General features: G+C 36.6%; 2 protein-coding genes and 1 pseudogene across 2 annotated transcripts; 2 read left to right on the forward strand and 1 right to left on the reverse strand.

The window, feature by feature from the left end:
• Window positions 1-1,143: 1,143 nt before the first annotated feature.
• LOC121731382 lies at window positions 1,144-26,984 on the reverse strand (annotated as a pseudogene).
• LOC121731380 (mpv17-like protein 2) lies at window positions 21,609-23,108 on the forward strand. Its single transcript, XM_042120788.1, has 4 exons — window positions 21,609-21,967; window positions 22,045-22,285; window positions 22,419-22,657; window positions 22,878-23,108. Exons 2-4 carry the CDS (start codon window positions 22,057-22,059, stop codon window positions 23,055-23,057), a joined length of 648 nt encoding a protein of 215 aa, XP_041976722.1. The 5' UTR covers window positions 21,609-21,967; window positions 22,045-22,056; the 3' UTR covers window positions 23,058-23,108.
• Window positions 26,985-27,372: 388 nt separating the features above from the next.
• On the forward strand, window positions 27,373-29,674 carry LOC121731378 (GTPase Era, mitochondrial). The gene is made up of 5 exons (XM_042120783.1): window positions 27,373-27,683; window positions 27,901-28,025; window positions 28,222-28,396; window positions 28,656-28,841; window positions 29,266-29,674. The coding sequence occupies exons 1-5, from the start codon at window positions 27,495-27,497 to the stop codon at window positions 29,647-29,649; spliced, it is 1,059 nt and encodes a 352-aa protein (XP_041976717.1). The 5' UTR covers window positions 27,373-27,494; the 3' UTR covers window positions 29,650-29,674.
• Window positions 29,675-72,089: the final 42,415 nt, after the last annotated feature.

Raw genomic sequence — 72,089 nt, forward strand, 5'->3', positions numbered from 1 at the left:
TTAACGATTACAAGTTACCTAGAGGGTTATTCTACGCACAAATATTTTTGCAATGAGTATTGAATTCAAATATTATTTAATAAAGCTTTGAGTAGAGCTATTATTTTCATGATTACTAGCAGAGTATAAAAACAGTTGAAATGCCCTTATATGGGGCATATTATATCATGGTTATATTCACAGACATAGATCAAGATAGATACCGCATGTCGCTCCATTTGTATGAAGACGAGCGTGTCACTTTTTTCCTACCTACCTGTGACGTACCGATGATAAGAATCGTGTCCATCTCGGCCAACGCTTCTATTTGAATTTCTATAGCTCAATACGGCACTTTAAGGCATTTTTAAAATTCGATTGACGTCCGATTCTGATAGTAGACTAAAGGACAGACTTTCGAAAGACGAGTATTGCTCGTCGTTTGGGAACGCGATATGGCACGCGAAGTACATACACATGCGGTATCTATCTTGATCTATGTCTGTGGTTATATTGCACAATAACTACATAATGTTACAGAATGAGCTTTTAGTTTTCATAAGTAGACATAGGCTGATCTAACAGGACTAATCTTCAGTAAAAAAATACATTTCCGAGACCATTGCAGGTCTTATATTATTAAATTCGAAATTATTACATTACTAACTAGTAGATATGATTAGTCTACGTCTAAGTAGATACCTTAGTACGATACGAATATAGAGTGATATTATTTGTATGTAATAACTATATTTTAAAAAAAGATAAAACCGACTTCAAAATTGTACGTAATTGAGAATTAGAAGTCCCTATCTCCAAAACTACTCCCTAAGTTGAACAATACCGAGTCCAACAAAAAAAGAATTACTAAAATTGGAATGGTAGTTGCAAAGATATGTAAACACAAACATAAAAACATACATACAACATACATACATATAGTCTGTCAAGAAAGTGAAGAAATTAAAAAGTGGCAACATCGTAGTGTCCTCCCTTTCAAATCAATCTAAGAAAAAAGGGATGACACTAAGATGTTGCCACTTTTTAATTTCTTCACTTTCTTGACAGACTGTACATACATATGTCATATACTTTTCAAATTTGGCGCATTTGTTCAGACGCTGATATAGACTAACATAGACGAAAATTGGGCAGTTCTGGAAATATTACGTACATACGCGTCGAATTGATAACCTCCTTTTGTTGAAGTCGGTTTCAAATTCCTACATACAAAGATGAGTTTTCTTTTTCTTTCGAAATATTAGGACCTGCCTCGCAAATCGCAATGTACTGACAAGTGTCAGGTTTTTTCATGTTTTGTCTCTGTCACTCAAAATAAAATAGACAGTGACAAAACTATTTAAGATATGCGACACTTCAAAAGATAGCTAGTCTGACCGTTCGAGTTTTTTATGATTAAATATTTCTTACCTTTTATTGAATAACCAATATCCTCTTTCTAGGTAGTCAGTTAAGACAATGTCACCTACTATGCATGGTGACATGAAACAATACTTGTTTTAATACCATAGTATTTGAGTAAATAATCTATCCCATGGGCCATGACTGATCCATCATCATCCATCGCTTTTACAGTCTCAACCCCATGTATCAAGTAGCTCACTGCACATATTCAAATAGAATTTGGGACTCAAAATCTCGTTATACTGAGCACAATCTTTGGAAAACATTACCGCAGCCGCCATTATTGGGGCATTCTTTTCCATAAACTTCTGCAGAACTGCCTCGTAATCCGACGCATTTAGACTATTTTCGATATAGTAATCTTTGGACAGCCTAAAGCAGGTCTCCCAAACACTTTTATCGACTGGGAAAAGGCTGACGCATTTTTGTATGACCTTAGCTGCCTCCAAAGATAGGTTAGACTCGGTAATATTAATTGGACATTGCGGCATTTTCTTATAATACTTCATTTCGTCGCAGCAGCAAGGCAGCGATTGATAGACGCTTGGTTCTATAATAGGGTACGGTTCCTCGTTCAAGATAGTCAGACAAACATCTTTGATACGTTTAGCCATGATATTAGTTACCGCAATCTTAACTTCATCTTTCTTGATCGTGTCTGATTCATCAGTGAAATGAGTCATATACACTTTATCCATTTGCAGGTTACGTTTTAGGTTGTTGAGCAAAAGTTTTAAGCAATTTGGATAGTTGTTTTTATGATACGCTAACTTCGCGGCCATGTTATCATTTTTCTTTAGCGACTCCTCGTTGATCCAGGATTTTAATAGTATTATGACGTCATCGGCCCAGGATTTCTTTTTGAAATCCGCCATGGATGTTAGCGGATTCAATTTAGGTTCCATCGGTTTCCTCTCTATGCCGTCTATGTCGAAAGGAAACATGATATCAATACGATCGACCGGTTGGAAAACAAATTTGTTCTTACCGCCGCGGTTAGCAGGTATCTTGATAACACGTTTCGTAGTTTGCATCATTATGATCTTGTTGTTGAGTTTCACTCTTTCGCCGTCCGTCTGAAAATTAAATAATAATTGATTACTTTCCAAGAACTAATTTAATTATTACAGAACGTCTGTAACAATTGGTAGTTGGTTGCAGTGTCGTCTCAAATTACATACATTCTTGTACTAAAATACGATATATTTTTATAGAGACTTCTTTATGTTTTTAAGTGCTTTTGTTTAAAAGACGTGTTATCCTCTAATGTAGGAAAGATTTGGCATTTATTGCAATTGGAATTCTTTGGTTTTTTGGAAACATTATGACAGGCCGCAGCGGAGTGTGCCGCAATTTCCAGAATCTTATAACCTAGCCAACCGCCATAAAATACAATATATTTAAAGCAGCCCGATATTCTGCGGCTTGACATAACTTGGGCGTTGTGTAGAGGCTTGGGGGTGATTTATTTCATCTGGATGCATTTTAAATTGAAACAAGGGGGCGCTAAAAATAATTTGTTCTCAAAGTGGTTGATAGACAGAAGTTTGGGAACCCCTGACGTAGACAGTGAAATGTCGCGTGTCTTCTTGTATAGTATTTTAGTATGCTAGTATTTTATATTAAAAAAAACTGTACAGCACAATACTAACCGCAGCATGCGAGTTCCCCGTACAATATATCCGGCCGTCCTCATCCACGTATACAGTGAAGTCACCGCCGCACGCGGCGAGCGCGCGACTGTCGCGCGGCTGTCGCGAGTCGTCCGCCTGCAGCTCCGCACGTATTACCACCTCGGTCGGTATTGATACTTGCTTCCTGTCGCCGGTGCCTAGAGTATATATTTTTAAGCATGTTTGCAGTTTGTACACTGACAACAATAACCGCAATAATAGAGCGATACAACATTAACGTCCGACATGTGGAACAGTCAATTCGTCGGCAGCCGTTTAGCTGTTATTTTTAGGGCCAACCCACACGACAACCACAACCACACCACGTGGTCGGGCGTATATTTCGTATTGTAAATGAACTGGACTGTTCCCAAGTACCACATTTTGCAATCGTTGTCGACTACTTGTGTGATACCGACCACATCGCAACCACAACGTTGCGTCGATGCAACGACAGTGCGCGCACACCGCCCACGGCCTTCCCCCCCTCCGTTCCATTGACTTTCGTACGTAACCACATCGCAACTACTGACGACAACGCAACCACGTCGACATTTTGTCGGTACCACAACGCAACTACAAAAAGCTGCAGCGACACCATTCACACGTAACCACAGCTTGACGGCATTTTGTCGTTGCGTCGTGGTGTGGTTGAGGTACGTGTGGGTTGCTAAGGGCCAACCCAACCAAAGGGTTTTGTTGCTGCGACCTTTTTTCGTTCTTTTTGCATTGTCAATGTGCTTACAGCGTTATTGCATATTCAGTCACTGTTTTATTTACAAAGTTAGCTCTACTCATGCTTTTATTAGTATACATTTCATTTGCAATAAACATTTCTACTTGCCTAATTGGCCATCGAAGTTCAGTCCCCACATATAAAGTTGTCCTGTGTTGTTCAGAATACAAGAGTGGTGCCAGCCAGCGGACAACTGAAAGTAAAATTTCAATATTGATGGATGACAAAAAAAAAAAATTGGGACAGTTGGAAATCAGCTCATATTTTATTGCATGTGCTCATTTACAATGGATAAAATCTTTTAATTGTCATTTTAAAACTACTTGGTAATCTAGCTGCAGGTTTTCCTAAATCATCATCAGCCTATTGCCGTCCAATGCAGAACGCAGGCCTCTCCCAATGAGCGCCAACCATCCCGATCTTGGGCAGCCCTCATTCATCCGCTACCAGCGGATTTTTCAAATCGTCGGTCCAACGTGGCGCGTTTCTAAAAAAATTAAAAAAAAAATACCTGCACGACTTTCCCGCGCACCATCTGCGTATCCACAACGCGCGGGGTGAGGTGCGGGTCGGGGGCGGGCTGCGGCGGGGGCGTGCGGCGCGCCTGGCCCGCGCGCACCTGGTGCGGACTCGCTCCCCACACCCACACCTGACCGCGAGACGACAGGCCCAGCTGAGGAGAAGAAGAATTTGACGTTGACAGCTGTTATCGTGATAGGCAAACTTTTTTTTGTCTTTTGTCACTTTGTCATTTATTGAACATGACCATCTGAGTGTCTACTACGCGCGGGGTGAGGTGAGGGTCGGGGGTGGACTGCGGCGGCGGCGTGCTTCACGCCTGGCGGCGCGCGGCACCTGGTGCGGGTTCGCCCCCCACACCCACACCTGACCGCGAGACGACAGGCCCAATTGAGAAGAAGTTGACAGTTTTTTGACAGCTGTCATAGTGACAGACAAACTTTTCTTTATAGTTTTGAGGTCTTTTGTCAGGAGTTTATATTTAAACATGAACATCTGAGTATCTACTAGGCGCGGGTAAGATTCAGGCAGGGTGCTGGCAGCGGCGGCACACTCACACCTGACCGCGCGACAACAAACCCAGCTGGGATGGAGAAACCGTGAGACAATAATAAGAAAAAAAGGTGACAAGTTTGACACCTGTCATAGTGACAAGCAAAACCGCAAAGAAAACTGCCGGACGATTATGTCTCTGAGCAGGCAACAATCGGTTGCAACAAGTAAGCCACAGGTGTTCGGCAGCACATAATATGGCCCAATATCAGAACGTAACAAAACATAATGATAATACTTCAGGGTGTGTTTATTGTGCCCCTTATATTATTATAGAGTTCTGTAAAGGCAGTGTTGAAAGGGTAACTTTTTTTGTATGGGCTTTATGACGTTGAGGCATTTCTCATAGATCCATAGAAGTCAAAAGTAATCTGTATAAGTAACTCTGTATACTCACGTTGTGGAAATACCCCACGGCAATCTTCTCTATGGGATCAGGAAAGGTGATCTTGACTGGCAGGGAGCTCTTCTCTCTGTTGCCGCTGCCGATCTGACCGAATACCCCCGCGCCGCTCGCCCACACCTCCCCGTTCATCATCAGCACCACCGTGTGACAGGAACCGCAGCCTACACTCAGCACCTAAAAAGAGATTTAGATGTGAAATATTATGTTAACGAGATAAAATTTTTTTAGAAGTTATTGTAGTAAAAATAGCTTTGAAATATATTTTATTTAGACACTGATAAATTTTTAAAACGCCAAAAAGTTTCGTCATAAAGTTGAAAGACTTGTTAAAAAAATATTTTGAAAGATTTATTTTTAAAGTTTATTAATGTAACAGTCACTTTTAAAACCTACAAACCAAGCATTTTTCATGTTTCTATGTTTTTCAGTGAACTATTATTATCATTTATGATTATAGGTATTATCAACAAAATTCCTACCTTTCTGCCCTGGAATTTGGTAACCAACTGTGGTGTGAGTTGGTTTTGTATGTTGCCGAGGCATAGCTGACCGTGTACTCCCCAACTGTAACAAGAAAGTTTAGTTAGATATAGATAAATTTATTATTAGTTCCTAATGATTATAACTTTCTAATGAAGGCGGAGCCAGCTATACATAACTATAATGAACATAATATTTTTAACATCATACTATAACACACGTATGCCGCACGTACACCAAGCGGGATGGGAGTATATAGCGTCTTGCGGCTCTATATACTCCCATCCCGCTATATACCGGACCTGTACAGGCGGCCGCCGGCGTCGACCGCAGCGCTGTGGTAATATCCGGCGGCAACACGGCGGGCGCCTGCCAAGGGGTGTGTACACCAAGCGGGATGGGAGTATATAGCCGTCTCGCTCACCCCCACATGTACAGGCGGCCGCCGGCGTCGACTGCGGCGCTGTGGTAGTGTCCGGCGGCAACACGTACGGCGGGAGCGTCCCAGGGGGCGTGCACTCGCAGAAGCGCGCCGCTCGCCCCACCCGCGCCGACGCCACCCGGTCCCGCCCACGCCTCGCCCACTCCGAGTTGACCGAACGTGTTGTCGCCCGCTGCGTACACCTAAAATAATACATTTGGAATGAAATAAAATAAATTTTTCCTAAACACATTAATTGAGGTATTAACTCAGCAAGAACAGGCGTAAAAAATTTGCCTACTTATATAATTTTTATCTTTATTGATAATATTGTAAGAATAAAGAAAAATATTAAGATTAGAGAAAAATATACAATATTGGCTTTTAATGTCCGACTTATATACTGATTACACGCAACTTACAAATCTTACAATACATAGTTTACGTATTTTATTTACAGAGTGTGTAAATACAGGGCAAATGCGACAGCAGTTATTCTACATTCTAAATAAAGAAGATCACTTCTACACGTGTCATTTTTTTATATTATTAGAATCCTCTATAACACAAAACATCATCTCACCCCATTCTCCGTGAGCACCAACGTATGATGCCGTCCGCACGACACATCTAAGACCTTGCCAATCAGCTCTGTATTTATTGACGTATCCGCCATCATGATTTTGGCGTTCCCATCGTCAACCACTGCCCAATGCTCTAAGCCACACGAGATAGACCTCTTGGGGGTAAAATGAGTCTTCCACGTCTCCGGCTGTAGAGTAATTTCCGTGTGCATGTCCACGCATGGATTACGTGCTTCTATCACGCAGGCTACTTGCATAAACGTGGAGATGAGTTGGAGCATTCTTGTTGCCTGAAAATTTATTGATATGCACTAGAATGATAACATTGTAAATATAGTGTATTTGCGTTAAATAGGCTCTAGGGCCGGTAAAAATAGTCAGTACCCAAGATGTGCCCCGGTCTCAAGACGCGGTTCGGCTCTGTGATTGGTCTAAATTTTGACAACCAACCAATCACAGAGCCTGAATCGTGTCTTGAGACCGAGATGCATCTTGAGTACTGACTATTTATACCAGCCTAAGACTGCTGGGGTGATTTTGATTAAATTTTGCACCGACCACAAGGAGAGATCTACTTTTTCCCGAGCAAAATGTAATTTGTTCACCTAATTCGAAGTGGAAATGTTAGTGTGATTATTTTAAAGCTACTTACATATACAGAAGTTATTCCTTGCTTCAAATCTCGCATGACGGGGCGCAACTGATCTTGTAAAGGGTTGAACCAAATACACAGGCGCTAAAAACAGAACCAAATATTATGTTTATAAGTATTATAAGAAATTACACTTTCAAATGAAAACTTCAAATTCAATCTATACTATACTAATATTATAATTGGGAAGAGTTTGTTTGTTTTTTTGTTTGAACGCGCTCATCTCAGTAACTACTGGTACGATTTGAAAAATTATTTCAGTGTTAGATAGCCCATTTACCGAGGAAGGCTATAGGCTATATTTTATCACGCTAAGACTAATAGGAGAAATAGATAAATACGAAGCCCGATGGAAAAAACGGGCAAAGTTATTTGAAAGGGAGACTCACGAAATACTGGAGAAAATTTTCTGTTATTTGGCAAGGATAAGAAGTAGACCATGTGAAGGATCATAGGCTATTTTTGTGGACTAATTTGTGTGTGAGATATCTAATTTACGCGGGCGAAACCGCGCGGTACGTCTAGTATTACAATATTAAAGACAATTTAAATATCATTATCATTTACTAACTTTTAATATCACCGTGTCAAATTCCCAGCATTTCTCCGTTATGAAATCCAACAACCACTGTCCATTTTCTTCAAGCAATATGGGGACTAGACAATTATATCTGAGCAGGCAAACTACTGCACCTCTACATATATCGCTTCTCGATTTTATAGCTGACAGAAGGAGGTTAGGGTAACCACGGTGTATGCTAAAAACTGGGGCTAAATCCCACAATCCAATGGCGGCAGCTACAGAGGTAAGTTCTTGCAGTTCCATTGTACTGAGCATTGTGAATTTCATTTCCCTAAAAATTATATTGTATTATTTAAAATTGAATGACACAAAACGTGTACAAAGTTGTGTAAAATTAATGCTAAAAAGCTTGGCTGGGGCACTGCCGCACGGCAGTGCCCCAGCCAAGCCAGATAACTAAATAATTTGGACGTCAACCAATTAAGGCAAGGCTTCACTAATCATTAGGCGACACTACGCTGCATAGGAGCAACGCGATATTTCACGTTCCAGGGGCCGTACCACGAAACCGTTTTGAGACTCAAACAATCGTACGAAAATGCTGCGTCCTATTCTAACAAACGAGAAATGACGTTATTAGAGCAGGACGCGGCATTCTCAGCCGATTGTTTGAATCTCAAAACGGTGTCGTAGTAGCTGCCTACATGTTACTGACGTAAGCTCTGATGTCGTGTTTCGCGGCTAGTTAATAAGAATTCATACAAAGAAAATTTGGCCGTGATATGACGCGACGTTCCACTGCAGCGTAGTCCTATCTAGTGTGCTCTCAGCTTTACGAATGTTTTGGGCATATTTTGTTTATGTGAAGTCGTGAAGACATATTCCATTTCCAAAACACAATTCGTATTATAAGATCAAAAACTCACATATCAAAAGTTTCCTCTGGGTTGGTTCCAACCTTAAGCAGGCAGGCGAGCAGCTTGGCCGTGATGGCGGCGTTACCCATACTAGTGGTATTGCTGGCGTGCTTGTACAGTGATAGCTCTTGTAGACGACCGAACACGCCCAGCCGGGCTACCCAACCGTCGGGTTGACTCTGAAATATTACAACATTATTCAAAAACTTGCTGTTGCCCGCGACTTCGTCCGCGTTACCATAGTAGATTACATCCCAAGTATTATTTATTGTACAAAAATATTCAATATACAGAATTGACTTTCCTACGATTTTATTATATATAGACGTTCCGCGCGGCTTCGCTTGCGTAATTTAGAAATTTCACCCAACCGTAAAACCATCACGTTTGCAGCAAAAAATAGCCTATGTCCCTTCACGTGGTCTATTCTTCATGTTTGCCAAATAACTAGTGACCGACCGAACTTTCGGTTTTGGTTTCGGCCAGTTTCGGCTAAAAAATCTAGTTTCGGCCTTACAGTTTCGGTTTCGGCCAAAATATAGCCGAAACTTTCGGCCCCGCCGAAACTCATGCGTCGTTCGGTTCACAGTTAACTCGACGTGCTTGCTTGCCAGTTCGCCACCATCTATTTATTTAGTTTTGAGATTATATTGTGTTTCAGATTAGTCCCAAATCAGGAATTAGCACTTCGTTTTGTTTTCATTCAATTATCTGAACTTATTTTTATCGAAATTATATTATCGAATTTTATTTCTACGACAAACGAGGCTTATTTAATATACATATAATTAGTAAATAACTATGGGCAAATTACGTGCTATTACATATAATATATGTAATAGCACGTATTATAACAATATAACAATGTTTTCCAAGCAAGCAATTTAGTAAATGCTATGATAAATTATATTGTGTGTGAACTTTATTTACTTAAGAATTTTGTTTGACTGTCAGATTATAGGATATACTACCTGTTGCCCGCGACTTCGTCCGCGTCAACAAAGTATAATAACAAAGATGGATAGTCCGCTAACAAATATGAAAAAAAGTAAAATATAATCTCCTCCTCTTTAGAAGTCGGTTAAAAAGTAGCCTAAGTTACACCTTACTACATCAGCTATCTACCAAAAAAAGTCCCGGCAAAATAGCTCCAGCCGTTTCAGAGATTAGCCGAAACAAACAGACAGACATACATACAGACAAAAATTGTAAAAAAATGTTGTTTTGGTGTATGTAGCGTATATAGATTCATATACATGTAGTAACAAACGGTTCTGTCAATATTACAAACAGACACTCCAATTTTATTTATATGTATAGATTAGGATATATCTTGTGAGACTTATTAGTAAATCATCTCGCCTCACTCTTTTCCTTATACCACGCGTTTTTTTTTTAATTTAAAATTAGCTCTTAACAATGGACACGCAATCTCTTAGACCGTTCCTACCCTGCTAGAATCTTATCTAGCCCATTTCCCTCTAAGCTTCACTCTTGCGGCCCTCAGTATATTTTTCAGGATTAGTGGCAAAACGCCTTCTGGAGCAAAAAAACATGTGACGTCAACTGCAAGTTTGCTCAGTAATTTCGTTTTGAACTTCGACCGTGGTCGTGTCCATGTTTCCCATAAAAATAATATACTGCAATTGAATGTGTTTTCGGTAGTACGTCATTAATGTCTAAGGGAAAATTTCACCAATCACACAACATAGTTTTATAAAACTTAGTTCTCATTAAATGCGTTCCTACGGGGATGTAAATCTCGCTTTTTTTTTCAAATGGTTTTTTAATCTTCTCATATCTGTTATAAACGTGTTTAAATACGTTTAGAACAGGTTTAGTGTGCGCTAAGTGCAGTCAATTTCTTTGGTGAAATCGCACCTACTTGGAATCGTATAAAAAACGGATTTTAGTAGATAAAGGAAAGGATTATAGTAAAAAAATGTTTCTAGGGAACATATTGAGTCTAAGATCAATAATATTTATTTTCAGAAATGTCGCAAAAAGTAAAAATTCAATGTGATACTTTTTCTTTAGTATAAAAAGTTGTAATTTATGTTACAAATCAATAAATTTTAGTAAATAATTGTAATATTGAATGTTTTACCCAGTATCGGTTTCGGTTTCGGTTTCGGCCGAAACTGAGAGTAAAGCCGAAAGTTCGGTTTCGGTTTCGGCTGAAAAATCAGTTTCGGTCGGACACTACAAATAACATAAAAATTGCTCCAGTAGTTCAAAATATAATAAGCAATTCCATATAATTTCCCCCGTTTTTTCCACATTTTCATCTATTTCTTCGCTCCTATCAGTCTTAGCGTGATAAAATATAGCCTATAGCCTACCTCGATGAATGGGCTATCTAACATTGAAAGAATTTTTCAAATTGGATAAGCAGTTCCTGAGATTAGCGCGTTCAAATAGGCCCTTTCATATAATTTCCCCCGTTTTTTTCCACATTTTCCTCTATTTCTTCGCTCCTATTAGTCTTAGCGTGATAAAATATAGCTTATAACTTTTCTCGATCAATGAGATATCTAACACTAAAAGAATTTTTCAAATCGGACCAGTAGTTCCTGAGATTAGCGAGTTCAAATAAGCCCTTTCAAATAATTTTCCCCCATTTTTTCCACATTTTTCTCTATTTCTTCGCTCCTATTATACTTAGCGTGATAAAATACAGCCTATAGCCTTCCTCGATAAATGGGCTATCCTGTTAGTAAAATAATTTTTCAAATCGGACCAGTAGTTCCTGAGATTAGCGCGTTCAAACAAACAAACAAACTCTTCCCAATTATAAAATTATAGTATAGATTAAGGAATAGGAAAGCTGATGACGAATTTTAGCTATGCAACCTTAAGATAATAATACAAGCTGTTAATATCTTATTGCATATTGATATATTGGATAAACCATGATGAACTGTTGGAAAGTTACAATATGGCATAAAAACATTTAGACAGTCACATCAAATAATATAATATGTAGAGGATATAGCTTAAAAATCTCTCGCTGTAAAATATAAAACCAAAGAAACCAAAGAAATGGGTCGCTGCGCCACAGTACCTAAGTATTTAAGAATAACTTATATCAGGGCTTCCCAAACTTATTTGTACTGTTTGTTTTTCAAAAATCTTTATTAGCATAGAAAAATTATAGAATTACATTTAGTGTACATTATTTATGTTCCTAAAAGTAATTAACAATAATTATTACAATAGTTGGCAGATACAAAAATCTTTTTCAACTTTATGGCACTGTAATAAGTACTTATACATGAGAGATTATTGTTATAAACAGCATTAATTACACAAATGTCGTTTACAAACAACAAATTTAAGACCCGATATAATAGCTAAAGAAAAAATACATTATTATGTACTTAGGCAAACGTAAACCGTTAAAAAACATACTATTTACGACAACGCATCGCATCGATACAATACTTGCAGCGCGCTGCGCGGTGCGCGCGCGCTGATATAATATGAGGACCGGTATTATCGGTGGGAGGGGCTTACTCGCCGAGAATAGTGTGGTGCGGTAGTCGATAAGTATGATATCGATGCGCGTATGGCAGATTACGAAGTCTACTACGACCGATTGACGAAACCAGACTATTTTTATGATTCTTGTTTTTAAATAAATAGAAACTTTTTGAGATATTCAGAATATAATCACTTAAATAAGGATAATTAATGTTTTTATGCAATATTTTAAGATTTTCTTTAAGCCTAGTATTGAAACAAGTAGGATTTTATGAGTTTAACAAAATGAAGTGGTACGAATTTCATCATTTTATGCAACAATCCTTTATGCCACACAGTATCGAAAGCTTTTTCGAGGTCGAGTAGTAACATACCGGTGGTTTTCATTAAATTCAGGTTATGTGAAATAATCTCAGCTACCCTAGCAAGTTGTTGTACCGTGGAGTGTGAAGAGCGAAAGCCAAACTGCTCGTTTATCAAAAGATGTTCAACTTCCCTACTGAGCCTTGAGTAAATTATTTTTTCAAATAATTTTCCAAGACCAGGCAACAAGCTGATGGGGCGATAATTTACTGGAATAGAAGGGTCTTTTCCCGGTTTTTTCAGAGCAATCACTTTAGCTGTTTTCCATATTTTTGGAAAATAATTTAGACGAAGACAAGAATTAAACGTTTTGGTAATGAATATAATCGCTTTATAGGGTAAGTATTTAAGTAATATGTTACTAATGTCATCAAGACCAGGGGCCTTATTAATTTTTAATTTGCGAATTAAATTTTTTACTTCACTAGGCCGAACTAGACGATACATATGGGGTCCATGGAGATTATCTAAGTTTCGAATAGATTGTTCAACAGAATCGTTACTATCTGAATTCCAAGAGAATGTTAATTTTAAGTTTTCGACAAAAGCAGAAGCCAACGCTTGGCATTGTTCTTCTGTGTTGGTGGTAAATGAACCATCACTTTTTCTTAGAGGCACCATGGTGTCATTGGCACTTCTTTTTAGGGATTTAACAATTCGGAATAAATCGGTACTCGGACATGCAATTTTATTTAACTTTTGATTCCAGTGTTCATCATTAAACCTTTTAATGCGATATTTTATTTCATTTTGTAATAAAGATATTTGTGTACGAATGTGTTTTTTATCGTTATAATTAATATTAAGGCGAGCGTGTTGTCTCCTTAGTCTATTTTTGAGTTTAATTAATCGTATAATATTTCTAGGAAGGGAATTTTTATTGGACATATTATTTAATAGAATACTACGATCTCTAGCTAAAAGAACTGATGATTGAAATGCACTTATAGCATTTTCAACTTCTAATTCTGATTTAGGCATTTCACAACAAAGACTTATCTCGTTATTGAGTAAAGTTTTGTACTTAGGCCAATCAGCCTTGGCAAAATTGTGTAACAATCTAGTGCTGTAGCTAATATTAAAATCTATACTAAATTTAACGGGAAAATGATTTGATGAGAGGGCAGACTTAGTGTGGATGTCATGAACATAGAATACGTTACGAGTGATTAAAAGGTCCGGCAAAGTAGGTGTAAATTTATCATTGTAATGGACAAGAGTGGGATCACGAGGAGCAAAAAGATTAAAATCATTTTTAAGGAGGTAATTGTAAAGAATATTACCGTTGCGATTAGCAGTATTACCGTACCAATAAGGGTGACGCGCATTGAAATCGCCCATCATGAGCACACTGGGTCCAAGATTCATAAGGACGTTAAGATCATATTCGTTAAGTCTTTTGTTGGGTGACTGATAGGTGGATAAGACAATTAAACGTTTATCTGGGGAAAGGATTTCCACACCAATGGCTTCTATATTGTTAGTGACTGGGATCGCAATCTGTGAGTGCTTTATATTACATTTTACCAACAAAGCCACTCCTTGTCCCTTACCATTATGTTGTTTGTCAGCCCGATAAAGTATGTATCCCGGAAAAATTAACTTAATATTGTTTGTAAGTCTGATTTCGCAAATTGCGACAATATCAGCACAGGACGGAGAAGACAGCAAATTCATGAGCTCGTCACGTTTACCCTGAAGTATTTGTACTGTGACGCCCTTGGGACTTTGTCATTTCTTTACGACGCCCCAAAACCCAACCCCAAAAATACTTTCTAATTTTAGAAACAGCCCATGTGGGCTGTTTCTAAAATTAGAAAGTACCTATGTAGGTTATCATATAAACACTATTTGGATATTGATATTTTTATTAGGAAATAATGACCAAATCAAACATAAGCATAAAAATTAAAAGAGATATTGATGAAAGATATTAAAGCCGGCAAGGCTGGCTAATGTGAAGGCTGCGCTTGCTTTTCTGAGCATAGCTACTGAAACCGGGGACTTAGACCGCCCGGGAATCCCGGGATGTATGATTGATATAATGCGCGCGGCGTTCACTCGATTTGGTTGCGTTGACATGCGACGCCCTGACTTATATGATACATTACGCAACATCAAATTTGACTCTTATCTCGGAGATTATTGTTTGGTATTTCTATGGGTACAAAATGTTATTTAAGCCAAACCTGGTCGCCCTGGGCGCGCACGCTCGCCAGCGAGTACAGATAGTGGGCGGGCGCAACCCGGCCGCGCGACATGAGCAGGTCGGCGGCGGCCAGCAGCAGCGGGGGCAGCGCCGCGCCCAGCGCCGCCGCCGCGCGCTCCGCACACCCGCTGTTACGCACCACCAGCCCCACCAGCCACTCGCACGCCGAACAACTGAAAAAACACAATTACATTATGAATATTGGTTCTTAAAAGGCAGTTGCATGCTGAGCAACACAAAAATAAAACAAGATATATTATGTCAATATCATTATGTCCATATTATTATACATCTTCTGGGGCGTATATTATACGTTTTTTTTTTCATTCGACTGTAAACTGCCCTGTTTTAAATGTCGAAAATTCTATTACTATAATGGCCTAAAATTAAAAATAAAATCTGAGTTCATTTTTTTATGTCTACATAATAACCTAAAACTCTTTCGGGAAATAAATTAAATTTCAGAGTGAGATAATCAAGTGGGATATTATTTTGACTTCATAATTGGAGTCTGAGAGAGAAAGAGAGATAAAAAACTGGAGTTGAAAGCTAACCTCTAAACAACAGTAAATACTTACACAGTATTCAAAACATACGCTCCACATGAAGTTATTATCAGACATGGTTCCAGACCAAATCTCGGCATTTGCAGGTCACATATGAATGTGGGTTCTTTCCAACCACCAGTCATTGCTGGTGGCTCCTTTGCTGTCATCAGATAGGTCCTCTGTACATCCCCTATCAGTTCCACAGACCATAACTCTGTAGTGTCCCGCTTTAATGCATGACCCTGAATTAAATTCACTTCATGGTAGCATTGTAGCATAATTATTACAATACAGGTTGTTAGGGTGAACACTGTTAGCCTTAAAACCATCAAATGAGCCCGTCTAAATGAACAATGGTGTTCACCCAAACAACCTGTATAGCATTATTAGTTGTTTATTGCATAATATGAGGTCTAAAGTTCTGTGGTTCTTTTAAAGTTGCTTTATTCGGTTTCTAGCCATAGCATAATTAGCTGAAAGTAAACTGTTTAAAGAATGATTGTAACACACATATGCAAAAATAAATGAATTTGAATTTGAAAAAAATTTGAAAAAAATGATAATACTGTTTATGCATGTACTGGATTTTAGGTAAGTGGTACCTTAAATAACAAAAAATGCATATCACTGCCAATGCAACTTTAATAGGACATAACTTACCTGAATAACTGAGAAGCTTGCACTGTGAATTTCCAGTTCATTCTTCTTCATCAAATAGATTAGTCTCTGAGACCACAGGCCTTGAACATAAAGGCCATCATTTTTTATTTTAGGCCTTAATGTTCTTGACGGAGTATCCTCAGCTGGACTTTCAAGCTAAAAAAATTACGAAAAGTTTCACACTAGATCAGCTACGCAATATTTTTTTCTGACAGTCAATCAATCAGTCAAGCATAAAACATTGTGTAGACTGTAGTATATCTATTGTGTATATAATTTAAAAACAGGGGTAAAATCATTTTAGATATGGGTTTGATTTGGAGAAAATGGGAAGACAATACCTACAAAAAAAAAACAGGTTTAAAAAACTTACAATCATGGTTCCCTCGTTTAATTCAAATGCTGTCAAGAAATGACGGCCATTCACATACTGGGCTGTAAGTGCCCAGTTGTTGGAATCCTTTCGAAATGTTGGCAAATATTCTGTTGGCTTCAAAACATATTCAACAGTTTGTGACTTGCTATCATCTAGAGGTAAGATAAAAATATTATTAAATATTACTCACATTTTATTTTTATTATTATTTTGCTAAATTCACCTTTTGATCCCCCCTGTGTGAAAAAAGTAATTTTGTCTTTTGATAATTGTTTTATGTAGAACATAAATCCATCTTTCTTTTCCTTATCGTTTTGAGCTCTGATCTGCTGCAGCCAGTTGTAGCCGAAGGATCTATGCTCTAAAATCAATTTTAGCTGCTGTGTTGGACCACGAGATATCTAAAAGTATTTTGTTACATAGTTAACAAAATTAAAAGTGTTATCAAGATTATTTAGCTTATAAAAATCTATTATAAAATATATAACAATAATATCTATGGGCGCTTCACACCACGTCAGTCTGGCCCCGTAGTAAGTACCTGAAGGACCTGTGTTACAGGTATCAGACAACATAAATATATTTAATACTTTTATACTATACATATATTTAAGATTTTAATTATATGATACAAATATTTAATAGGCAAACATGACCCAGGAACTTTGAAAACTTTTTGTTCCGTCGGCGGGATTCAAACCCGTGACCCCCGGCTTGAGCTACCAACATGCTCACCACTGAGCCACCAAGGTTGTTGCATATAAAAAAGAGACGAACAAAGTTACCAAGAGAGCTAGTAGGTCCAAAGAATCATCAAAGCATATTTGAAGATCAACCACTTCTCCTGACACCTTGGCTTCTCCCACAACACACTGTGACTCCAGGGAATAGAATGTAATTGTTCCATTCTGAAAGACAAAATATATTAAAGGTGCATTAAATAAAAGAAAATCTTAAGCTAGATAAACTTGCCATTGTGGCATGTTTTTTTTTATTATTGTATTTATTTCAGTAGCACCTCCATCATGGGTGTTGCAGATACAATAATTTTCAATTGTAGCCGGCCACCGGTTGGGGATTAATGGGTTCACTGTTTGTGGTAAGGTGAGACAAATTTCATAAGCAATTATTTAATATTTTGTTAAATGTAAATTATACAATCCTGAAATGATCCTGAAAAAGAATGGGTGGATGCAAAGAATAAACTTACTACATAATTCTAATGACAATACCACATTCTTAAGATTATTAATCTTAATTAAGGTTATAATGAATATTGATTTATTTTTTTGTCATATTATGTATTCAACTACCTTGGATCCAATGATAATGATATTTTCTGATTCCTTGGTTAGCCACCAAACTACAGAAGTTGGTTGTGGTACGTCGACCAGCGGCAGCACAGTGACACTCGACAGTGACCATTTACAATCGAAAGAATTTTGAGGTATAAAAAGAGGCAAGAACGGAACCAACAAAATTTTTTGATCACTGACAATCAAGACCCATGTCCCGCTAGGTTCAAAGCACATGCAGTATATTGGATTGTCTACAAAATCCCAATCATAATAATTATCAAATCTCTCAGATTGAGGATTAATATACAAAAATACTAGTTCTTTTCCACTTGACAGAGCCAGAAACTTTTTCAGTCCGATTTCGTAGAAGCTGTGCGTTGAAATATCCAAATGTATAAGGACGTCCAGTTTGAATAATCCCGAAAAATCCAAATTTTCGGTGCTTTGAGCCATTTTTAAGATAAATCACATTATCTTATAAATTATTAAATTTTTAACCAAATCCAAAATATTTTGTTTCCAACTTGACGACAATCAACAATGACGGAAACAAGGACGGAAATGCATCGGAAATAAGACATAAGTAATGACAGTTTGACAGTTGACATTCATTTTTCTTTGTTTTATCGTACAGCAAACAAACTAAAAACGAGATGTAGAGTTGTAGACACATCGGGAGTTTTGCCGGAAGTACGAAAGAGTGATAGAGTCTGGCTCACGGAGCTAATACTAAGAGGAGGTGTTGTAATCAAGTTTCCTTATGAAACGACGTGTGACAATTTGCGGGGTGAGGGGGTGTCAAGCTCCGCCCACTTCTCAATATTTCATCTATCGGCTAAAAGCCAAACTACTAGCTTAGGTCGATGTTGATGTTACTACGTAGTTCAACTATCTTACACTAGATGTCATGTTCGCGCCCTTAGCGCAAACAACAGCGCGACTGTGTTCGCGGCCTTAGCGGGCCCTGGTGGGGCGCGCGGGGTGTGGCTCACGGACCCCTTCCACCTCAAGCTGCGCGGGCGCACCGCGCAGCTACCACTCTTCATCGGGCCGACTCGACAGCTTGTCAATACCAACTGTAGACATTTCATCTAGTCACTATAAACTCATAATATACACGTAATATACAGTCCGCTTTTCATTAGAAGATTCCCACGCAATCAGTCATGTTGTCTTGAATATTATGGGACGTACTGCGGCCCTGGATATTTTTTACGTTTCAAATAGTTATCATAGGTGACGACAGATGGCGGTTTATAAGTAATATCATAATAAAAGCTATATAATCACGGTTTTAGCTATTAAATGTGTTTAAGACTAAGTGTATAACGGTTTTCAGTACCTATTCAAGTATGATTATTGTAATAAACTTATGCAAAATTATACAAATTTACGTCTGTATTATCTTTCAAAAGTTTGGCCACCTAGTGTCAAGTAGTATAATTAACGCTGAAAGCTGAAATGTTCGAGAACTTTTATATTTAAATTACATTTAAAATTATTTCCAAATGAAATGTGGTGGTATTTATATTATGAGAACGTCTGTCTAAGTGTTTTCGATATTGTAAAACACAATACTTCATCCTTTCCTTGTTAAATACGCAGAAAACACCAATTTATTGGGAGTCTCGTTACGTGTGCACTTGACAAACGCTGAAACTGTACTGACTTAAGCCCTGCCCACAATGATGACGTCAGGACCTAGTTGAAAATCACAGTGCACAGTTGCTTAGGCCAGCTCCTCTTTGTATGAGCTCCGTGGTCTGGCTAGCGAAAGATGAGACTGGAAAAAGGCGGCAAATTCAAAAAATCTACGTATGGCAACCTTGTCTATAGTCGGAATTATAGTTTTGATACTTGATTATTTATGACAATAATATTATATTTTAGTTTGGATAACTCATTTCAAGAATAAGTTTATTGTTGTTAATTACATAAATTTTTTTTTGCAATACATTTCATTGTGTTTTGTTGTTGACGACTTTTGCATGTTTTTGTCGGAGTATTAAAACTTCTTTATTACTTACCGTACATCATGAAATATATTACAAAATATAATTTAACCAAACAATTATCTTCATTTTCTTAAACTAAATTTTCACTACTGTTTCTAAGTTTAAATATAATTTAATTTAAATGTTAAATAATTTCCTATATTATATTATTACTCGCAAGCGTCATAGATTGTATTAATTATACTCAAATATGTTTATTTAAAACATACTTGTACATGCCTGAAACTAATAACCCTCCCTTGCAAGTTGATTAAAAACTAAGGAATAAGGGGATATGAAAAAACAACACAGAAAATCAAAGGTTGCGGAATTTTTTTTCGCATTTTATCAAGTATATATTAAGTCTATGCATTTTATATAAACATTCGAAAGGTTTTTTTTATAAAGTTTATTCACAATTGACTAAAATATATAGGTGTAATTTTGTTTGACAACTTTTTGCCATCTTGTTGGTAGGGACACGATCCCATTTCTATAAAAATTTTGGGGCTTCTAATGAAAAAACTGCGACAAGTAGTTTTGGCAGTCCTCTTGTGATGTCAACCTGACACTGCCTAAGGAATACTGCAGCAATTGAAACAGGTGGAAATCTGAAGGTGCAAAGGCGGATGCATTAACACCTCCCAGCCAGACTCACGTAACCACACGCCTTTATTTATGTGGCCTTCTTTTTTAATCCTTTGTAGGGTACAAACACTGACATCTGAAAAAATGTTCATAAATAAAGTTAGAAGAACAAAAAAAAATACCTGAAAAAAAAATATTGAATTAACAAGGTTGCTTTCAGGTACTTATTTTTTTTGTAACTTAAGGTTCTTACCGGTCTAAGAAGAAATGTCATCAGGGAACTGATTTTGTGTCTTTAAACACTCTTCTTGTAACATAATATCTCATAATTTATTTATGCTTGATATTTTAACTTGCATAACTGAATCCTTTGCATCATTCATGTTACCTGCAAAACAATAAATTCAATTACATGATAAATAATATTGATTTTAATTAATTGTAATTGAAAGTATCAAAATCTTTTACCTGTACTTACCAATGCACTGGGGTATTTCATGTAAACAATCTTGTTTTTGTTTAAAAGTTGCATCCTTTACACTTCTTTTTTATTCGTATTTACTAATCATAGCTAAAAGCAGTTTTCGCAAATCTCTTTTCAAAGTTTTCGTCACGTTTAAATTGGAAAATCACGTAAACCACAGAAATATTTTTCACTTTGACACATAAACAACAGATGCTGTAGGTGACACTGACGTTAATGACAGTGCTACCATTATCAGTTTTGGAATAAAAAGCCAGTCTCATCTTTCGCTAGCCAGACTCTACGTCATACGTAATACGTTGTGTTTTTGTATTATTTTCCTAAAATTGTGTTATTTCGGTTTTTAGTGTGTAATATTGGGAGAATATTAACCATTATAATATATTCGATGTCGTGCACAAGTGTGAGCAAGTGATATAACGTCAAAAACGTGCCATTTTGTGTTACTTCCAAAGTTTTAGTAAAGAGTTTTAAAGTAAAGGCTTTACTAAAACAACTGACTTGACTCGTTGACTTTACTGACTACCTTTATAGACTTTTACTAGTCTTCGAACTTGACGATAATCTGGAAAAACGACTTTTCCCCGCCATATTTTACAATAAAGTAAATATTGAAAGTGTTGACACTTGACACTGGCCATGGTTGAAAATCCGAGCGCCATAATAAGAAAAAAAACAGCTGTTTGATGTCATTTTGACATCAAACAGCTGTTTTATGTCAAAATGGAAAACTGGAAAAGGAAAACCCACCTCTGTGCTGTGGGAAAACCTTGTAAAAGTGAAAATGAGAGGGAATTTAAATTTTTTTGATTGCTGATGTAATCTCAATCTGTTAGTAATAATTGCATAGAAGTGCTAGGATCTGTCCCTGTATTTAATTTCAATGTTATAATCCTCTAACATGTTATACTTAATTATGGCCTTAAAATAATTTACTTAATTGATGTGTAAAATATAAGCCTAATCTTATCTACCTCAATATTATGCAAATAACATAAAACAGTGGTATGAGAATAATTTAAAAATATTACTTTGGTGTGTATTATGCATTAAAAAAGGGCTATTGATTTTTATTTTATTTATAACAAAATTATCAGGTAAAGAATTGTGTAATATTTATAAACCCATAACCTATTTCAATATAAGTTTTTATAGAAGTTTTTTTTTTACAGAGAGAGATAGTACCATGTTTTTTTCAAGGTTTCTTAAATTGGTACAGCCACTGTCCAAAATTAATAATGCCAGAAGATTACAGTCAAGTTATAACCGTAGTGTTAATTTCTTCTTAAGGAAAAATCTACTCTTAACGAATTGCATAACTTCAGGTTTATTTATGGGTTTAGGAGATTATATTCAACAAAAAATAGAGGCATACCCTGACACAAAGAAAAGAGACTATGACTGGTATAGAACAGGTAAAAACAATTAAAATATTTGAATTCTAACTAAGTTTTAAATCCATGTCTATTCTCTATTTCATTCTTTTTAACATAAAAATTCTTGCATACTATTCCAATATACATGCAAAATGAAAAAAATATGTTTCAGGGCGCATGTTGATTGTTGGTGGAGTTTTAGGACCTCTTCATCATTATTATTACGTCTACTTGGATAAAATTTGGCCCAGAGCAGATTTGAGATCAGTGGGAATAAAAATACTTTGGGACCAGCTAGCATGTTCACCTCTCACTATTCTATGTTTCTTTTATGGTATGGGATATCTTGAGAAACATAGTACAACGGAAATTAACGATGAGGTCAAAGAAAAGTTTATGTATGTCTACCTGGTAAGTTAAAATTTTTATGAAAATCTATATACATATAAATGGATTTTCAACTGTTAGTAACGCTAAAACTCGAAAACGGCTGAACGGATTGGGCTAATTTTAGCCTTAAAATATTCGTAGAAGTTGAGGGAAGGTTTTAAAGAGACACAAAGTTCACCGGGACAGCTAGTTAGTATAAAAAAAATAAAGGATGATTTAATGAACAGGATTTTTTTTTCAGGGTGACTGGTTCTTTTGGCCACCTGTGCAGTTTATAAATTTTTATTACCTGCCCACACACTACAGGGTGCTGTACATAAACATAGCTACAACTGCATATGATGTGTTTCTTTCATTCATGAAACATTACGACCAGCATGAAAAAAGTATTACATCAAAAGATGTTAAAAGTATTGAATAGTTCAAAATAAGTTTAATTTATTTTTTAGCAATATATTTTTAGACTAGTTAACACGAGTTTTATTATATATTGGAATCTAATTGCTTAATTTTTTTTTATGATAAACACATTTAAAACTAAATATAATTTCAACATTTTATTGGTTCAAAAATAATCTATGGTCCTTAAAAAAGGTATTACATTATTAAATACAATAGGTTCTTAATAAATTAACCCCAACACATAGTCCAGTCATCTTTTCTTGTTTGTAGTTTAACTATAATCCTGTATAGTGAGAGTGCTGGGCCGAGCGGCAGACCTAATCCTCTGACAATATCAGCCCTCCTTGCCATACTTATAGCCTGGCCATCAAATTCCTAAAACAAAATACTCATTAAACATGCAGAGCCAGAATCTTATATTCTGCATGTTTTCAAAGGAGAACACCCAAACTCCATAGAAAATTACCCAAGGCCCGGCACAGAAGAAATGTATCTCAGTTATTTGTTTATTTTATGTGTAACATTTTTTGATAGGCGTGTTTGCCGCAGGGTGTGGCTAAGATAGAAAAAAAATGCTTTTAGATTTTTTCAGGCGCTAATTGAAAATTACATTACATTGAACATAATATCGACTCCAAAATGTTATAAAATAGTAATGAATTATGTTTCTAAAATACTTAATTATAATAAATCTTTATTTTTCAATAAAATCACATACAATATGAGGCATCCCCATGAATCATAAGATTACTTGTGTTTTATTATTATATTATTATACCGATCTTTTTTATATAAGTACATAGGGAAAAGAAACAGAATGACAAGATTTTGTGAAAATAAGTAAACAAATAAGGGCATGGGCGCCGGCAGAAAAAAATTCCAAGGGGTGCAGATTTTAGTTTTTTTTTTCTTATAATAAAAAACAAGCCATATTAAAAATGACGATGTCTTTTGACACATCGAATTCTCTGAGATCTAGTAACCCTGACGTCAATACCTGTCAGCGTTAGCGCTCTCCATTGGCTATTGAAACCACATATGACGTAAAATAGGATCAATGAGATATGATAATGTAATATACAGATATGATCAAATGATCATATATATTGGATCCTATATATGATCATAGAAATGATAATGTAATACCCCCCTAACATATATATACCGAAACATTATGAACTATCTTTGTACGGCTTCCAACATACTGCTTTTTATTTCAATAATTCCTGTTGATCCCGAGATTCCCCAAGGTGTGCAAGTGCATCACCTGGCACTGCCCTGCCGGCGCCCATGATAATACTTTAGGGTGTGTACGTGTTCCTTGTAGAGAGTTCATTGTAAATTACTTTTAGCAGACAGAATTTGTAGTAAGTACCTATCTTTATTCTTAAAAGGAAAAGTAAGTGTTTTTGTATGTTTAGTGATTGTTTAAAACATTTCATAAAAGTAATTTAAACTAAAATTGTTAGGTACGCCTGAAAATAATAAAATAGCAATTTTTTTACTTAAGCCACTTTTTGCGGCAATAACCCATATACATTTCTTTTACTTATAAAGTATACAAAAAACTGAGACACCTTACTTTTGTGCCGGGCCTTGGGCTTTTTTGGATGTTCGTCTTTCCTTATCTTATTATCATATTGAACAGGTCAGACATGTTTAGGATTATCATTTATGATGTGAACAAAAGCATTATTTTTTAGATTATTTTATGATTTAAGACCTCTTATTTACTGTTATCAAACCAAGTCTTACCTGTTCTTTTAAAATTGGAGCTGCTTCTGGGTGATGCTGCTTAAAATAATCATAAACATCATCCACATTCCAATTAGTTACGTCTGGTATGCTAGGATCTATAGGCAATTCCTCTGGCAATTTAGTTGGCGCTCTATCTAACTCGTGTGGTTTAAGGAAGGGGTCCACAGAATTCTTGAAGTTATTTCCATTTTCCTGGGCATCATATTTTGGCTGAGATTCTACACAGTTGTTGCATTCCCACTGGTCCCAAGACTTGAATCTTTCTGGGATTTGTGGTGTGTGACAAAGAGAGTGGTATGCATCAGCACATATACTACATACTGTCAGCACTCCCTGAAAGAAAATACATTTTTCATTAATGTTACTATACTGTCCTCGGCGAAAAATGGCGGTAGCGGTCATTTACTCCCTGTCAAAAACTTGTAATTTTTCTATATAAACCACGATTGATAATGAAGTGTCAGATGTTGTCATTGTATAGAAAATGACAAGTTTTTGCCAGGGAGTCAATGACCGCTACCGCCATTTTTCGCCAAGTACGGTATAGGAAAATAAATGAATGTCATTCCAGAAAAATACATACTGCATCACTAGTCTCACAGCACACTACACAGATTTTGCAATGTGGACACTGCCATGTGTTGTCTGGACGGGGTTTGAGCAGGCCAGTGCCAGACTGTATACAGCTAAAATGAGCCTTGTTGTTGCAATCCCGACATTCTACTAGTCTGTCCTGTGAACTCTTGGGCTTCTTCTCCAAACACACAGAGCAAACACCAGCAGTGCTCTGTAGTGGTACAGAATCCTCGTCTAACTCATCAGCGCTGCCATCGAAGGAGTGTTGGCTTTCAGACAACGGAGTGCTCTCTTTAGCTTTATTAGCTTGTAATTTTTTTCGAAGGGTGCTCTTATTTAATGACCCAATAGGCCTACCTCTTTTGCGTTTACTTGGAACATTGTTATCAGACGGGTCAAATACTTTTTTTGCCATCTTCCTCCTTTCGCCCACTCTGACTGCAGCATTCTGACTGGAGGTGTGAGCGTTTGAGGAGCCCCCAGCATGCTTTTTAGGTCTTCCTCTCATACGCTGTGGGGAAGATCGACATGAGGAGTTTGCTGATGATGTAAGCTAAAAACAGAACACCCTACCTATAACTTCCTCCACCATTGTTAAAGTACTTAATCCTAGATGTGTTATTAGATGCAATGCTAATTACAGCCTGTAGAATTAAAAAAATATTCTATAAGTTAAAGCCAACATTTTAAAGTTATTGATTATGATATTGATTAAAATATAAAATTACCTTTGTGTTGGTGTCTGTGTACTCAAACCTAAAACTGTCTGAACTGTCACCATCATGATCAGCGGGGCCGAGGGCCAATGTTCCATTTGGTAGCTTGACCAAGCTTCCTAAATCTAGTTCTTTATTTATTATATTTTCTAACTGCTTCCTGGAGTACTTTGAATCTTGCTGCGAGGAGGCCACTTTTATAAGGTCATCAAAGGCAATTCCGTTTTCTAGGTAGCTTTGATCCTGATAAATAAGTGCGGCTATTGCTGAAGTGATAACTCTTCTTTCGCTCGTCGCGATTGCAGAACTCATCTCTATAAATCCAGAACACAGCTGATAGAAAAATTAAAATAAAAATGGATAAAAGAAAATAAAAAAATCCTTACTGTTATTCTGTGCTGTTTTTCTTCTCCACTTAGCTGCGTTTCTGTAGCTTACATTATCTTTATAATCTACTTTGAACACACACTTTTCTTTTAAACAACGTTTCAAATCAGCCTTTGTTTCCTTTGGAGAAACTTTATAGCACTTCAGCATAAACTTGCAAATTCTATTAATATCTGGACGAGACTTTCTTGAACGCAAATGATCTATTGCTGCTAGAATTTGATTTTTATACTTTATCTCTGACATTTCTAAAACAATAATTAAATTAAAACAGTTTATTTATTATTACAAGCATCAATGGTGATAAATTATCACCATCAAGTTATTATTTTACCCCCAAATTACGTACCTAAGCAAAATCATACCGAATAATTTTAAAACTTCTTTGCTAATGTATTTCATTCAAATAATAATATCCAAATATTGCAAGAAAATAAAGTATTATATTAGCTAGCACAGAATTTTTAGCTCGATTTTGCGAAATTCGCAAAACCTAAACTTTATAATTTTTTTTTAATAAACCTTTGAGCTTTGAGTTTTGACTACAATAATTTGACTTTTCCTTAAGGGGTAGCGTAGACGGCCATGAACTAATTTTGGTGATTTTCGCATATTAAAATTGTTTTAAAACTGAAAGATATTACATGAAGCACTTTTGTTATTCTACTATACCGTGGTCAAAGCAGTGAAAACTAGAAAATTACTATAAAGAAAGTATAAACTCAGAACTTTGGGATACTGTGACAGTATTACTGTCACAGTATCCCAAAGTTCTGAGTTTATATGAAATAATAATATGTCCAACTTCCAAGTTCCAATTCCAAGTAGTTTTGTTGGCAAAATATGTTATCGTTTTCAAAATAAAAGACGAAGAAGTAGTCCAGAGAATTATTTTCATTCAAATTTCCCTACATTTTTGATTTTATCTAAAACCTTTGTGGAAATGTACTGAATAAATTGGTGTAATTATTTGTTATGACTACTTATCCTATGACATAGTATGAAATATTCTTCTCAACATGTTTGCTCTTAGTTGCCGTAGCTTATCTAGGTGCAGCATACAATGTTTGAGGTTACTTTACTATTCTTCACAACCTAAACAAAATAATCCTGATGATAAGAAAATTAGTAAAGTAATTAATGTTGCGATTGTGGGTGCACCTAATGCTGGAAAAAGTACACTCATAAATAAAATTACAGAAAGAAAGGCAAGTAAAAATCGTATTCGCTGTAACTTTTAAACCAATAATATTACAATTTTTATTAATAACATTACTTTTGTGTCTAAGAAAATGGAGATCGTAAGCTTATAAATTAATTTATCAAGCCCCATACGGTCACCGGTGACAGAGACGCAATAGAAATTCTATTTTGTCTGGTTTTTTACGATCAACGGGAATAATATTGCTAAATGTCTTTAAACAGATATGTGCTGCATCAAGTAAAGTTCATACGACTACAAAATTAGTGAGAGCTATTTGTTTTGAAAATGATACACAAATTATATTCTTGGATACCCCAGGAGTTATCACGGAAAAAGAGAAGAATAAGTAAGTGTAAAAAGTATTGAAAACTTGTCCTAAAATATAATTATGAACTTCTTCATGTTTGCACTATAATAATTATAGCTGTTTGATGGTATTACAAATGTGTTCTTAAGTTATCTTAAATTATTAATACATATTAAATATGAAGTGTTTTGTATTCCATTATTTTTATGAATAAGTATATATTTTTTAATTTCAGGTATAAATTGCCAGACTCAATGCTAGAGGCATGTGTCAAAAGTTTGCGGTGTGCGGACGTGATTGGGGTAGTACATGATGTCTCTAACAAGTGGACAAGAGAAAGCATTCACCAAGATGTTCTAAATATGCTTGAATTATTTGAAAGCACCCCTAGTTTTCTAGTTCTAAATAAGGTATCAGCATAGAAAAAACTAGTGCACAAAAATCATAAATCGTAATCAAATAATTTTATTCAGTAAATTTTTTAAATAAAAGTTTTTCTGAATGTCGAAACTATGGTGGCTACCAAGAGTTCGGGAACTAACCCGGCAAGAAAAAAGACAAAATATAACATTACTGTCATGAAATATTTTTTTGATATAAAAAAGAAAATATTTAAATTTTATCTTTGTATTCTTTCAATTAATAACAAAAACATAATGTTTCTTACAGGTGGACACATTAAAAAGTAAAAAGCAATTACTTTCCCTAATCAGAAATTTAACAAATGGGTTCATAGCCGGTGCTCCGATACCAAATGCAAAAGTGGATTCAAGTAAAGTTCAAAGAGGTTACAGTAAATTCTCTGATGTCTTTATTGTCTCAGCTAAGGAAGGAGATGGTGTAAAGGACATAAAGGTTTGCTTCATTTTAAATTACTTATTTCTGTATTGAGCTCTTTGCACATACAACTCTGTGAAACATGAAAGAGCAATAAAGAGACATGCAACATAACATAATACTATCATCATAGAGGAATAAATATACATATGTCTGGTCTCTGCTATCACATTATGCCACGTGAGAGGGTAGAGTACCGTCTCTACCTGATGGTAGATTTGCTTCTTTCTCAAGACTTGTATAGTCACACATTGATTTAGGGCTCCCACACAAAACTGCGAATTTGCATCAAAATGTCATTTTTAGTGTGAGTTTTGTCATAGCCTTTTGCGATGCGATGCGAATTCGCAGTTTTGTGTAGGAGCCCTAATTCAAACAACAATACTATGGTACATCTAGTTGCAACCATGTCCAGTTATTTAATGACAGTCCTCATTTTCAGGATTATTTAATAAGTAACGCCAAGGTGTCACGGTTACACTACTCACCATCGGAATGGTCAGATCAAACTCCCGAGAGATTAATAGAGGAGGCAGTGCGAGCGAAATTTCTAGACTTTCTCGCTCAAGAGATACCGTATAATCTGACAACTCAGTTAGAATTCTTTGACGATTTGACCGATGAGAACAAAATCACTTGCTCCGTATGCATATTATGTCCTACAGAGAGATTAGCTAAGTTGATCAATGGCTCAGGAGGAGGAAGACTGCATCAAATAAAATCTGCTGTAATGATGGACCTTATCGAAATGTTTAAAAAACCAGTCTCCATAAAAATTGTTCTGAAAGTAAAGTCCAAATCAGATACGGAAGATATAGTAGCATAAGTGGAATACACTGTAAATGTTTTGTATTTATGTTTAAATATATTTATAAAGTTAGTAAATACTTTAGTTTTTTATTACTAACACTCAAACAAACCGAAGGCATTGACCCGCTGCCCGCTGATTTCGAGACTCGAGAGTCCTATACGCCCGCTGACTTCGAGTCTTATAAACAGCGAATCAAAATTAAACTTAATAATTTCGCTTGACAAGCAAAGGTCTGTGTCCGTGGAAACTAAAGTCCAGTCTGATTCAGACTGACCAGTCAGATAGAGATATCGTTTCCAGGCAATGCGCACGTTCTATGATGTCGGAAAGAGATAAGCAGTTATAGGTCCATGATCGAATTTCGTCCTAACCGGCTGACCGCACCGATTAAAATACAATGGCAGTTGGTACTAATTACAGAAATGATTATGGTTTATAGAGTGCAGATTTCGGATCGACATAGTTTGGCCGTATAAAGTTAAGCCCAGTCGACAGATCACGATTCACTAATGCCATTGAATATTGATTGATATAATACAAACCAATCAAATAACAAAGGTATCTCAATTAGTTAGTTAATTTAGTGGATTTTCCTATCTAAATGTTTGTTTTTACATTGATGATACTGTTACGTGCTAGGGTTCGAAGGATTTGGAGAGAAAGACCTGCTGATTCTCTTGAAGACTTTATTTACTAGCACTAGGTTTAACACAAATCACTAGGTCTAACACAAAGCACTAGGTCCAAAACACCAAGCACTATCGCACTGTCCTTGGTCGTAGCCAAGTCGTAGGTTTCACTGGTTCACGCACTATTGATCACTTGTTTTCACTCCGAGGTTGCCTTGAAGATTGCTCGAACTGAACTGATTTACCGGCTCGTCGTATTTATATAGGCCGAGGCGAGTCCTAGACTGTACGAGAACATTCCTTTCTAGAATGTACAAGATTCGCGTAAACAAGTGTGGAATATTACTTTAAGCCTAACGCCATCTAGTATCGAGTAGGGGTTTTAGGTTGTTTTAATTCCCCGAGTGATTCCACAAGTTGACGCTAGATCGCACTACGTGTCCGTATCCGTAACAATACATTAACGAAATAATAATTAGTACGGTATAGGTAAGTACCTACCTACGCTAAAAGAAAACAAGACGCTTAGTACATTGATAGTATACCTAGTAATAGATTGATAGTAGATATAAATTAGCTTAACATTGCGTTGTAAGTTTCATTATTTATAAATAAAATTACCAAGTTTGTTAGTCATAAACTGTAGTGTACAAACTACAAACTCTACAAGCAGTTACAAGTTAACCGCGCAACTTCCGCTTGGAGTTCCTTCGCTTAGTTCGCATGTTGTTTTTCTTATTTATTTTTTAGAGTTTAAATTAAATAAATTTGCTTATTATAAACTGGACGTAGGATGATAACGTAATGTACGGGTGACAGGATAACTTGAGCTAAGCTTGAGTCATACCGCATACGACTCATACGAGACTTGGGACATATTATGTTTTCAGAGCTTTTACTTGAAAATTGAAATTATATAACTTGCACCATATTGGTAGTAGGTAATAAGTGAACATTTCTAAATAATGCTTTAAAATCAGAAACACCAGTGAATTGCCGGTTTTAGCATACCAACGTTCAGCGCCCTGGGCGAGATTTCATCGGCGCCCGGGGTGCTGGTAGTGTTTAAAAAAAGGGCGCCCCTTTTCATCCGGCGCCTTGGGCGGTCACTCAGCGTCGCCCCCCTCTCCCCCTCTCCAAACGCCGCTACTGTGAATTCAGTATTCACCCTCCATCCATATAGATACCTAAAACAGGAAGTCCTGTCAAAAACACCTGAGAAATCAGGTGTTTTTGACAGGACTTCCTGTTTCCAGGCCTTAGTTGTTTAAATGATAAAATAAATATATTTATTATTCTTTTATAAACTGTTCGCTTTCAGTTTTCACAGTCTATCATTTACAGCCCCATCCGTAAATGTCTTCAATAATGACTTAACTTAGATACACTCACAATATTACATCTCTTTGAGTGCGACAGTTACATAGTATATCTACAAAATATACATATTATGTATTAGGTAGGTACCTACCTACCTAAATTTCTTTTTGAATCGCACCAAAGAATCCCCGATATCCGGGCAGTAACAATTTTGTTTGATTTTCGGTAATGGTGTTCGTAATTTGAAATGGCCATCGAACGTGTTCGGGACTAATGGCTCTTGTTTTGGATATATAAAAATCGTTCGAACTTTGAAAGCGCCTAAAGCTTTTAACCACTCCACCAACAATTACGCGGGTACTTGTGAAAATTCGCGGACCGCATTTGTGTCGATGGACAAGTTTTGTTTTTTATTTCGCGGTAGGTTGTGAAAAAAAAAGTTTAAGGTACCTACAAAATATCTTTTCGTCGTTATTATGATTAACAAAATGAAGTTAATCCTGTAGGTAGGACGTGTATCTTACCTTGCATACGTACCTACTATGTACTATTATCTATTCTGTGCTACTACGTAGAAACGCCTTGTTACATAATGCCTTAGTGGTCCAGTGGTGAAGAGCGTACGCCCACGTGGGCCTAGTCTTGGCGGAGGTCGAAGGTTTGATTACCGCGTTGGAAAAATGTTAAACAACCGTTTTCCAATGTCAATGTTGCATTGTCCTTAATCCTAACCAAACAACGAACAGAAAACTCTGTTTTTTGTTTGGTTAGGACAAAGCAGATATTTTTGTACACCAAAAGGCAAAATAAAACATTCCCCTATCAACCTGAATAGGGCTTAAGTACCTACCTATAGCAATAATAAGACACTGTTTTATAATATCGATGGAGGTTGTAGATAATTTTCGCTCCCATCAACTTTTAACCTTTTCTTCATCGACTAGGGTTGTTGAGGAAGTGATTATGAGGAAGAGGAGGAGGAAGAGGAATTGTCACGCGCAAATTTAGAGGATGCGGATGAGGAAGAGGATATTTTTTGAGGAAGAGGATGCGGATGAGGAAACGGATGAGGAATGGGATGATAGGAAATTTCAAATTATAAATACTAGCGGACCCAAACCAAAAGCCTTTGTCCAGTCTGTACATAACTCGGTACTTACATACATTACACAAAAAATAATTAAAAGGGCATTTTCCATTGGACCAAACTATGAATCTAAACCATTCTCAAAACACACACCATAAAGAATCATCAAAATCGGTCCAGCAGTTAAGGAGGAGCACAGTAACATACACAACACACGCACACAAAAATAATCGGCCAAGTGCGAGTCGGACTCGCCTCGAGGATTCCGTACCGTTATAGAGAAAAAATAGGCCAAAAATTGTGTTTTTTGTATGGGAGCCCCCTTAATTTTTTATTTTATTTTAATATTATTATTAATCATTAAAGTACACATACAATTAAGGACTTTGTGAAAATTTCAAGTGCGCACCTCTTGCGATTATTGATTACGAGCAAAAAAGGCCAAAAAAGTCAAGTTTGTTGGGGACCCCCCTTAAATATTAATTTAATTTTGTTTTAGTTTTTGCTGTTATAGCGGCAACAAAAATACACAATCTGTAAAAATTTCAGAAGGCTAGCTATAGCCGTTCTTGAGATTCAGTCTGGAGACAGACAGACAGACGGACAGACATCGAAGTCTCAGTAATAGAGTCCCGTTTTTACCCTTTGGGTACGGAACCCTAAAAAGATGAGTGAATGATACAATTCTCGCGCTCTGGCGTGTGCGTTGCCATGATTGAATACGCCGTACGCAACGCGCATGCGCAGTGAAATTCCTCATAAATTCCTCTTAAATTTTGAGGAAGCGATAGCGGAAGAGGATTTTTTTATTTTTATTTTTATTTATGAGGATGCGGTAGCGGTTGAGGAAACCAAAATATTGCGGAACTTCCTCATTATGAGGAAGCGGAAGAGGAATCCTCAGCAACCCTATTATCGACCAGAATGGCACTATTTTTGTTGGATTTAACGTTTTTACCTGCAACGTATTAGGTACGTACCCTACTTATTTTTATCGTCGACCAAGCCGTCTCTCTATGGAATTGAGATCGAGGTGGTACGGAGGCAGTCTTAATACGCTACGAATTACGATTGTGTTCAGCCAATGTTTATGAATACCTAGGTATCTGCTAAATAAGATAATTTGCATGAAAATCTTATTTTAAACCATTAAATCGTCAACCCCTTAAAGATATACACGGGGCGAGAGGACAAGGGTTTTAACAACTTTCGGACTCCAGAGTATATCTTGCAAAACTTTTATATAAAACTCACTAAAAACTTTTTTATTTATATGAAACGGAGAAAAATGGCGGCCGAAATAAGTTTTATGTGCTGGCCCCGGTTTTACGTTTGATTTTACGGCTTCCACATAAAGCACCCTGTAGGTATAAATTTCATTAAAATTTATGAAAAAGTTAGAAACCTGTCGATGCGTCCCATATGACGGGTGAATAACATTTTTTATTTTTACGATTTGTCATCGTCACGGGTCCCCTGTGGACTTTAACGAGTGTTTTTGAAATAGGAATATAGCTGATAATGTAATAAAAATGTAATAAATCTGGAATAATTATTATAGTCCAAACAGAGAGGCGAGGCTCAAAACCTCTTTGCGCAAAACATCACAACAAATGCGTGTGAAATTTTTTGACTCGCCTCGTACCGTAGTACCAATTTTTATTTGTGCTGAAGGCAGGTCAAGTAGCACTGATGTCACTACGACCCTTGAGGATCTATTGTGACTCCTCTAGGATCTATAGTACCTATTGTTCATGAGAATAATATTTTGGTACCTACCTGACAACATACCTAATACTACACATCAACAACTTAATTCAATTTCGCTACAAATTACGTAGCGATTAATAGCTAATCGAGTGGTATCTACCTAATCTGTGATAATAATAATAGGTCTATATCGACATTATAATAACCACTACTTATTACTAAATACCTAGTAGTACTCAAGCCTACTTAGCTAACCCCTAGAAAATGTCTGACTAAAGTGCTTTTTTAGTAGGATTAAAATATTTATAAAACTAGATGACGCGACGCCCGCAACTCCGTTGCGTCAAAATTCGTTTACCGCGCTGCCCCCGTAGACAAGTGGCAAAACGCTTACGCTAACGTTAACGCTAGCGCTACAAAATGTATGGTTTTGACATTAGTATTCGCTAGCGAAGCGATGACATATGTCAAATCGCATACATTTTGTAGCGCTAGCGTTAGCGTTAGCGCTTTGCCACTTGTCTACAGGCCCAGGAACTGTACATTTTTCCGGGATTAAAAGTACCCTATGTTCTTTCCCGGATCTCAAAGTATCTCCATACCAAATTTCAGCAAAATCGGTTCAGCCGAGCGGTTTGGGCTTGAAGCGATAACAGACAGACAGACATACTTTCACATTAATATGGATAGTATGTATACACTTATACAGGATGCAATTAAATCTTCCTGCAAATTTTGATATATTGATCCTTGTTAAAAATTAAAACGGTCAAACAGCTAGTTTTAATTTTTAACAAGGATCAATATATCAAAATTTGCAGGAAGATTTAATTGCATCCTGTATAACTCAGTGTGTTAGGCCAGTATAAATAGTCAGTACTTAAGATGCATCTCGGGCTCAAGACACGGTTCAGGCTCTGTGATTGGTCTGTCAACATTTGGACCAATCAAAGAGCCGAACCGCGTCTTGAGACCGGGTCGCATCTTAAGTACTGACTATTTATACCGGCCGTGTTAATGTCGCAGCCGACTGGTTTAAATAGCCGTTCAATCAAACAGCTAGCCCTTTGACTGAACAACGCCATTCAATCACACGTCTAGCTTTTATATTGAATATTTTAGTCGCTCAAAACGTTCAACACTACAGCTGATTCAAAAGCCGCCGTCTAATTGAAGTAGTTCAGCGCGCACCGCTGCGGCGCTGGGTGCGTTTTATTTACAATATGGCGTCAACTAGCAGGTGTTTGTTGGGTGTTTGTGGTTGTTTTTCGGAAAGAAAGTAGTTAATAAAAGTTACAAGTGTTATTAAAGATACAAAAATTGTGGAGGCACATACGAGTCAATTAAAATTTCAACAAATATTCGAGGACAAATTACGGGATTATGAAATGGATGGACGCAGCCTCCCCCGAAAGGGGGGTTCGGCCCCCCGTCAAAACAAAAACAAACACAATCCAGAAAGTCCAAAAGTTGGTTAGGTTAGGTTAGAACTTAGACCATAACACAGAGAGAGCCGAGCGAGCGCAGCGAACGTGCTGTGGCAGCAGTCGGCGACCGCCGTCAAATAAAAGGCGGCGGGGGGCGCAGCCCCTCGCCAAAACAAAAAAAAAAAAACCAGTTGGCTAAGCGTCGTCTAACTGTAGTGTTGAACGTTGTAGTCAACAAGTCGGCTAAACGACGTATAGCCGTGTGATTGAATGGCGTTGTTCAGTCAAAGGGCTAGCTGTTTGATTGAACGGCTATTTAAACCAGTCGGCTGCGACATTAACACCGTTATCCTTGAAACCATCAAATGAGCCCGTCAAAATGAACAACTTTTTCTATGAGAACAATGCTGGGAACTCGAAAAAAAATCTTGTATAAGTAAGGATTTCAATACAACTTCTTACTAAACTTTCCCATTTCTATGCCAGAAGCCTTCACGGCTGACTGTTCTCAAAGGGTAACTTAAAGATCGTGAGTCGAACTATCAAAGGTGTCAACTATAATCTTCTTTTACGGCGTTTCCGTGCTCACGCGAGGGAAGCTACAGGACACTGGACACTTTGTTGCATTTCTATATTTAGCCTTTGCACAGCTTCATGCTATGAATAGTATTAGGAGGAGTCCACACCGCCGTTTTTCCATACAAACGTTGTCCCCTGTTTCCTCCCTGGATAATGCCGGTAGAGTTATGATTTTATTTCCAGAATATCTACGGCCACTATTAGCATGTCCCTATGTTTTCTTTTTTTTCATAATTTTATTATTAAAAGAGATAAGAACGTCCAAAAACCCACAAAAATGGCCAGATTTTCCTCTGTGTTCAAACACCCAGAAAACAAAACTGGCTAAAATATACAAAAAAAAAAAAACATAGGAACACAGCTTAAGCCTTGCTTTAATTTTTAATGAAAAAAGTACTTAAATCGGTTAAGTTTTGGAGAAGGAATCAGCGGACAACGAATCGAAGATTTTCTGTTCTTTTATTAGGACCTTTGTCGTGTTGTCTCTATCGCGCTCTGCGGTGGGAGACTTGGGATTGGTGAGACAGCAATACATTTTCAAATACCTATTTTCAATTTCTCTGGCCCCTGGTGTATCCTCTTAAGGGGGCTACTAACCCTAAAGTGTCGATTTTATAATTCATTTTTATACTTGAAAATAAGCCCCGAATTGTTTCATTTTCTAAAATTAGATACTAAATTATACTACAGATCGAAATCTGAGCAAAAACACGATATCTTAAAATTTTCTCGATAGAAAAAAATCACAAAGATGCATCTAATTTTCACGAATTTTTCATTTATTGCCATAACCGTGCATTGAAATAAGTTAATATTTTAACACATTGTATAAAATTCTATCATTGAGAGATCGACCTAGCGGATTTTTAAAATGTTGTATATTTATCGAGTTATTGAGAAAAAACTAATTTGGCGATGAATCCGCGTCGTTCTTTTTCACCTGGCATATGAAAGACGGGCGTGAGTGTGAAGAGAGAAGGACGATGTTTGATTTTTGGGGTTAGTCGCCCTCTTAAGGTTGTATCTAGAGCAGCCATTTTGAAAGAGTGCTACGCGGATACCTAGGGATCCGCAAAGATCAATAAATTGTTTTTAGAAATGTCATCAGATATCAGCATGGAGTCAAATTTTCATTCAAAGGACGTTATTTTTTTTGGGGATCCGCCAAAAACTTCAAAGCCCTAAAAGGCTTCCGCCACCAAAAAAGTTTGAGAACCGCTGATCGAGAGGTAGATATATATATTTACAGAGGATTCTTATGACTAAGATGACTAATCGTGTATAGGCTCGTAGAATTTCAAGATCTCTTTACACCACATAATCCTACCAGTGCAACTCCTGTAGGTAAGTCGGTATTTACAGAGGTAATCAACCACGACACTTATGATATTAATCTCAGGGGGTCCGAGGCTCGAGCTAAACCACTTTCTTTTTTATGCGAAAAGGGGGCAAACGAGCAAACGGGTCACCTGATGGAAAGCAATTTCCGTCGCCCATGGACACTCGCAGCATCAGAAGAGCTGCAGGTGTGTTGCCGGCCTTTTACGAGGGAATAGGGTAATAGGGTAGGGGCGGGAAGGGAAGGGAATAGGGGAGGGTTGGGAATGAAATTAGGGAGGGTAGGGAAGGGAAAGGAAAGGGTAGGGGATTGGGCCTCCGCTAAACTCGCTCACAAACATAGCGCAAGCGCTGTTTCATGCCGGTTTTCTGTGAGCCCGTGGTATTTCTCCGGTCGAGCCGGCCCATGCGTGCCCAAGCATGGCTCTCCCACGGTATAAAACTGTCACTCAAAATGAACCTGAAATAGTTTTTCACCAAGTAATATCATATCAAAACACTTTACGATCGTCCTTATTCCAGACAAGACAAATGTATCACGAGGATATTTTAATTCGAAGCATAAATAGCGATGGAAAACGGTCATAAGTGATGTCGGCCAAACGGAAACCATCTCATAAACATAATGTTTCGAGAACTTATGCCTCGTAAGAGATATATAGTGATTTTAAACAGTATTCCGTTCCACATACCCCGCATGCACGTGAAATATGTCGGGTACTTACGATGTTTATCAACATGCTTTTGTGAAGCCTTTGAAGTACCGTAGTTATGTTATGGTCATTTTGTATGGATTTGAACTAAAATGCAATAGGATATATGCACTGCAATATTTTATGTTTTCACGCTAAATGCAGCATGCAGCATGGACTGTAAACAAAAAAAAATGTTCGACGTTTGACAACGTAGCGGATTTTTGTTGGATTATTTACTGTGTGTCTCTCAAAGGTTGGACTTTGCGTAATATTCCCTTTTAACCCCTAAAAGTCTATTCGCGTAAAGAATATATTATAACATAACTGGATGTCGCCCGCAACTCCGTTGCGCCAAAATTAGTTTATCGTGCGGGAACCGTACATTTTTTCGGGATAAAAAGTATCCTATGTCCTTTCCCGGGACTCAAAGCATCTCTGTACCAAATTTCAGCCTAATTGGTTCAGCCGTTTAGGCGTGAAGAGGTAACAGACAGACAGACACACTTTCGCATTTATAATATTAGAATGGATGTTTTTTTTTTAACATCAGTCTCGTTATGGATTCCATTCCCAGCACTTAAATGCTGGGATACAAATCCTCAACCTCCAGACAAACAGCCAAGTTTTTGATCATAATTGGATCACAAAAGCGCTTCAGGCGACCAAATCTTAATAAAAATAATAATAATAATAATAATAATATCTATGGACGCTTCACACCACGTCAGTCTGGCCCCGTGCTAAGTACCTAAAGGACTTGTGTTACAGGTACCAGACAACGGAAACAAACAAAATAAGAGTAGATTTTGCTTCGACAAAAAGTAGCCTATGTCCTTTACGTCGTTCTCTATGTCTGTGCAGTGTGCAACCTTTCTTCGATACAAAGAAACAAAAATAACTTTTTTATTTACATTGAAATTTATAAATAATAAAATATATAGAAGTAGGAAATACTACAGAAAACGCTTAAATAAATAATACAATAATTCGAAAGGATTCAGTAAACAATTGAACACGATATTATGTGAAGGGAAAGGAGCGAAGTGAGCGTCGGGAGCAAACGACTATAGTCTGATTTTACTTCGAAGTTTCATAAAAACTGTCCTTGTGTCGTTGTCTTAAGGGCCCTGCAGATGTAAAACAAGTCCAAACGAACTGTATCAAAGGATGAGTGATTCACTGATCTAGAAAATGTTAGTTGATTTTTGAATTTCGCACTCCACTGCTCGCTTAACATAAAGGCGGGACGCCGATTGTGTTTATGAGCCATAAAAAACGTATTGAACGATGTTCGATTTTTCCCGTATCTTACCCGTTATTTTATGAAGTTCGTGTTTAGATAGCTAATAGATACTCGGGTATCTGGGTTAAAGTTAACTCTGGGTCTTTATAAATACGAAGAGAGATGATATTTAACCCAGGGTTAACTTTAAGCCAGATCTGTGTAAATAGGGCTAGAGGTATTTAATACCCAAATATGAAGCAAAACAATACAGTTTACTGGATATACTGATCAAAAATGTTACAAGTGATAAAAATTCACACCGTCTTTCCCTAATGTATTATTAGAATTTCACCTAAATTGATGCTAGGCATGATGACTATTGGAACGTAGTTCCTTATCGCGCGTTGCGCTTTGCGGGAGCTAGACCGAAAAAGTTGTAACGACACTTTTTTATTAGTACCTGCTTGGTAGGGGCAGAGGGCGTTGATAGTATTTCTGTGCGTTAACTAGATGACGGTTTTTGAGAATAAACCGACGCGTTGTTAGTATTCCTGGGCGTCAATAGATGGCGTTTTTTAAATAATTTTTTTGAGTGTAAGTATATGTATACAAGTTTTTTGAACATAAGAAATGACTTCGTTCCATTCGGGTGTCCCTTGACACCTCTCAAGTTTTTTTTCTTATTGGTAATTGAAAGACCTTTCAAAAATAGAAACATCGGTGAAAGAATGACTGATAGCTTAAAAATTCACCAAGATATTAATAAATAAATGATAATTCAAACATCTCTTAAAGTTATCTTAAAATAGACCTGTCGGAAACGCTCCATACAAAATGCTACTCGATTATGACGTCACCTTAGAGTAGCTTGCAGGCATCGCGGAAGAATAAAAGTACGTAAGTTATCGAACGGTATACAAATATTACGAAATTTAATTATTGAAAAAAAATCGACTTGAATATTCAACTTTGAAGGCGCATAACAAAAAAATTCGCTAATCTTTGACCTTGTCATCATCCCTATTGTTTGTCTACTGTCTACGCTAAGTGACAACAAAAGTTTATGTAAGTACGTACATTTTAGTATAATAATATAGTCTCCACTCTCCATCCAATTAAATATTAATATACTGCAGGTATTTAATTATAAAATACTAATTAAGCTCAAAGTTTGTTACAAATACGCTGTAACTGACGTAACATTGAGGTGGGAAGCCACTAATAATTATGTGAAACAGAAATAACCCAAGAGCGAGCGACAGCCTTTAGGAGGTATCCACTTCTGAAGTTCTTTACCTAACCTTCTACAAAGTACAAAGCTTTATTAATTATTTTTCTTTATCTTATTTTCTTTGGGATAGCTGCACGAATCTCGTCTTCCACTGCCGGACACTTGTAATAATAATACTCCCCACACCAGTTTCGGTGACGGTGGCCAGTTTCATTGAAACCAGGCCTGTTACGCAGGAGTAGTTTTGTAGTGCCCAAGTGTGTGCGCAGTACACAAGAGCACTCTCTATTCCTTTACTCTCATAACCCAGTGGGACGGAAGACCGACACGACTGGCGAGAGATCAGGCGCAGGACCGACTTTTTACATGACCATCCGACGCATGGATCATCTTACTTGTCAGCCAATCAGGTGATCAGCCTTCATTGTCCTAACCAAACTTGGAAATAACATGTTTCCAACGCGGGATTCGAACTCACGACCTCCGGAGTCGAGAGGCACGCTCTAACCACTAGACCACGGAGTCCACTTATGACAGTTGCTTCACATTACTAGATCACCTCAAAGTGGGACACTTTAGGGGTGTCCGGTAGTGGGAAGCAAGTGTCAAACATTTCTGGCAGTGGAAGACTTAACCTTTTATAAAATGACGAAAGTCTGACGCTGGCTCTTAGGTTAAAAGCCGGGAGACCATTCTGTATACAAAGTTTGTAAAATGTTATTGTTATAACTGCACAATTTATTAATACTGGATGAAGTGGTACGGCGACCAACTTTACAATTTAATTATCTTTATCTATATTATCTAACTTTTCTATTGTATTGTTGTTCTGAACAGCTTAAAGTTGTAAATAACCCATGTAATCTGAGTTCGTATTTTACTGTATTTTGTGTGGATGGTATGGTTTAAATTTCTTACAGTGTATGGTGTGTGAATAGAGCAAAAGCATTATGATGTACCCAAATGACAAACGAACTTTTAGAAAAGGAGGCAATTATATTCGCTTGAGGATATACAGATGTAATTATTATTTTGTACCTCGATCGTAGTAATCGCAGACACAATAGATTTTCAATTGTAATGCGGCAGCCGGGTGCCGCTTGGGGATTGATGGGTTAAATTCTCCGTTGAGCTTAATACGTATATAATATAAACTGCTGACCTTAAATAGACTTGTGATAATTAGTGATCTAGGCCACAGCTCTTCACCAAATGACTCATTTTTCAGCCGCAGAAGTCATTACATAAAAACATATGAATTCGTCTGTTTAAAACGCTTATCTGTGCTACAACGGGTGCCAATTTTGAAAATGCATATTATGGCTTTTTTACGCGACTGCGACTAAACCAAAAGGAGGAGGTAACAAGTTTGACAGTCTATGTACAATCTATGTAGGCACCTATTACTATTTCAATAAATCCGTAATATCGGATAACAAATCTTATAATATTATATTATAAGGTTTCGTAAAACTAGCTAAAAGCCGAGTTTTGTGACGGCTCGCGTCGTCACACCATGACTTGACATGACACATGATAACACATCTACATATAAATAAAAATTACTATGTTATCCCATTGTAGTGTGTGTTATAATTATCGGTAATTGCATAATGTAAAGTCAGCTATTTGTCGCGTAGCGATTTAACTCCTGCGAGAGTCAGTCGTCTGGCCATCGCCTACTTAACTTGTCGTGCAATAAAGTGATTCAGCGCATCCAGTATTTAATTTGAAGACCCCAGCCTTTATACACTAAAGTATAAACCATCAATCCAATGGCAAACTCAATAATTGAAAATCTATTGTGTCTGCGATTCCCACGATCGAGGTATTAAAGCGCGAATCAATAGGCGCGATAGATTTTTCCGTAAAGTGTATTACAAACAAAATGTAAAGGTTGTGGGATATACTAGGGCTCGCTTCGCTCGCCCTGTTAAGGTATATTTTGTACAATTAGGTATCGAGTTTAGAATTGGTGGACAGACGTCCATAATATTTTAAAAGAAAAATGTTTTTTGTATTACAATTTTTTTTAACATAATATACAATAATATTTTGTGTGTCGAATTTTTTACCTTCTTAAAAATAAGTATAGTTTACTTGTCTACATAGGAGCACTGAAATTATATGAACTCATAAAGTTCTTATGCTTCGATTGGTTCTCGACTGTTGGACTCGTCATAGGAAAAAAGTAATAACTTTCGGATTTACTTGTTATCAATGGGTTATTGCGAGATTTGCTAGAAACCAATATTTCTTATGAATGAAGGGCATAGCAAATTCGATGGGTCTCTAAATAGACATCAAGTAACTCATAATATAAATAACCTCTTTTACTAAGTTTATAACCGAAATATTTGCTAGAAATGTATACGCAATGACGTGGAAAATGTATGGTAATCTTCTACGTTACACTGTGTCATGTGTATGGTGCCTAAGGGTTAGATATTCTCATTGCAATGTGACGAGGCTATGGGATGCAATATAGAAGTGAAGCTTAATTGAATTGACGGAATTGCCACCCGAGGCAATATAGTTTTTATCCCTAAAGCGATTTTAATATTTGGTATGGAGATACTGTGAGTGCCGACTCAGAGGATCTCCATACCAAATATTAAAATCGCTTCAATATTTTAATCGTTAAGTGGTAACAGACACACTTGCGAAATTATAACATTATTATTAAAGATGTCTCCAATCTCTGTCTTAAAATGAAACATGGCGGCCAGTGAAGTTATTCTAATAGTTGAAGACGTTTGTCTCGTAGTGGGTCTTAACAGGTCAATTATGCTCCGGCGGCGATCCACTCACTTGACCGTTGTCAAATAACGCAAAGATTGGGACAGGAGCCCTAAATTGAAGTTAAGTTTTCTCATTAATTTGATTACGTCGATCCCAGGGCCGACCCGTGTCACAACTTGCTTCATTAGTTACGCAACTCACTGAATGTAATCCGACCGAATTACGTTTTGTAAGACACGCTTCTGCGAATTAGCTGCGACGTTCCTTTTTAATTTTATATTCCTATGCTTAAAAGCTTTTTTAATTTGAAGAGATGTGAGGGAATATGGTTGTAAAAGATATGTAAGATTTAGATTAAGAAAAATATCACTTTGAAGTTACAATTGTAAAAGTAATAACTGATGATTATCGCAATAATAAGTTTTGTGATTCCTGAAATTGAAACAAAAACAAATACCTAAATCACATTTTTCCATTTTTAATTAGCAATAGTTTCAAACTTTATGGTTTTAGGCTATGAACTAACAACACTCATAAACCGTGAGCTTTAACACAATATACGAATCAGCGCTAACACCTGCAAATTGCACTATAAAGTGCGGCAAATTAAGCGGATTATGCACTATGCACATCGCGTGTGTACGTGCCAGTAAACCTTCTATTATACTCGTGGTCATAGTATAAATAGACTCAGAAAACAAGCTTTATATAAAACTAGATGACGCTCGCAACTCCGATGCGCCAAAATTCGTTTATCGTGCGGGAACCGTACATTTTTCCGGGATTAAAACTATCCTATGTCCTTTCTCGGGACTCAAAGTATCCCCATGCAGCAAAATTGGTTCAGCGGTTCGCGCGTGAAGAGGTAACAGACAGACACACTTTCGCATTTATAATATTAGTATGGAAGTATGGATGGCTCGCAGGCTGATTTTAGTCTCTCGCTGACCGTCGGCGCCGACACCGAAATGTATGAAACATCAGCGTAGACCGCTACGCGTTATTCTAAAACTTTTCCTGGAGGCTGGAATTTCATACATCTCGAGCCATCAGCGCCGAGGATGCGCGTGCGGTCAGCGTGAATCTAAGGGTGGTATTTCGGAATGGTACGCTTCTCGCAACAGTAACATATATGGGTCAATTCAGACCGCTACGCGACGCGCAGATGAATTTCTAAATTTGTATGGATTTGAAAGATTTGCAAAACGTCTCACGCAGTTGAAATCTGTCAAATTAGTACTTTAGAAATGCATCTATATGTCGCGTTGCGGTTTGAATTGACTCTTAAATGTTACTGTTGCGAGAAGCTTACCGTTCCGAAACATTGCCGCCGCAACCAGGGGAAGACATAATCGCGCGTCGTAATGATGTAAGTTACATTTCGTACTTTGAGAAAACTTCAAAATTAAAGAAAAATTGGTTCTCTTGAAAACTTCCTAAAAATACAGAACTTAAGCGACGATAAGCACTTGCCCTCTGTCTCTATTTATTCTACGTAACCGCGGTGATAAGAAGATTTACTGCCCTAACTATCTGAGTCTAGGCATCGGGAAACGTCTAGGGCATCGGCTGATCGACTGATCGTATAACAACGTGGTTACTTTGATATCAGGGGTGGGCAGGTAATATAATATGACTATCAATCGCATGTTACAAGATAAATTAGAATTGCAACTTACTGCTTCTTGTATTTAATGTACTGTGTATTTTATTAGCTCTCATTTAAACGGAATTGTCTTCTCGATGTAGGTAGAACAAGACTGACCTGACAATGCTAGAATAATAATACCTAAGCCTATCTTGCTGAGCGGTTTAAGTGTTATGGAAACAGACTTTTTCATTTAGGGTCTGTTTCACAACTTCCTGATAAAGTGCCGGATAGGCTATCCACAACTTATTTGACAGTTTCTCCATACACTATCTGTCAAGTTATGTGCCCTTTCATTTGATTAATGAGCCCTTTCATTTGATATCCATATTGCAGAAGTGCATTAAAAATAACTATACTTCTATCTTGGATGAGCCGCCATATTGGATGTAGAATTACATTACATTCGTTTTCAAGTTACTCTCAAAAAGCTCTTTCATTTAATACCCATATTGTAGAATTGCATAGAAAATGACTATTTCGCCATCTTGGATGGTCGGCCATATTGGATTTAGAGTGATGTCACATACAATATCATGCATTGTCATCCAAACTAAACGTGCATGCAAAATTTCAGCTCGATCGGTTAAATGTATCTACTTCAAAATTGAGTTCCAAAATTTCACCCGAACATACATACTTACATACACACAGAGCAAGTTAAATAAAAGCTTTTAATAATAAATCGCCGCGTGGATAAACTTTTAAATCAGAATTAGCCCAGTTAAGTTATTTAACCTCGATATAAGCTGGTCTAAGTGCCACAAAATACATTACGGTTGTGATATGCAAACAAGATGAATCATAAAATTAGAATTTAAAATCAAACCCAGGCTTCAGAGGTTTTTGCGACGTGCTGGCTGGTATAACTTATGCCGAATATTTTATGTGATGCCACAAGCAGGTTCCATATTTATCATTATGTCGCTTACATAAAGCTCTATTTAGCATAACATGGGTGCAGTGTTATGTTCAGTCATTGTACAAGTTTTTAATGAAGGATCGAATGGATATACGTATCGTATAAATCAAATCTATAGATAGATCTTTCAATTAAGTATATTGTGTAGGTAGTAAGTATTTAGTGTTGATTTCAGTTTGCGCAATCTACATAATATTACTAGATGAGCCTGTGAACTTTATATTACTTCCCTTTCTACCTTCCCTGATAAACCACAAATATTTCAAGACTAAAATACGCCAAATCGGTGTCTTAGCAGGAGTAACAAAATTAAAAAATCATTTTTATACACATACTTTATTTTTTACATTTTGTACATCATACTTTTTTGTACATTATAGTTCGGCGCAGAAAAAAAATAAAACGACACTCTACGAATATATTTTCTTTGTAGGAAAGTTTTGCATTCCATTTTTATTTTAGGTGACTCTTCAGGTGACATTTCACTTAAAACACACAGGCTTGTGTGTTTTTATTTCCTTTACTTTAAATTTATGCATGCAAATTCAGTACAAGTTTAGTTCGCATGTGAAAAAATACAGGCCAGATGTATGAAATAAAACTTGGTTGGTCGACATTCTAATGTTAGGGTATTCACGACTACAGAATAACTAGGTTTGAATATCTATATAAAATATAAAACTCAAGGGTGACTGACTGACTGATTGACATAGTGATCTATCAACGCACAGCTCAAACCACTGGACGGATCGAGCTGAAATTTGACGAGAATCGAGAAATCGAGATGTTATGACGTAGGCATCCGCTAAGAAAGGATTTTGATAAATTCCAACTCCAAGGGGTTAAATTAGGGGATGAAAGTTTGCATATTATTATCCTTCTTAACGCGAGCGAAGCCGCGGGCAACAGCTCGTATAATATAATCGACTAGTTGTTGTCTACAACTTCGCTTAGAAATAGTTTATCACGTGTGTTTACTCAACTGTAACAAAATAGTCTTTATTATAGAAAACTAAGTAATTTAGGTTCACGCGTTCTTGTGTTCATTTCCCGGAACTCATCTTAACACCATGGGAATAACATATAAAAAAATTAGATTCGTCTTCATTAGTCTAGTTAAGGATAATGAGATAGTACTTTTTGCTGATGACACTTCACTTATTTTTAAAGTGAAGCGACGGCAGTCAAATTACGACGAGGTAAATAGTGCTCTCTCAAAAATAGTACATTGGTTTAATGTTAATAACTTACTTTTAAACTCTAATAAAACCAAATGTTTAAAATTTACTTTGCCCAATGTTAGGCAAGTTCAAACCAATTTACTATTAAATGATGAGAAAATGAATTTGGTGGACTCCACTGTATTCTTAGGCATTACATTAGATAGTAAATTACAGTGGGGTCCTCATATTGCTAATCTTGCAGGTAAGCTCAGTTCTGCAGCATATGCAGTCAGAAAAATTAGGGAAATTTCTGATGAAGACACGGCAAGACTAGTTTATTTTAGTTATTTTCACAGTAGAATGTCTTATGGTATCCTTTTATGGGGAAACGCTGCCGACATCAATACAATTTTTGTGCTGCAGAAGCGAGCTATACGCTCAATTTATAAAATGTCAGCTTTTGAATCTCTGAGAGAAAAGTTTAAAGAAATTGGTATTCTAACTGTTGCTTCTCAATACATTTTGGATAATGTATTGTATGTTAGAAAGAATTTAACTAAATTTAAAACTAAAAGTGATAGTCACGGTAGAAACACTAGAAATAGGCACAAGCTGAAATTACCAGTGATCAGACTTAGCAAAATAAGTAAATCTTTTAAAGGTCAATGTATACGCCTTTACAATAAAATCCCGGAAAACGTTCAAAATCTATCAATTAATAAATTTAAAAAAGTAATTAAAGAACGTTTGTGTGCCAAAGCCTACTATACGGTCAAAGATTTCCTAAACGATAGCACATCTTGGGAGTAGGATGGCTGCTTGCAAGGCTGCTTCTACATTTATTATATGTGACTTACAATTGTGTATTCATATTGTATAGATTAAGTTATTTACATTGTAAATTTTATTTTTTTAAAAGACAAATTTTCCACTTTTTTACTAAAAAGTGGCCCCGTGCGAGTTTCTTACGCCGGTTCTTCTCGCCGGGTTAGTTCCCGAACCGGTGGTAGGCAACATGTAGTTCAACATTCTGAAAATATTTGATTCAAATTTATTCAGAAATAAAACAATTTTTATTTATTTTATTTATTTATTTATTAGAATAAAGTAATTGTATAACGCAAGCCGGTAAATCAACTTTGCACTTTTTTAGCGCTATAGGGAACGTGCTGGAACTATACAGCACTAACAAACTAAGAGATAATGGGTTAGGGTGAGAATGTGTTCTTTAGAGTTCACTGTGAAAGTAGCAGTAGTGATAGAGCAAAATGTGAATGATTGGCGACACCACTTCGTCACACTAACTTTGCGCACCTTTTGTGCAATTTCGCGTCGTATATAATATGAACTGACTTTTCTAACTATCACAAGTATTTATTTATATTGTAATGTAATATCTAAACGTTAATATTAAGCGGCCTTTAATTAAATTCGACAAAAGCCTCCCACGGGAGCTCATTAGCAGCTATAAGATAGTGGCCGGTGTAAAGGGCTTAAAGTATTAAGCCGCGCTGCGCCGTCGGTGACAAGCGACTTAATTAACGGGTACAAACATTACATAATATCGCGAGGCTGCAGCGCCGCTGTACCACTACAATTACTATACAACTATACAACCATTATACATCCTACGTGCTGAAATAATCAGCCTGTGTAGTGTGTATATACACAGGCTTTTTGTCAGAACATCAAGTTTTTTGAACATCAAGACCTTAATCTATATATTAATACGCGAGCGAAAAACTTTGGATCGCTTTTGACGAAAAATGCGAAAACGTAGGTGATTGAAATTTTGCACAGTTATAGTTTATACTAGCTGTTGCCCGCGACTTCGTCCGCGTCAGCAAAATGTGATAAAAAAAGAAAATGAAAAAGAGAGAAATTTCCCTTTCTTTACCCAAATAGTAAAACTGGGATCTTGTTAAGTAGTTGATCTGATAACTTTTTATGAACCTAAAGTTGTAGATAAAAACGCCAATGCTGTATAGAAAATCTTAAGGATAACGAATAAGAATAAGAGTCAAATTATTATTTTTAAACAAAAATTGAAACCGACTTCCAAGGTAAAGACAATAGTAATTTTCTTAAATGAACTAAAAAAGTATTAATTAATAATTCATATTCTGTACTCAGTATTTCTGTTCTCAATCTTCATAATTTGAAGTCGGTACCAGTCATATAAGTTGCAGTTATATTTTGTCATAGAACTGGCGATTAAGTAGTTGGCTACCAGCTACCAACTACTACCAGGTACCAATACCGACTTCATAATAATGAAGACTTACTGAGTACAGAATATGAATTATTTCATACTTTTTAGTTCATATAGATCTACAAAAAAGCGGTAAATTACACATAGAAATTGCGCTAAAGTTAGCTGCTACGGAGTGAAAAATTATGAAGATAGAATACAGAAATAGTTGACGCGTCTATGTGTGTCCCAAAAAATATCCAGGAGTTCCCTCTATATCTCACGAATTTCAGTATCAGATCACCACTTTCGTAAGCATTGTACCAAATTCTTGGCATAATTATAGTGATGATGATGATTAGCATTATTGACACATTGACTTAATAATATGCTTTTAGTTGTTGAAACAACGCCAAAATTGTCGAATATTTATCTATAAGGATTCAAGGGTTTTGTACAGCGCCTTCGGAACCAGGGTGTACTTCGGCGCAAATTCTTATTTTTTGGTAGTTTAAGTTTAAAATCCTTCACAAAAACGTAAAATCACTATATGTTTCCATACAAATTTTTAGGAGTCCTGTCGATTTCTCATTGATTGCATCATTAGATCACCACTTATGTGATCATGTTACCAATTCGGGCTACATCTCATACAACAACAAACGAATTTTGGAAATCGGTCTACAAACGACGGAGTTGTCCGCGAACCAATATAAAAAAAGTGAAATATATCCTCCTCCTTTTCGGAAGTCGGTTAAATAGTAGCCTAAGTTATGCCTTACTACATCAGCTATGTGCCAAAAAAAGTCCCGTCGAAATAGCTCCAGCCATTTCAGAGATTAGCCGGAACAAACAGACAGACAGACATACAGACAAAAATTGTAAAAAATGTTGTTTTGGTGTATGTACCCTATATACATTCATATGCATCGAGTAAAAAACGGTTATCTCAATATTACAGACACTCCAATTTTATTTATATGTATGTATGTATGTATGTATGTATGTATGTATGTATGTATGTATGTATGTATGTATGTATGAATGCATGTATGTATGTATGTATGTATGTATGTATGTATGTATGTATGTATGTATGTATGTATGTATGTATAGATGGTGAAAATTATTTTGAAATTATGCTGTTACGTTATCATACATTTTTTTAACAAATAAAACATTACACACTCTTCAACACACACTAGAAGATTTTGATTGACAAGCCTTTACACACGAATTGAAATTCCGTGTTGACCCATACTTAGTTATATCCATATATATTAAGTCTATGGTTATATCATGTACCAACTGCTGCCCGCGACGTCCTTCGCATGAAGGCACCAAAAGTAAAGTAGGTGATAGCATAATAATTTGTAGCCTATATATTGACCCGACTTTTTAGTGATATTTAGGCAAAATTTGAAGTAAATCCATGCATTGCTTTTTGAGATTAGCCCGGACATACTTATATATAGAAAAACAGACAAAAATTCTAAAAATATATTTTTGGCTTCGATATCGACTGTAGATCACGCCCCAAGTATTCTTTTGAAAAATGTTAAATGTACAGTCTTGACTTTCCTAACATTTTATGATATGAATAGATTTTTAGCTTCAGAAGTTATTTTAAATGTCATTTTTACAATTGACATGAAACATTTTATTTAAACACGAAACTTTAGAAGTTCTCATAAAACTTTGAATTGGCAGAAAATTTCAACAAAAAATTAAAACATAGGCTACTTTAAATGTAAATAAAAAAGTTAAAACTTCAAAGTATACTATTAGCAGTTTAGCAGAAGTTTAGTTCATATTTAATATACAGCGTAATCACCATAATTTCTGATGTAAAGCTCGGCGGGTGCACTTTGAATATTTTTAACATCATTAGTTTTTATGAAAGTTCTAAAGTCCCAGTAACTTCGAACAACTTCCGCCGGTACTTTCCGGACCGGAACGTCAAATATTTTTGTTACATTCAACTAAATGTTAAATCACAAGTTTGGTGAAGCTTTGATAATAAAACAATTTTTTTTAAGAGCTTATGCTATCCCACTGCTGGGCAAAGGCCTCCCCCAAAGTCTTCCAGTTCTGTCGATCCGACGCAGCCGTAGGCCAACCTGGCTCGTATTTGTCAAGCTCATCGCGCCACCTTTTTCGAGGCCGGCCACGGCGCACAGTGGTCCGAAATCGCTAAATAGTGGACATTCGCAAAAAAGTTCGATTTTGGTGTGGAAAAAAATATCATCCGATAGATTTTAAGAGGAGTAACAATAAATCCTTATTAAGTTTTTTATAAAAATGATATTTAAGGTGAAAAAAAAAATTACGAAAATGTTGTATGGGAAAGAATCTATATAGAGTTTTTGCAAAAACTACTAAGTCATTCTGGTTCATTTTTGAAACAAGTAAAGTTCTAGTGGTATATAAGGTTCAGAAAAAAAATACGAAAATTTACGTGCAGCCTTTTGCAGTAGAGGGGTTCAAAATTTTGAAATAATTTTACTAACTTTTTAGGTGTGGAAAAAATACTATTCGAAAGATGTCTTAAAGAGTAACAATAAATCCTTATTAAGTTTATTATTACACCTCTTAAAATCTATCGGATGGTATTTTTTTCCACACCAAAATCGAACTTTTTTGCGAATGTCCACTATTTAGCGATTTCGGACCACTGTGCGGAGGCGTCGTCCATCATCTGGTACTATAATTATACTACTATGGTAATATTAACTATAATTATATTATTACTATGGTTATAAAACTATACAAGGATTAAAATATATTAAGTATCTTTGAGTTGCTACTCAACTACACCAAAAGGAGAGTTACATTTTTGAAGTGTATCATAAAATTTGTTCAACAATTTGTCGCATATTGTAAGCTTCAAAGGTATCGTGATTTGGATTCAAATGAATTGTATCTTAATAATTTTATATACTGGCCTTAGCGACGGCTTCATCGCCGGCAAGACATTGGATTTTTTTCGATATGAAAAGAGAGCCTTTTGTTAATTTAGAGCCTTAACAGCTACTGTTTTAACCATAGACATAATAATATATACTTATAGGTTTATGGTTTTAACTTTGATTCAAAACCATTTTACTTTCTTCGCGAATATAATTATATGTATACAGGCCATTTAGCCGAAACTTTTTCGTTTTCGCTTCGTTATAGAAATTTAAAAAAAATAATGGAATTGACATAAGACGAGTCGAACGTCAATGTCATATTAACGAACGTTTATGTCCATACATTTTCATCGGCGATTCTATAACGAAGCGAAAACGAAAAGATTTTGGCTCACCCCCCTGTATGTGTTTCGTCAAGTTATATTGTAGTTTACACTTCTCCTAATATCAATTCGATAGTGGCTAGTACTCTAAAGTATCATTTCATCGAAATAATTACCGAAATGCATGTGGTTTTCGCTCGTAGCGTGGTGCTACGGCGTAGCACTGCTACGTTAGTTTCGTAGCACATCTACACGTAGCACTCTACGTGTTAGGAAGTTCGAAAATGATTTCTAAATTCCTAGTGAAGCTAGAATTTACTACTAGCATCTACATCAGGGGTTCCCAAACTTATTTTGTCTACTGCCCACTTTGAGAAAACAAAATTGTTTTAGCGCCCCCCCATTGTTTCAATTTAAAATGCAGCCAGGTGAAATGACATTACAAATCACCCTCCAAGCCTCTACACAACACCCCCATTTTTTACTGGGTCCCACACCGCCCCCCTTTCAACCTACAGCGCCCACAAGGGGCGTTATCGCCACTTTGGGAAAGTCTACATAATTCATTATGGGGAATGTAATGAGTTAATGACTAAGTAATATTTAAAAGTAACGTGGAATTTTCCCAAAGTAAATGGAGAAGAAACAATTAACAATTATTATTGTATCCAATAATAATATTATTATAATCTTTTTGTTTTTGAGATGCCTGCTAATTAATGATGCCAAAAAAATAATATCGTTGAAAAATATTGTGTAGGTTATGTAAAAGTTATGAAAATATTTATAAAAAAACACAAACACTCTCTTTCAAGAGGCAGCAAAAACACCACGGCTAGCGATGTATATAAAATAAAAAGAAAAACAAATTGCAAATATTTTAATATAAAATATTCCGTCCGCTCCGGCGATGATAATCAGGCGCCCAGCGCGACGCGTGATTTGAATATTAATTATTTGATCCCGGCTAAGATTTAAATTCCTTATTGCAATAATGTTCAATAAAGAACAGCCTGGGGCTTGGGGAGATTTTTAAGATGGCCGATGTTTTTATCTCAGTTTCATATTTAATAAATAAATCTCTATATATTGAGCTTTTTATAAGTGTCCTTATTTAAAGATCGTCACTTGATATAATATATAAATAGTACAAAAACGTCAGGTACAGAAAAATCTTCCCTTTCCCTCCTACACAGTAGTATATATGTCACCGTAAGATTGTAAAAACCTATTAACCTAGTAAAATCGATCGTTATAAGAGTCTGATTCTAAGTTATTAGTTAAGCTAGCAGTGTGAATACTGCATATAAACAGCGCATCTATTGGTATATTTATAACTAGCGACCCGCCCCGGCGTCGCACGGGTATAAATATATAGCCACTGAAAAATTGTTTAAAATCTATAGCCTATGATCCTTCACGTGGTCTACTTCTTATCTGTGCCAAATAACATAAAAATTACTCCAGTAGTTCGCGAGATAAGCCCTTTCAAATAATTTCCCCCTTTTTTCCCACACTCTCCTATTAGTTTTAGCGTAATAAAATATAACCTATAGCCTTCCTCAATAAATTGGCTATCTAACACTGAAATAATTTTTCAAATCGGACCAGTAGTTCCTGAGATTAGCGCATAAAGTTAGCCCTTTCAAATAATTTTCCCTGTTTTTTCCACATTTTCCTCTATTTCTTCGCTCCTATTTGTCTTAGGGTGATAAAATATAGCCTTCCTCAATAAATGGGCTATCTAACACTGAAAGAATCATCAAAATCCGATGCGGGACATGAGGGAAAAAAAACAACTTTGTTTTATAATAATACTAGCTGTTGCCCGCGACTTCGTCCGCGTCAACATACTACATAGTATAATAACAAAGATGGATAGTCTGCTTACAAATATGAAAAAGTAAAATATATCCTCCTTCTTTTTGGCATTCGGTTAAAAAAGTAGCCTAAGTTACTCCTTACTGCATCAGTTATCTGCCAAAAAAGTCCCGTCAAAATCGCTCCAGTCATTTCAGAGATTAGCCGGAACAAACAGACAGACATACAGACAGACAAAAATTGTAAAAAATGTTGTTTTGGTGTCCATACCGTATATACATTCATATGCGTGTAGTAAAAAACGGTTCTTTCAATATTACAAACAGACACTCCAATTTTATTTATATGTATAGATGTATAGATATAGGTATCAGTATAACTATAAGGCTGCATTTATATGCGTCCGTGCGAACGCGCGTTTTGGCCGCTACACCGCGATGTGACAAACAATAGTATGTAACGCTTATACAGCATGATTGGTGACTGGTGAGACATGTTCAATACTTAAGTACTCGGTACTCCATTCTCATTATAATTATGTAACAAAATTAGGTACTTAATTTTTTACCAAATTTTCCTTTAAATAAATGAATCATGGACACTAAGTAAATTACGCAGCTAGGCAAGTAGGCATACTATGCGGCTGGCGCGGCGGTGTGCGCTCGCCATCAATGAAATACCGCGCCGCTATCCCTTCCCACGCCCGGTGTCCATGCTACATTTACTCAGTGATCAATTATTTGATATAATTTTTTGAAGTGGAAACTTCTTTAGCGGCGTTGAGCACTTTTGTGGGATGGGTAAAAACTGTGAAACTCGCGTCAGATTCTCGTGCTGATCGAAAAACCGTAAGACGGTTGGAGAGTAGTGTTGTAACATCGAAATCGATTAATCGAACAATCGATTGTTTTTTTTCGATTGTCGAAATTTTTAATCGATTGTAAGGGTTTCGATTAATTAAAAAAATAGATTTTTTAAACATCGATTTTCATAGAAATTTAATCGATTGTAAGGATTTCGATTAATTATAAAAAAATCGATTTTTTAATAATCGATTTTCAAAATAATGGGTTAAAATAAAATAATGCACAACGTTAATAATCAAGTTTTCACTTCTGCCGGCACTCCCGGAGTGCAACCCGTCTTTTTTTAAATTTATTTTTTTATCTAATATAATAGCCAAATATTACGTCCTCGAGTATTGAACATGTCTCATACATGTCTGTCATTTACATACAATTGCTTGTGATCTCGCAGTGTAGCGACCAAACCACGCGTTCGGCTGGACGCATATAAATCGAGCCTACCTGTAAAACGAAAATCCTCGTCTCAATAATTTAACGACGACTATCCCTGGAACAACAAAAACAACCAATATTTTCCATTAACGGCTCGTTTAATGGAAGATCATAAAGACGTTTAGGGCTATGTAAATTCCGCGTTGTACCTATAGTAAAATCCCAGCGGCAAGTTCTTATTACGCCGAATTATTCCACGGCACGTCCAAGGATTGCTAGCGTACCGTTTTCACATAACTTCATATTCCGTTTGTCCTAAAAACTAGTAAATAACCTATTTAACGTAGTGGTGTAGATGCTAAGAAAAGAGCATAAGAGAATATTATGTAGTATTAAGCTACTACGTAACTTTTATCGATGGCCTTGAGTGCGACAACCGAATCAAGAAATTCCGTAACGAAAATAAACCTGACACATCGTCTAACGTCGTTTCAGTACGGCAAACTTCAGCATGGTGTTTGTGTGCGTGCGACTAGACGTATGCGTGTAAACTAACTATTGCTATGCAATAGCTCAACCACAGCAGTCTTCGAGTTCCACACGTATTTTTTCTCTTTTAAATTATATGAAATTTGTTTTAAAACCTGTTGAAATCATAAGGCCGACGATTCACAAGCGATCCAGATGGCTCTCGCGCCGTTTGCTCGATACTCGATGTTACGCCGAGCCAAATTCATGACATCCACGAACACGCCATCGAGCCGTACATTTGATCATTTTGAGTGTAGGCGTTGAAAGCACCGGACGTGTTCTAAACGCAAACTAAAATCAAAATGGCGTCTTTGGCTCGCGAGTAACATCATTCACGAGCGCGCCGCGCCAATTGGCTCGGTGCAGTTGGAGTTCCATCGCATCGAACCGATCCATTTGGACCGACAGTGTTTTCACATTCATGTACGAATTTTGGATCGACAGCGTGCCAGATAGATCGATGGACCGCTCGTGAATGCCGGCCTTAAGATCTGTTTCTAATGAACTAGTATGAACTGGTTTCTTAGAACCAAAATAATATAAGAAACTCTTAGGAAAAAGTAGCCCAGTGGCCACTCATTTTATCAATGAAACACTAAGCATTGAGAACTAATTTTAATTTTCTAAAAAGTTTTCATATCATAAAGAAAACTTTGTCGAAAATTGGTCGTGCTCACACTAATTTATTTGTTTGCGTTGTGATTAAAACAGAGTTATATAAATCATGCGCTATCCATTACGTAGCATTGACTTACTCAGATGGATGGGGCGGAGGGGAATTACCCCATGGTTAACGCTGAGGGTTAATCTCCTTAGCCCACGATCCGTCTTGCGGCTGCCGCTTAATTTGATGTGTTCTTTTTGATGATATTAAGTGCACAACAATGTAACAAAACAGTGGTACGTTTATATGAGTATTATAATATTTAACAAGGTTGAGGTTTTAACTTTTTTTACCCGTAGGTTCGCCGAAGGCAAAACGGAGTTCACACTTTCGCAGTATGCTATGGGAGTATGATCCTATCTGTCGAAATCCGTTGTTTGCGTAAAGTTGTTATAAGCGAACTGATTTACTCCTTTCACAATATTTCGACGGTCCCTACGTATAAAAGGTCATGTCCAAAATAGCAAAAAATTTTTATTGCATCATGCACTTCCATATAATGAGACGCATATTCCTACATTTTTTTTTCTATCACAAGTAATCCAAAGATAAAAAGACGTAAATGACGACAAGTTAGGAGTTTATTAGATTTTACTGTGGTAGATGCGGACATCTATACTTACCGTCTTGTACCGCGTTGGAAATTACGCACCGTCCCACGACATGTCGTACATGTCCGTTTCTACCTCTAAGGTAGAGAATTATTTATAGACATTTACGTTCAGTTATTATGAGATTTTTGTTTCTTTTCAGTGGGACTAGTGCCACACATTCAATCAAATTTTAACCAATATGAATATTTAAGTGTTATAAATAATCAATGACGTGAAATAATAGCTGCAACGGAGGCTGGGGCGTTTTTTCATGATGAACAACCATCAGGGCCTTACTGGTATGGATATAGAGCAAAAAATCGCGTTTGTTGCTCGAGGCCCCACAATAATCATTAATTTTATTTTGATTTTAATATATTTCTTAAAGCGCCAAAAAAAACGTATTTTGGTGAAAATTTCTACTATTGCGGTTCTTGAGATGAACCTCGGCGATAGACGGACGGACCACATATAAGAAACCGAAGTCTGATAGGTTCCCATTTTCAATTATTAAGCACGGAAACCTAAAAGCTTAAAAATATTATATTATGTTACTTTATTTTAGAAAATAAAATAAAATATCTTTATGTTTGCGGCTTTGCAAGTTTGAGTATGAGTTTCGACTGCATATTTGTTTTGCGAACAAAAGGCGTTAAATTGTTTATGTATTAAATGAAATGTTATTTTTTTATTTAAAACAGTTAATAAATAATGTAACATTAATTAAAAACTATAAAGAACACTCCTTGTTCGCTCGATAGACAAACTAACGACGGTAAAATAAACCCTTTCAAATAATCGTCCCCGTTTTTTTCATTTTCTTCTGTTTCCTTGCTCGTATTTATTTTAGCGTGATAATTTATAGCCCATAACCCTTCTCGATAAATGAGCTATCTAACACTAAAAGAATTTTCAAAATCGGACTAGTAATTCCTGCGATTAGGGCGTTCAAACAAACAAACTCTTAAGCTCAATAATATTAGAATAGATAAGATGTTCTGTGGTCAATTTGGTAGTCGCCAATTGGAATGAAAAACTTTTTTATTCCTGTGAGGAACGTGTAAGATAATTAAATCGATGCAGCTCTGTATTCAATTGTAATGCTCAAAATTACGACCTTCATAATTATATTCTCAAGAGTCAGTAAAAGCTGAATATAATAATCGACTCAGAATTATATTTTACCGTCCAGACTTGTCCACTGTAGAAGTTATAACGAAGCCTCAAAGAATTTATTCATGTAAGATGCAATAAAAGTCTAAGGTCGTCAATGGTCACCTAGGGAAGGGAAATTGGAAAAGAAATTGACCTTGCTGAAGACGTATCCGAAAAGACCAAGAAGAAGAAATGATGTTTTTGTTTTACCCTTTAGTGAAAACAGAATTTGTTAATACATTGATACTAAAATTTTTAGACTTTTGAAGTTTGAAGATACAGTTTAACTTATCAAATAGTCACATTTTATTAGAATTTTTCATGTTGGACCTATAGTTATTGATGATATGTCCTTTTATTCGTTCATTATAACAGAAAAAACTTCTTAAATTAGCAGCGTATAAAAAGATATGTCTGTATTTTTAGTTTTTCTTACTGAAGAGCCAGAATTTATATTACTCATACATTATTAACTTATAAATTATGGCAATAAGAATCATTTTATAAAGTGCTGAATGAATTTAGGACCTAATAAAATATTTTTATTCTTTCAATGTAAAAATGGACATGTACGACTTAACCGTTTTTACGCTGATAATTCAAGACTGAATTTGTCTTGAATTTTCAGAGTAAAAACGGTCATCTTGTAATTTTAGCGAAAATATTTAAAATTGTGTTATATCATTAGAAACGGCCTACATTAAGCTTTACAAATCAATCAAAAACATTGTGTTAGTGTTTTACGATAATCTACAGTAACAGTTTGAATATTAAAAACGCTCTCCTGAAAACCACTACTTTTGACATGCCGCTTTATACGTAGGGACCGTCGATTTGTATGATGCCTAAGAATTTTTCATACCTACTTAAGCTGGGAAAAAACCCATAAATCGTAAAAATAATTTACTATGCAATCCAAAACCATCCAAATAATATTATAAATGGTTTTGCTTTAAAATAGAAGCCAATTAAAGATAAACTCAGCTAGACGGAGATAAACGAAGGTACAATTTAGAAAATCGCTGCGGCGATCGTCAATGGAGATCCAGAATAAGCGGTATAGTGAGTTATTAAGGATCAACAGAGCCAATGCAGTAGAACAGTGTTCCTCAAACTGTGGTCCGCGGACCCCTGGGGGTCCACAAGTATAAGGGGCCGCCGCGCCGTCTTATCTAACAAAATTATAAATTTGAATAAATAAATAAATGAATCAACCCGAATATTACTACTTACATAATTTATTTGCACTAACCTTCAAATTATTACAATATTATGTGTACTCTTTTCAGTACTGAAAGTAAATTAAATTGTTCTTTTATTTCTGTGTTTTTAACCGACTTGGAATTTGGAAAAAGGTGATGATTTTTGTTGTAAAGGGGATACTTCAAAGGTAGTCTCAAAGGAAATCAAAAGTCAGCTTTTTTGTTAAAATTATATAAAGAGGGTCCTTGAAATTGTGCTCGATTTTCTAGGGGTGTAGACTGAAAAAGTTTAAGAAACGCTGCAGTAGAATTCAATCAATATTGGCAACGGAGCCAAGCCGACTCCATTAGGGATTTTGTATTGGTGCCATCGAAGAGCAGATGACTGAGAGATTTTATTTAACGAAGGCCCATAAATACCGCGCTGAGAGCTGACCTATTAATCGACGCCTCTGTGGCTCAGTTGGTGGGCTGTTGGTAGCTCAAGCCGGGGGTCGCGGGTTCGAATCCCGCCGACGGAACAAACATTTTTCAAAGTTCCTGGGTCATGGATTTGTATTAAATATATTGTGTATAATATAATAAAAATCTTAAATATATGTATAGTATAAAAATATTAAATATCGTAACACAAGTCCTTCAGGTACTTAGCACGGGGCCAGACTGATGTGGTATGAAGCGTCCATAGATATTATTATTATTAAGCCCTCTCCACACTTGCGGCGGGAATTGCGGCTGCTATTCACGGGTGCTACGCGCCGTGAACATGAGGCGAAAAAATACGCTACTCTACATTCGCAATCTTCGCATTTACGTTCGCGCATTTGAGTTAAATGGATGTTGAAGTCATTGTTGCTGCAGCTCTGATACTGTGTGCGACTGCGAATAAGTGCGTGTAGATGATGTTCGCGTTCACGCTTCCGAACCCTTTGTCGCGGGCCAAAATACCGACACCGGACGGGGAAAGCCACGAAGCATGAGCGCGAAGCCGCGAAACCCTCCACACTCATGCGGGCTTTCGCACCGAGAGTATGGAGCCCGCTTTACGGTGAAGAAGTGTTTGCTTTAAATTGGTCCGTATCGCTTAGGTGACGTACCGAAACTACATGAACTAATGTTAAACTACAGTACATGACCGTAGCTTAGTATACGCCAAGGTAGCAAAGTGACAAGGGCTCAAACACTGTTATTATTTTCCACATTTTTGGTAAAAAGTGGCCCCGTGCGTGTTTCTTACGCCGATTTTTCTCGCCGGGTTAGTTCCCGAACCGGTGGTAACTGGTAGGTTATCTCGTAGACTTTCTGAAAAGATTTGATTCAAATTAACTCAGAAATAAAACAATTTTTATTTTTATTTCATTAGGCGCAGCGCAAACGACAGACTATTCGTGACGACTAAAAAGTACGTCACGGATAGTCTGTCGTCTACGATGCGCCTAAAGTGTTTACTGTTTGCTTTAAATTGGTTCGTATCGCTAAGGGAACTACGTGACCAGTTTTTCACAAAGCTTGGTAACTGAAGCTAGTATACGCCAAGGGTCACCAAAGTGACAGGGGCACCAACACCGTACACGTAGCTGTCACGATAAAGTAGTGTTTGCTTTGAATTGTTTCGTATCGCTTAGGGAACGTACCCACACTACGTGACCATTTTTTCTTTAACCGAAAATTGACCTTATAGTATACGCCAAAACTCGTCCAGTCTACAGTCTGCACTCCACACGTAGTGTCTGCACTCTACAACTAAAATACTTTCAGCGTGACATTTCGTGTTAAAAGATATTGACTACGTGACAAGAACTAAATCCCTGGAGGGGTTTTGGTTCTTGTTTTTGTCACGTACCCTTCGTGACCAAGCGTAGTACTTTGGAGATCTCTCTTCAAATACTCCCTCCTCCTCCTCCAAGCATCATCACTTATTAAGTTTAAATATCTGTCTGTCTGTTACATTACCTTAATCCGCTTAATCGATTAGGATGCATGGATAGCAGCGAGACACATTAGGTAAATCCTAAAAAAGTACTATGAAAGAAATTTATTCATATAATGCAGATGATGGGCCTATATTATTTGGTTGGGTTGTGTTAAGTTCAAGTTAGTGGTGATTTGTCCGCTGGACTTGACGTTACCCAACCGAATTACGTAAGACCGTCAGATCTACCTATAAATCAATTTATCTGATGGTACATAGGATAATTTTTATTTTGGCATAAAATATTATGTAACCAATAATTGACTGGAATATAAAATCTTATATAATTCATCCTATTCCATTGAGATATTAAAACGAGGTTCCTGAACATCCGGCGGAAGTGCACCGTCAGCCGTCTTATGCAATTAGTGCATTTTCTCTCCAATATTCCCTCTTTGTTAGTGGCCGACTCAAAACTACTTGAAGTGAATCGTTCTTTTAATTTTTCAAATCTCCTGGCTGTATTAAATACTTAAGTGGACATTAATAGTAAGTATAATAATATTTTTAACTAGATGAGGAGAAAGTCGTCGTCGGAACAGGAAGACTAGTTTCCATAGCAGAAAAATATACGATTTTTCTGGAGTGGAAACTATAGCCTTCCTGTCCTGTCTCTCAATATAATAAATATCTCGATACTAAAATCATCAAAATTGATTCATCTGTTTAAGCATGAAGAAGTTACAGACAGACACACGGACAGGCACACTTTCGCATTTTTAATACATTATTAGCAAGGAAATGATACAAAAATTATAACACCTTATGTGTAATTGTATAACAATGAAAGCTAAAAAACGCTATAATTATTACTACATAACATAATATTTTAGATTTTAACAAACTATCTCAAACTAGCTCTGTGCAGATTTTAAATATTTAAAAACTAAACCCCGCATCAAATAACCAAAGTGGCCTCAGCTGACAGTTAAACAAACGGACAGAATGATATACGACCTCCTTTATCTCAAGATGCAAATTCCGCGGAGAATGCACCATGAAGTTGTTGACAAACGGTCACGTACGCTAATTCTCAAAAATATTAATGTGTGGGTCGTGACGTGGTTCGGTGTTGCCAGCTTAGGGTGTTTCCATAAAAGTTTGCAGGTATTTAGGCACATAAGGCCAGTGTGTGTGAAAGCTTCTTCACATCTTCTTCAGTATGTTACTTAATACTTCACTCACAACCTTTCTACGTTATAATATTAGTGTGATAATGTGATAACATTTTTTAATTATTTCACTTCACACACTAAACCTAATTATTGATGTCCATATGTTAATCAAATTAAGGATTTGGGGAATCTCTAAGCATTAATGTAATGAACATACATAAAAATATATACAGCCGAACGTATTACCTCCTCCTTTTTGAAAGTCGGTCAAACATTTCTACTACATAAGTGATATTGTGTGGTATAAATAAGTACTGTAGTTTTAACCATTTAACAATAAAAACATTTTTAATTAACAATAATTTTCACATTTTTTAACGCCATAAGTTTAGTAGTAAAAACATCTGGCAACACTGTCGTTTGGTAGTCGGATCACGTTGGGGGCATTCCGCCCCCGAAATCACTTGCCCACTCTCCATTCGCCCTGACAGTGACGTATTGTGAAGCTTCTTTAACATTAATGTAATGGATTTCGTTTCATGTAGCGTAACTTAACACATATTTCATTACAGCATCACCATCAGTTTCATCACCACCAGAATATGAATCTTATTATGCACATGCATTCCTCCTTCTCCTCCTCCTCACTAATAGAAACTATGTATACAAAAAGTTTTACAATATTTTTGTCTGATTGCCTATCAAGTGATATTATAACATAAATAAATTTATTATATTACTAGCTGTCCCGGCGAACGTTGTTTTGCCGTATAAAGTATCTTGCCTCTATTATTTCATTGAAGTGACTAAATAAGTATAACACCATGGCAACGTCGATCGCTATCCCGTCGCACAAACAATGGTCGCCGTCAGTCTTGAGTTGTAATAATTTACTATTATTTATTCAACAAATGCACTTATCAATATAAAAAGTAGCCAGTAGCCGATTCTCAGACCTACTGAATATGCATATAAAATTTGGTAAAAACCAGTAAAGCCGTTTTGGAGGAGTACGCGGCCTAACATAGTGACACGAGAATTTTATATATAAGAAAAGATTAATTCATTAGTAATAATTATTAGTAAGAAGGAAAATTAATAATTTTACGTTTATCTCTTGTAAGGCTTTAGAACTTTTCCATTACACTTTATTCCATCCTTCACTAATAAATAATAATTATATTAAGAGAGTAAAATTTCTTACATATATTACATTTTCTACAGTCAACAGTGCTGAACTTAACTGCCAAGGCTTTATAATTATACAATCAACTGTAAAATTAAAAATATACGATTTTTCGAGTTTCTGTTTACCTGACCGTTAATGGGCAGTTACAATGGGGCGTCCATTACCCTTTGTTTGGTCAGTGAGACGTGAAGAGTCAATATTGCATGTGTCGTGTATTTCATTGTTTTAAATTAACTGAAAGGAAGGCATTAAGCTGGCCCTACACTCGCGTAGCTTCGCCAACATTTTGATGCGTCCCGCTATTTTATTATATTATTTCTTTAGTGATTGCACTTATTCAAAATGCATTCGCTAGATGAAATTTTAAATTTTCGCGTTGAATTATAATTAAAACGTATCAATCGGGACTTAACGCGACTTATTCTAGTAATAATGCTATTACATACTTTTTACCTCGTGACCATGGCCGTTGCAACACGGCCAAAACGTCGAGAAAAAAATATGTAGTAGCATTACTACTAGAATAATTCACGTCAAGTCTCGATTAATAAGTTTTAATGCATTCGCTAGTCTTGATATATCATACAATGCATCGCAAGCGCCATGATATAGTGATGATATTAAGCGATGCGTTATGTCAAGTCCGATAAATTTTTGACGTCTAATGTAGGCCATACACGCTACGGTCTACCGGAGAGGTCACATGTGCAGTTATGCCTGCGCAGGTGTCAGTCGGAATAATTGATTTTCGATTTTGCGCCGGTCGCCTGCGGAGGTTGAAAAAACTGCATAGTCACTATACAGTAGATCCCACACATATTTCAGTCTACCTGCGGAGGCACACCTGCACAGGTAAGCCTCTCCGATAGACTTAGATAACTCTAAGGCCTAAGCTATCAAAAATAGCGAATTACTTTTTATTAAGAGTCAGGTCTCTTATTGCAGTTTTCCTTCGGCTCATTTTTGCAGTTTACCACGGCATATTCCTATAATTAGTTTTACTATTTCAGTTAGAATAATAAATATTTTAAAATAAACTTTTGAGTGTTCTAAAATTGCTGTAAGCGGTAGTAAATGCATACATACAGAAGCGGAACATAACAGTCCGCGTTTGCGGTGGTATTTGGCCACAGGCTTTGTGCCTTAGCTTTGTTGCGGCCAAATACCACCAATTGATGGCTTGTCGTGAAACTGAAAAACCTGATTGGCTGTTGGCTTTAGCATTACGAGTGTACAGCCCGCGTATGTACTGAGTACACGTACTCTATTTCAATTAAATGCGATGACGTTTTAAAATGTGTTCCCATTTCTTTATTTCGCTTTTCTGGAATAATTTATTATTGTGTTTTACAACGTTAATCACACTTGACTCTTTTTAGGGTTCCGTACTCAAAGTGACGGTAATCTAAAACGGTAGACGGACGGTAAAACGGGACCCTATTATGTACTAAGACTTCGTTATCTGTCCGTCCGTCATAGCTAGACTTCTGGAATTTTCTTATATTGGGTATATCTGTTGCCGCTATAACAAAAAAAATACTGATAACAAAATAAAATTAATATTGAAGGTGGGCTCCCATACAACAAACGTGATTTTTTCGGCCTTTTTCGCTCTATATCATTATTGGCAAGAGGTAATCACTTGAATTTTTCACAGATTTTTTTTGTTATAATATGTGTACTTTATATTTAATAATAATATTAAAATAAAATAAAAATTTAAGGGGGGGTCCCATAAAAAACACATTTTTCAGCCTATTTTTGTTCTGTATCGGTACGGAACCCTTCGTGCGCGAGTCCGACTAGCACTTGGCCGATTTTTATTTCATCTTTGTTTGGTACTTTGATACAATTACAGTTATGTTATATTTTATTATTAAATTTAATTCTTGTTTCATGTTTTAGTAGCAAAACAATATACGCAGCAAGTAGCGTAGGCAATTTGACTGTTTGTATTTTGTGCATTGTTAATTCAATTTCTTTATAATGACAAATTATTGTTTTCAATTATTATTGTTTTGTTTTGGGAATATATCTCACAAATATACTGTACTAGAAACTTAAGATGTATTTTCTATACTTTTTTTAATATTATAAAGCGGAAGAGTTTGTTTGTTTGAACGCGCTAATTTCAGGAACTACTGGTCCGAATTGAAAAAATATTTCAGTGTTAGATAGCCCATTTATCGAGAAAGGCTATATTTTATCACGCTAAGACTAATAGGAGCGAAGAAATAGAGGAAAATGTGGAAAAAATCGGGGAAATTATTTGAAGGGGCTTAAGGGCTTAAAGGGGACTAGGTACTGGAGCAATTTTTCTGTTATTTAGCACAGATAGGAAGTAGACCACGTGAAGGATTATAGGCCATTTTTTTGTGGACTAATTTGTCTGTAAAATATCTAATTTACGCAGGCGAAGTCGCGCGGATCGTCTAGTAATTCATAATATTATAGCGCACGAAGCGTCTTAAGGCTGTATTTATATGCGCCCGCGCAATCGCGCATTTTAAGAGGATACACCAGGGGCGAGAGAAATTGAAAATAGGTATTTAAAAATGTATTGCTGTCTCATCAATCTCAAGTCTCCCACCGCAGAGCGCGATAGAGACAACACGACAAAAGTTCTAATAAAAGAACAGAAAATCTTCGATTCGTTGTCCGCTGATTCCTTCTCCAAAACTTAACTGATTTAAGTACTTTTTTCATTAAGAATTAAAGCAAGGCTTGAGCTGTATTCCTATGTTTTATTTTTTTTGTATATTTTAGCCAGTTTTGTTTTCTGGGTGTTTGAACACAGAGGAAAATCTTGCCATTTTTTTGGGCTTTTGGACGTTCTTATCTTTTTTAATAATAAAATTATGAAAAAAAAGAAAACATAGGGACATGCTAATAGTGGCAAAAGATATTCAGGGAAAAAATCATAACTCTACCGGCATTATCCAGGGAGGAAACAGGGGACAGCGTTTGTATGGAAAAACGGCGGTGTGGATTCCTCTTAACCCCTCGACACCAGATCACTAGCAATAACTTAACTTGCCTCCGTGTTCTAGTGGCTAAAAGCGTAGCTCTCGACTCGGAGGTCGTGGGTTCGATTCCCGCGTTGGAAACATGTTATTTCCAAGTTTGGTTAGGACAACGCAGGCTGATCACCTGATTGTCTGAAAAGTAAGATGATCCATGCGTCGGATGGGCATATTAAAAGTCGGTCCTGCGCCTGATCTCTCGCCGGTCGTGTCGGTCTTCCGTCCCATTGGGTTATGAGAGTGAAGGAATAGAGAGTGCTCTTGTGTACTGCGCACACACTTGAGCACTATAAAATTACTCCTGCGTACCTGGCCTGGTTTCAATGAAACTGACCACCGTCGTCGAAATCGGTGTGGGGAGTATTATTAGCAATAATTGTATGCACGATTTATTTAAACAGCAGCGCGGTCGCGCTGTCATTCAGTTACCATGGCGTGGGCTCTCGCGGTGTAGCGAAACCGCGCGTTCGGGTTCCTAACCTTTGCTTTTAGCTTGTTTGAATCTAATCTTGTTATATCTCTTTATCTCTTGTCCCGTTGGCTTTTGTACCTTTTTCCTGCGCCCCTAGCTATCGCCCAACGGCTCGACGAGGTTAGGCATGCATGCATTTATCTTATAACGACTTACGGGGGTCTGAGAGACCCCTGTCAGGAGGTTACGTAAGTTTTTTCGACTGTAATTTTTTATTGTTTTGGAAATAATGGCTCTTAATTAAGTTCTTATTGAGCGTTGGTTGGACCAAGGTCTGACAAATGATGAAAACATACCAAACGACGAATGCAGCGATGTGGAGCCGGTCAAAATTAATCATATTGTATTGGAAGATAGTTCATAGTGGAGCGTCTGATTCCGAATGCGAAGAGCCAACTGCAGTGCAAATAAGCTATACATCACAAAGTTATATTCTTTCGGAAAGTGACCAAGAGTTTTCATTTGAGGATGATGTACCAATTAGCGGAAATTCGATCTAGACCTAGGAAGAATGATTATTTAGCCAAAAATCACTTTAGTTGGTCATCTGCCCTACCTGAAATTGCCTTCTAGTGAACTTATCTGTGCAGCTACATAGACAAAAGGTTGAAAGCTTTATGTTTATTATGTTTAATGTTTATGGAGAAACTGGCTAAACAGTTTACGAGATCGCTTAGGGCACATTGTGAAAGCAATGTGAAACTGTAACGTGATATCAAGAATCCTTCAGATTAACTTGACCCTCTAGCAGATATCCCATGCTGCAGTACTGATGAAGAGTGATTGGCAATTCGTAAAAACTGTTCCACTTAAGAGTATTAAAAAACATAAAAAACAACACATGTGTTTTGAATGCTAAGCTCCTATAATTTGTCTTGAGAGTTAGGTGAGAGATAATGAGTTTTTTTTTTAATTACTTGTTAATTTAACCCATCGATCGTGGAATAACGAGACACAATAGCTTAACTATTGTTATCGCGGCCGGATGCGGCCGCTTAGGCCTTCATGAATTAATTATATAAAAAACGTAAGAATAATTTCCTATCAATTTAATCATTTTTTTTAGAAATTATTAGCAATAATTGTATGCAACAGCAGCGCGGTCGCGCTGTCATTCAGTTACCATGGCGTGGGCTCTCGCGGTGTAGCGAAACCGCGCGTTCGGGTTCCTAACCTTTGCTTTTAGCTTGTTTGAATCTAATCTTGTTATATCTCTTTATCTCTTGTCCTAAACGGGACATATATTACGTTCCATATTAAAAATAATATGACGAGAAAAGTCATGCACGCACAAAAAGGAAAAAAATGAATAATGTTATTTTATTTCACAAAGCTAAACCGTCCCCCGACATAAATTCAGTCTCCCAATCCAACGTTTATCGCGACCTTTTTATTTATGTGAAAACATAAAATAACATTCAATTTAAGGGCATGTTTTATTAAACGTTTAATCGCGTTTCCTTGAACGTGCGTACAGATATGTTGAATAAGTTATGGCTTAAATTTTCAATACATGTAATTTGGTAACCACACACGCTGTACTAATATCTACACACGCTTAGCCTCTAGATCTAGACCGACTGATCACAGGCCGATTCTCGTGTGTGCGCTGGAGTCACAGACATAGATGAAGATAGATACCGCATGTCGCTCCATTTGTATGAAAACGCTCGTTTTCATACAAATGTCACTTTTTTCCTACCACTGTGACGTACCGATGATAAGAAACGTGTCCATTATCAAGGCTAACGTTTCTATTTGAATTTCAACGGCACTTTTAGGCATTTAGGCATTTTTAAAATTCCGATTCACATCAGTTTCCGATAGCAGACTAAAGGACAGACTTTCGAAAGACGAGCATTGCTAGTCGTTTGGGGACGCAATATGGCACGCGAAGTACATACACATGCGGTATCTATCTTGATCTACGTCTGTGGCTGGAGTCAAGTCCCGCGATTTGCGACTGGTTATTCGTGGTACTCAATTTTTTTATACGGGTCACAAATACGAATTTTCAACATTACGCAATCAACATTATTTAAAGTAAAAAAATTAAGGTATTCAAAATTTGCGATTTAAAAGTGGAATAATTTACACCACTCTCACGGCGACTTTGCACTTTTTTGATGACAGGCGTGAATTTCAAAATAGTTTAACTTCACGTGGGAAGTGCCCCACGTGGCCCACCGGGGCTTTATCAGTGGATAAAGCCCCGGTGGGCCGCAGGTTGAGTAGTCTGGGTTAGATAGTAGGATGAGTAACGTTTTCTTATTACTTACATCTTTTTCCTGGCCATGTTCCCAGTTTATCTGAGGTCTGAATGCGTTTGCGACAGAATTTTCCAAAACAGTTTGGATTGTCTGAGTAGTAAGGTTTTTGGGTCCATACCAATGTCTCTCTTGATGTTATTCCACCAAGTTAAACTAACATAACTTAATCAAAATCTTATTATTTACATATTGATGACTTGTATGTATGAGGTCGGGACACAATTTGTGCGACGAAATGAGAGTTAAACCCGGTTTAAACCGCATCCCTCGCCCGATCCGTCACGCGTCGAACTTAATCTCTCATCAAATCCCGACTAATTAAACGTCCCGACCGCGGCCTCCGTACACATGTAAACTAAATCTTAAACTAATATGTGATATGCCCCCGCCTCCATGTGACTTCGTTGTGTAATCTCGCTTTTATGTAAAGTATAAACCCGGTTTAATATTTATGTCGAAAACGAAATGCGCATACTTTCCAAATGTTACCAAGAAAAAGAGTCACACTGTATAATATTATACAATTTATACAGACTTAAATTAACTTACTTAAAATAAATTATATAGATTTTAAAAACATTGCTAAGCTATAAAGTTAAGCAATGTTTTGTCCGTATCCGTCAAACAATTTTTGAACGTATCAGACATTGTGTAACACAATATACATGTTTTACAACGGGGGTTTTTATTTGTTAAAAACTAGTCATAGTTAAAAAAATTCTATAAAGTAGTTTATTATATTCATTGGCAAATGAAAGTGCCATGATTTTCTACTCGAAGTGACGAATGTAGAGAATGAACTGTCGAGCAAGCTTTTACATAAACGAGGAGATAACGTCCTGTAGAAAATCGTTTTTTGAGTTGAGAAAAATATAGAAGGGGGAAATCTGCGATCTCGATGCCTATTATCGATAAGATCGAATGATTTATGATCTTTGTTTAAATCAGGGCTGCTTCGAATTAAAAAAATATAGTTTAAAATATTGCGATTCCATGATCACGTTACAGCTATTAATGTTTAAAAAATTTAAGTATAGTCTGTCAAAAAAGTTAAGAAATTAAAAAGTGGCAACATCGTAGTGGCAAAATCAATCTAAAAAAGGGATGACACTACGATGTTGCCACTTTTTAGTTTCTTCACTTTTTTGACAGACTATAAAAAGACGTATCATGTGCTTGGCTTAAAGGCCGTATACACGATCGGTTCCAACCACCAACAGAGGTCACCTTGGTAGGGTTGGAACAAAAAAACCGTGTAGACGCTTGTTTTTGGTTGACCAACCAAATAACCTTCAATAGCCTTGGTAGTGAGCGCATCCCTCACGACCAATGTCAAATAGAAAACATTGAGTTGAAACGCAACCGTGTAGACGCTTGTTGGCGCTCAGTCGCACATTGATCGTCGGATGCGTTGCATGTGGTGTGTAGCGCCAGTAGCCAAAAATCTTAACGTTGCTATTAAACGTTCTTCCACAGATTCAGCTTTTCGCATCAACAGTGATTAATGAACGTCTTGTTTTGTAATTAAGGGTCGCACCATTTCTAATATTTCGTTGAAAGAAATTTCATCCATTCTAAAATAATTGAGAAAATCATCAGAGTCCAGTATTTTTGAAATGATTAAGTGGCTCTACGTTTTTCTTTCTTTTAAACACCGTTTCATCTACAACCGTCTTTTTTACGTTTTTTTTCATCACATGTAGCTATACAAGCCAGCGCTATTGCGGTCTTTTGAGGTTTACATAGTGGTCCCATTGTTCACTTTTCCACAGCCTAGCCAAGACAGACGAGTTGATTTACGTGTAGATAGAAATTCAACTTTGTTGACCCAACCAAGGTGACCTTTGTTGGTGGTTGGAACCGATCGTGTATACAGCCTTTTAGACCTCTGTCTAAACCCTGGCCCTCTGGCCAGGGTACATAATATATAAATTGCACTCTTTACTTTCTGACAGTAAAGTTAAACATGAAAAATAAATGGGATTTGACACAATGCATTGTAAGCGCCAATGTCACTTAGTGACATGGCATGTTAAATGATGTACATTTTTAAAAGGTATCTAAAGTG

The sequence above is a fragment of the Aricia agestis genome, chromosome 10 (assembly GCF_905147365.1).
Source record: "Aricia agestis chromosome 10, ilAriAges1.1, whole genome shotgun sequence".
Classification (NCBI taxonomy): Eukaryota; Metazoa; Arthropoda; class Insecta; order Lepidoptera; family Lycaenidae; genus Aricia; species Aricia agestis.

Coding starts and splice junctions, on each gene's coding strand:
- LOC121731380 (XM_042120788.1), top strand. CDS start 22,057: ATGTTTTTTTCAAGGTTTCTTAAATTGGTACAGCCACTGTCCAAAATT. Junction 22,286..22,418: donor CTATGACTGGTATAGAACAG/GTAAAAACAATT, acceptor AATATGTTTCAG/GGCGCATGTTGATTGTTGGT. Junction 22,658..22,877: donor AGTTTATGTATGTCTACCTG/GTAAGTTAAAAT, acceptor TTTTTTTTTCAG/GGTGACTGGTTCTTTTGGCC.
- LOC121731378 (XM_042120783.1), top strand. CDS start 27,495: ATGTTTGCTCTTAGTTGCCGTAGCTTATCTAGGTGCAGCATACAATGT. Junction 28,026..28,221: donor ACGGAAAAAGAGAAGAATAA/GTAAGTGTAAAA, acceptor TTTTAATTTCAG/GTATAAATTGCCAGACTCAA. Junction 28,842..29,265: donor ATGGTGTAAAGGACATAAAG/GTTTGCTTCATT, acceptor CCTCATTTTCAG/GATTATTTAATAAGTAACGC.